Source organism: Lactuca saligna, chromosome 3 (assembly GCF_052625555.1).
Source record: "Lactuca saligna cultivar CGN05327 chromosome 3, ASM5262555v1, whole genome shotgun sequence".
Lineage (NCBI taxonomy): Eukaryota > Viridiplantae > Streptophyta > Magnoliopsida > Asterales > Asteraceae > Lactuca > Lactuca saligna.
This window is the reverse complement of record NC_136419.1, coordinates 39,272,108-39,333,055: the sequence shown is the minus strand read 5'-3', so window position 1 is coordinate 39,333,055 and position 60,948 is coordinate 39,272,108. Positions and strand designations below refer to the sequence as shown.

Here is a 60,948-nt window from a genome sequence, read left to right as displayed (position 1 = left end):
ACAAGCAAAGAATGAGGTAGAAGGAGATATAAATCGGTGAGGGTTTCTCTTAGAAGGTAGGCATACCGATTTCTTGAGGCTAGGGTTTCCTTTTATAGTTACGACTGCTAGGGTTTTCAATTGGAAACCCTAATTCCCTTGCTTAGGCCCTAAGCAATCCATGGACCCCCAAATGAAAGGCCTTGTACGAAAACTCTATGGGGGCTTGCCATTGATTTTCGTCCACTCCCCATCAATAGAATCCAATAGCCCAAAAATACAACAATCACTGATTTACATAATCACTCCCCGTTCTTTTAATCACTTCCTTTGATCACTAAATTAATTCCAAATTAATTTATGATCAATACTAATTAAATAATATAATTACCAATTAATATATTATTCTTATATTATATTAATAAACCGTTAGTTAACCCTTTACTCCAAAACTCATCCAGTCTAGTTGCTATCGTGCAGGCAACCGAAAAGGACCATGCTAATCTCAAATCAAGTACATACCAATTATAGTTGTGAGACTACACACCTAATCCAACACACATAGCAAATAAGCCATACGTATAATACATATCGAATCAATCAATAAAAGTGATATGTGCCAACCATAGTCTTGCCATTATGCCACGATCCGCCTCGTGGTCTTTCTTTTTAGGCTGGGGACCAAAACCCTGGGTCTTACAGACAGGTGCCAGGAGCCACCTCATGATCTTCCATGCAAACATCACAAAGACAACTAACACATAATCTAAAACTTCTTAACTAATTACCTGCCAGATTTAAGACCCTGGTCTTGCATACAGTTTGCCAGGAGCCGCCTCACTGTCTTTCATACAAAATGCCAAGGGTTATCCCCGTGTTTTCCTACAATACATAAACCAGATTGGCCGGCATTAGTGTCTTTAACCCATAGAACAGTGAGGAGACTCACCTCGTATACAGAAGCTCACTGAAAGAAATCCCTAGCTGCTACCCTGACAACTCCTCCGGGATATCAATACCAAAATAATACCTAATTAGCAATTGGGTTCCAAAAGATGATCCATAATCCATACATGGGGTAAAATGACCATTTTACCTATCATCCAACATTTACCAAAACTGAGGCCCAAGCCCAAAATCAAAAAAGGCCCAAAACTACAAGATCCATAATGGCCCACTAATAGCCCAATTTTACAAATAGGGCCCAACCCCATATGGGCCTTATCCTAAAGCCGAATAATTCCTTAGCCAATAATAAATCTCAGTTTGTACAGAAGGCCCAAAGAAAGAATGTGGTCCAAGGATGCGAAGCTCAAAACACAACAAACGCAAAACCCATCTGAACGAAGAATGCGGGGAGTATGCTCAGCTACGTTGGGCGTACTCAAAGAATTCCATATTTGCGACCAAAAGAGGGTACACTAGGTGTACCATCAGTTACATGGGGCGTAACCATGACTTTTCCAAAACTCAAAACACGTCTTAATCCTTTAAGTCCTCACATTAAAACCTCATACGACCTTATAACTAAGCTCTTAATGCATAATGCTGACACCTTTATGCATTTGCATGACTCAATAGGACCCAACAACCAACTTAATCTACTAAGACACCACATAATCCAACTAGAACATGCATGGACCATTCTTAAACATCAAGCAAGCATTTTTTTATGAACTAGAAACACCAAAAGAGGCAAGATCTATCACTCCAAGCTCCTGGAGTGGCTAAAACTCACAAGGAGAACTTAATACACCATAAAAACCCTTAATATTTCCCTAAACTCAAACTAGGACAATTACAAGTCAACATGATAACATTTTACCTCCTGAAGCTTCCCAAGAGTGTTAAGATTCTGGGTCTATAACCCCAAGGCTACATCAAACTTGATTACCAAGATCCACCTCCTTGAAAGGTGGCGAGAAGCCCTATGCTTCTAACAACACACCCAATCCTTAACACCTCCGAGCCAAACCTACAATCCATAAAAGATTGAGTTATCAAATTAAGATTATACATTGGGCCTCCAAAGACACCATCAAGCACTTGGATCACTTAAATCATAATACCCACATCCGAAAGAGCCAAATTCCTTCGTCTCCAAGACCCTAAGCCTAATGACGAATGATGGTTGGGCCGCAATCATGAATAAAGAAACAAATCCGAAACCGAGTGTTACACTACCAATTTTGCTAAGATTATTTATCCTAGATAATATTTTATTTTAAATGTTATTTATTGTAATTTATAATAATGTTTTATACAAATATTATAAGCCCATAATATTTGTCCATAAAACATGTACACAATATATAAATATCATTTATATAACACGTATCGCGTACGAAAGATACTTAATTATTTATTTACGATTAACTTATTTGACGATTTAAATTTCCGATAAAATAAATATTGTTATTTATAATCCTAAAAACATCTAGTCTGAATTCGTGGACGTTACATTATTACAATCCTAATCTTTAGTTAATCGAAGAAGTAAAAGAATATTTATAGAAAATGATCACAATCAAGGAGTTAGGACAAATAAGTTATTTCATTGTGGTTGAATTACACAAGACCCAGCAAGGATTATATATGAATAAAAAAAAGAGTGTGCTTGACATTCTAGCAGATGCAGGTTTGAAAGGAGTCAAACCAGCTTGTACTCCTGCTATTAAAAACTTTCATGAAACAAAAACCAATTGTTTTGTCAACACAACACTTATTCACATGTATGCAAAATGTGCAAACATAGACTTGGCCCGGAAAGTATTTAATGAAACAAAAACCAAAAATAATGTGGTTTGGAGTGTCATGATTGTTGGATATGTCTTACATAGTAGCTATGCTATCAATAGCGCGCTATAGCAGTGCTATAACAGCGCTATAGCGTTTTGCGATGTTACTGAAATGTTATTTTGATATAGTGTTTACGAATAATGGTGACACTATTAGCAGCGCTATTGACCGCGAATCTCGTCAGCGTTATAGCGACGTTACACCTGCTTTTACAATTTTGTACATATTGGGCTACTCTAACAAAGAAAAAAAAAATGATTGTGTGTTATTTCAGTAATAAATTTTTATTTTTTTAACTAGCCCACTACACTTTTCTCATCTGTTTCAGTACATAGAAACCACGAACGACTTGAGCTGCGATGGCATTTTGACACTTTTTAGTTTCTATATTACTATATTAGAATATTATATATAGATTATGTTATGTTTTTATATGATTTTTTATGATATTAATTCTATATAGTATTAATAATCTAATATATAAATTTTGTATAAATATATAATATAAATTATACATAATATTATAAAACCGCTATACCACTGCGATAACCGTGATTTCAAATAGCGGCATGTGACCGTTATTGAAATCTCGACTGCGATAACTGCTTAGCATAGTAGAGCACATGAAACTGTAAATCTTTTCCATTTAATGAACCAAGCTGGTACGAGTCTAAATAAAGTCACGTTCATTAGGATTCTTACACCACGCACTCATGTTGGACTTATAGAAGAAGGTTGTGTAATATTCAATAGTGTGAAAGATTATGGTATTGTGCCACATCATCCACATTATGCGTGTGTTTTAGATCTTTTAGGTCGTGCATGGTGTTTAGACAAAGCTTATGAGTTTATAACAAACATGCCCATAAAACTTGGAGTATGAATATGGGGAGCAATTTTGAGCGTAAAGTCTCTAATGCAGATTACATGTACTAGGTTGTACTTCATGATTCGATCGAGTCAGAATGAGTGGAAAGCCCACAGAAGCACACTGTTGGACCAACCATGGGGCGTTCCCTTGTGGAATGCTGGGTGGTCGCTGCCTGACCGATGATCGGGACTCGATGCTAGAACGCATGGCGTTCCAAAGATGAACACACTGCGTTCCCGACCAGGGACCAAAAATTGCATTTATGTCTTAATACTTTAAGTCCAAAGTTCAAATCTTCAAAATAGCTTCTTATCAGAGTCTTAATCCATAAAGTCCTCAACTTGGCACCTTTTCATAGCCCAAAAAGAACTCAACATCCATTAAAGCTTCCAATCCATAAATCAAGACCCAAATCCTTTGCATGGTTGGTCCTCCACCATCAAGTTACCATTTTTATGACTCTAGCAACTCAAAAATCTGAGGATCTTCAATTCTAGGCTCCTGGAGTAGCTCAAACTCCCAAAGTGAATCCATATGTTCATAAGAAGCAAAAACAAGCCCTAATCTAGATCTTAAGCTATAAGGTAGTAAGATAGAAACTTTATACCTTTTGAGACTTGAAAATGGGATGGAGAACCTGGATCCAAAAGCTCTTCCTTGATCAATCAGACTCTAAGGTGATCACTCTTCATCAAGAACACCAAAATACACTTAAGGATGGTCTTCCAAGCTCACACACTCATAATTAGGGTTAGGGTTTCGAAATGAGACTTAAGGTACAGTGGAGGCTGAAAGGCTGAAGAGCGTTGGGTCTTAAGTTGTTTAAATAGTGCACACTTACGATTTTTGAGTGCAGACGGTGAATGCGTTGCGTTCCTCCCTGCAACGTCCCGCGTTCATCTTGGCCTCTACATCCAACTCCATGCTCTGAATGCTAAGCGTTCACGATATGAACGCCCTATGTTCAGGCCTTGCCTCCAACACAAGCTAGTAATTAAGGGTTTTAGGCTAGAAAATCCTCCATACTTAATTGGTTCAAGCTTATGCATGCAATATGAATTTCATAATTCCTGAGATGCTACATCACTCTTTGGAGTCTCTGGTTAGTTAGTTCTCTGATCATTTGAATAGGCGTGCGAAGATTGCTTTATATTTTGATGATTTGCTACTATGGGGCTCACTCTAATAGAAAGAGACGGAAGTAGAATGCAATAAGAATCAAATGGGCTAAATGGTAGAAACAACAACGTACTTGCATATATTATTTTATTACAACATCCCGTTTCCTTTATATTGTACTTTGAAAATAAACCTAGTTATAACATTGTAGTTTCATGTTTTTCTCTTAGTAACACATCGTACTTTGCAAATTTTATCTAGTCATAACGATAACAATCAGATTTTTATTGTATTTGGATGACATTACTATAATTATGTTGATTTTTGTAAGTATAATGTTGTAATATGCTAGAATAAATGTAGGATGCTATGGTAAACAAATCAACATAAATACATTGCTATTTTTTTTGTAACCCAATGCAATGTCATTCTTTTTTTTTTTTTTCATCTCCTTTATAGCATTGTAGCTACAAAACTCCACCATGGCACCACCCTCTAATTTTATAAGATCTTCGAGATCATCACCATCAAGTAAAGGCTTCACAAATAGGTTCTGAACCTCTCATCATTCTCTTTTTCTTCAAATTGGTTGTCAGTTTGGTTAAAGATTATTAATGTTAAATAAAAAAAAAAAAAAGAAATGGTGAAAAAAATACCATGCTCTTGTGTTGGTGACTTAGCTAGTGTTACGGGTAATTGCCAACATGTAATTTATAGGAACCTTTTATTATATGCAAAGATAAATGATATACTTTGTAATTGAAAGAATATTTCAGATACATAACTAGTGTTACGGGTAATTGCCAACATGTAATTTAGGTTGTCGGCCCCATCATATTTTATACCAAAAATAAGATAATAAAAATCAACTTCGCCGACATTTGTTTGGTTCGATTTGATCTCCTATAAACTACTTTTTTGTTTGGTTTCATCGCCTAAAATTATAGATGGTGAAATACAAGGAAACTTGGTCACAAGCAAACTCTTTTCTTCTTCGTAAAATTATGAAGTATTATACAATATAAACATGTGGCCGATGGGATTCGTTTAGTTGGATTGACAAACCAACCATCCACCGACCATGGTACCTAAAACCGCTATGGTTCTCTCGGGATGCATCTAACTAGGAACTAGTAGCGGACACAAAATGTTTTAGTAGGGGTGATACTAAAAAAAATTTCCAAATAAAACTAAATTAGTAGTAACACTCGTATTTTAAGCCTGTGTACCTATGTACCTAACAGAAGAAACATAAAAAAAAAAAAAACATAATTTTTTTTTTACATTACGTGCCGGAATCGGAACAGTGGCCCGGGACCCCGGGGCTCCACTAAGGTCCACCACTGGTCGGAACGATCTGTCATGTCGATCCGAATGTCCGTTATTCATCAGAATAAGCGATTGCAATTTAAAATTCAGGTTCACACGATGAAGGTGAAAATGCCATGAAAGTATTATAGATATAGCAAACCCCATCAGAAAACTCTTCTACTAGAAAAAATAATGTTGACCTGAATCACAAAACATTAAAGTTTCTAAACGGAATGCTTATGTTCGGTATCTAGCCCATTTCATACATGCTTCTAGTTCTGTTCTTGAGCTCCAAGTAAAAACAAAAGAAAACAGCTAATCTATTTAGTTGCACAAAAAAAAAGTCAGTTAGTTCCAACGCCTGTACCTAGAGGAAAATAATTTGAGTTGAAGGCAAAACGAAGATATGCATAACATAAAAATTTTCAACGTATCATAACATAATAATGGCAGTTACCGGTGATGGTGTTGAAGGCTCAGGGAGAGGGAGAAAAACCGCGACCAAGGAAAACAAGGGTGTAAGTTCCTTTTTATTTTTATTATTATTTTTTTTATAGTTTCTAATAAAACTACAATTAATAGGTAAATATATTTAAAAATACCATTACTTGGTAATTCATTTTTCCGACTACAAGGTTTATGTAAAAAACTCTGAAACTAGTTGCACATGTTTAAAAATACCTAGTGTTTTTCCTCACTCGGGTATCATTAGTGAAACAAGATAAACATTCATCAAATTCTCTTTGGTTCGTATTGTAGATGTTTTATTTTTTTCCTTTGTACCTTGAGAAACTTTCTCATCCTCAACATATAGGTGATTCTTATGTTGACATTAATTACCAGGCTCAGAGAAACTAGCAAATGGCATCAGGAAAAGACATCCAAGCTCACAAATTTTCATGAGATGCATACACAATTTGATAGTTCCAGCTTTTTGAAGACTTAATTAGTTTTCAGATACATGTACATAGTTTATAAGTTTCCTTGTATTAAATAACACGGCGCCAAATAGATTATAGATATAATATACAATAGTATTAATTACTGTTGGTGATGATGATCCAGAAATTAATCATGCAGTGGGGTAGGAAGCCTGCATGGCAATGCCACAAATTCCTTCTTTCGCATCAACATCTCTTTGCATCATTATATACCCCTCTTCACCCCAAGTTGTTCCCCATGAATTCTTCACGAGCCAATACTTAGTTCCATCAGCAGTCGTTCCATAACCAACCGCAGTAACACCATGGTCAAGTTCCGTGCCACATTCTCCGGTAAACACCCCGCTAGAGTAGAACTGGAAGTCGGACCCACTTGCATCAATAGCCACAGAGATAGGCTGACTGGCTACAGCCTTCAACAGTGCACTTTCACTATTAGCAGGAACATCTTCATGACCCGTAATTGTTGCAGCATGGTTTGATGCCTCGTTGCTGTTGCAGCTTCCATCCACTGCTTTGTATGGGTAGTTGCTCTCTGTTGTAAGCCCTTTATTCTTTACGATGAATTCAAAGGCATCATCCATAAGACCACCTTCACATCCCTGATCTACACCACTAGTATCGCAGTCCACAAGCTCTTGTTCAGATAGAGAGATTAGTTTACCTGTTGTCAGTTGGGTTATTCCTTCCATTGCTCCCACAGCTGAAAACGCCCAGCAAGACCCTACAACATATATATCATGATGAACCTTTTAAGTCAGCAACATAGAATACGTTTCAGTTGTGAAATTCTTAAAACAATTAATTCTTGCTAGCTAGCTTAATTACCACATTGGCCTTGATCTTTAATAGGTGTTACTGCACCTTTCTTTCTCCAGTCCATCGATGAGGGGACTGCTGTCACGTTTTCATACCTGAAAGCAGAGGTGGATGTGGAACATTCATGTGCCTTGAATCGGTTCCTTGTGCTCGTGAACTCTTGGTTTGTAAGGTCTGCAAACTCATTCACTGCTAGTTTGTAACCTTTGTTCATGCCATTGTTGGATGAGTGTATGTACTGAACGTTCTCTTGGAAAATCTTTGAACGCCGTTCTTTCTCATCAGCGTCCTTGTAAACACGTCCGTAACGAGCCATCCATTGCTCGTGGCTCTCATAGCTTGAACTGTCAGGGAGCAACCGGGATGCAGTGTGTGAAAGCAAAGTAGCTGAGAAGAAGAGTAAAACCAAACATGCCAGAGATGTGTGGTTTGTGGATGACATAGACATAGTGGTTGTAGATATATGAAATAAGGGATATGAATATAAGTTGGAGTAAACTCTTTGCTGAGAGGTTGGCTTTATATAGAAAGAAATGATTTTGTCCTTGTTTGAAAAACGAAATATATGTTTTCAAGTACGTAGAAGATCAGATGGTTTGATTAATATTATATTAATTAAAATGATGTTAAGCCAAGGGTATAAGTTGTTTAGATAGAGGATTGATGACACTACCCATGTTGGATTTCCATTTTTGGACTCTAGTATTCTGAAGGTTAAAACTATTGCATACTCATTTGTTCTTTTAACATAAGCAAAGTTAAGTTAAAAGCTTACAGAACATAACTTGACCAGTATTTTGGAATTTAATTGTGTCTAGTATATGTGGTGGGAGAAATTGTCTAAGAGTCTCATGATATATATATATATATATATATATATATATATTATAATCATTTTTCTTGGTTTGTTTTTAAGGTTCCAATTTAGAATTGCATATATCTGATAATTAGATTTGTATTTAAATTGATGTATTTTAATAGAGAATATAAGTTAGAGCATCTTGTCAAGATGTTCTTCATTTCATATAATTACTAAGTGTAAAACTCGTATATTATACGGTTTGATTAAATAAAAAATTAAATATTAAATATAAACATTAAGTATTTTTTTTAAATAGAATTTTGAAATAAGGAATAAAGAAATTTATTAATTACAATTACTATCACATTTATTACATTTAATACTTTACATATATAAATATATAATTATTGTGTGACTTTTTAATTTAAAAACTGAAAACAAAACCCAAAGCCACCACCGCAAACCACCAGACTTCCACATTTCCGTTCGATTGCCACCATTCTCCGTTTCTTTCCGACGTTGTGTCCGTTGCTACCGCCTTTTCAGAGCTTTCTCAGCCGCCTCCTTAGCAGTTTAAGTCGGAGTAGACCACCGCTGATGGAGCCGATAACCACCAGCATTCACCGGTGCCATTGATGTCGGCGGAGATGTTCCTTGCCATTGTTTCATTCACACCGAACCGTCGAAGCCACCACTGCAAACCTGTGATGTCTGTTTCCGTTCAAGACAAGTCGTTGGCAGTTAGTGTGTATTCTATTTGCGTTTTTTGACGTGTTGCTGGGCAAAAGGTTAAGAGAAACCGCCGCCACTACCGTAAGGTGGTGGTTGTCATCACCAACCACCACTGCTGCCGCCACCGTACGTCGTTAGGTGGGTGGATGGGTCCTTTTTCAAGTAACAAAACATGTGTGTAGGTGTATTTCGGCTATGAGGGTGTTTGTGTGTTTGTTTTGGCCGAAAAACCAAGAAAGCCACCACCACCACCACCATCTACCACCACCGTCTACCGCATGGGTCGTTGTGTGTGTGTGTGTGTTTACCTTAGTGTGTGTGTGTGTTATTTGAGATTTTTCATTGTAAATTGTAATCGGTGTCAAAATAATATAAAAAGAAAACTCATAACCACCACCATGAGGTGGTGGCTGCCGCCACCAACCGTCGTGTTGGGTGGCAGTATGCTCTTGCTTGTGTTTAGATTTCGTTTCGGATGCTTTGACAAAAATAGACTAGGATCATAACCACCACAAGCTGCCGTGAGCCATCGTTGACCACCACTACCCTAGGTGGTAGTGGGTGGTGCCCGACTTATCAAACTCTGATGAGCCCAATGAAACCCTAATTGATCTAAAGACTTAACTTTTGGGCCTATTAGGTTGTGATTGGGTTGGAAACCCTAATTTTGGATATATGTATTATGGGTTGTCGGGACCCGCATTTTTAGATGACCGGATTAGGATTATGGATTAAGCCGACAACACTACATGATTGAACAGACAAATTGATGGACTTAATGGAGTAAGTTCTTAATGGGTTAAGTAGGAAACACTTAACCCTAATCGTCATTTCATGTGAAAACCATAATTGTGTTGGGCTTAGATTTGGGCCTTTCTATTGGGCCAAGATATCTGGACTCTTGATGAGCCAACTATTAACAAGTAAATGTACTAGAATATTTGTATTGTGCTTTAAGATAAGGCCCATTGGACAGGCTTGGGCCTAATTGGGAAAATTGGGTCATACGTAGGCCAACTGGGCCTTGATGATTATGAGATATTGGACCATTAGAATACCAAGTGTTAGACCAATAATTAATGGTTGGGCCATAGGGTAAGACCATGTAAAGGTTTGGGCCCAATTTGGAAAATTGGGCCATAATTGGGCCTTGGTTCATTATTAGACTTTTGGGATTATGGATTGGGCCTTAGGCTTGAATCAAGCTAAGATAGGGGTAAAATAGTCTTTTACCCCAAGCATGGCCTTATGGATACATGTTGGAACCCAATTATTAATTGGGTGTTATTTTCATGTTGACAGACTCGGGAATCTGTCATCCAGCAACTAGGGTTTTGTCTGCGGGACTTCAGCAGTGTGAGGTGAGTTTTCCTCTAGTAGAAATAGGTCGAAGGAACCAATGTCGGCCCGTTTATGTAGGTTAGCGTATGCCGGACTTAGGTCCGATGCCGGCATTAGCCCGATGTAGATTATATGTTTTCGAAATTTGGTCTGATGCCGAGGCAAGCCCGAGGAATGTTTGTATGCTTGATGTCTTCGTGATTCTTGCATGTATTTGTTTATGTGTTCCGAACTTCGGTCCGATGTTGGGGCAAGCTCGAGGAATTTTTAGCTTATTTCTTATGTGTTTTGTGTTCTGGGATTCGGTCCGATGTCGGGGAAAGCCCGAGGAATGTTTAGCTTATATGTTATATGTTATATGTTCCGGACATTGGTCCGATGTCGGGGCAAGGCCGAGGAATGTTTAGCTTATATGTTATGTGTTATGTGTTCTGGACTTCCGTCTGATGCCGAGGCAAGCCCGAGGAAGGTTTATATGTTTTATGTTATGTGTTTATGTTATATGCTTGTTGTTATGTTATATGTATACCAGACTTTGGTCCGATGCCGGGCAGGGGCCGATGTCATACTTCGGTTCGATGTCGGGCGGGGCGTGATGCCGAATTCGTCCGATGTCAGGCGGGCCCCGATGTAGTGAGCAAGGCAAAATATATGCTCTTATGTGTTATTTGTATGGTATGTGATAGTTTGGGGGGACTCACTAAGCTTCGTGCTCACACTTAACCCCTTAAAGGCTTAATCCATTAATTCCAATATTGAATCAAGTTAATTGTAGATAATTATTAGGTATTATTTTAAGTTTAACTAACAGTTTTAATGTGGGTCTCGACCAACCCCAAACTAGGGTTTTCTTGACAATAGGGTTTTATAAACCTTAATTAGGGTTTCCAACTCCTTAAGTTAGAATATTATTAAATTAAATAAAAAAATATATATATTTTAATAAATTGGGCACCAACCACTGCCACCTCGGGTAGTGGTGTTCTGCGGCGGTCCATTGCGGAAGGAGGCGGCAACCACCATTTTTTTAAACCCAAAACGTTATCTAAGTAATCCGATACACATAAAATATTCATCCAACACACACATACACACATAGCCACCCAAGGTGGCGGCTGGTGGTAGAAGTATGGTGGCAAGTGGTGGTGGTGGGTTTTTCTTTGGATCATCGGCAAAGAAATGCTCCTACAGCCCTATACCATTAAAACACATGCACACAAACACCATATGATACACACAATCATCTCTCACAGTGGCTGGTGGTGGCAGCCACCATGGTTGGCTGCCATGGTGGTTATTCACATTTCCGGCCACTTAAACACACCCACACCCGCGACATATATTGAATCAAGTACCCACACGTCGGAAAATACACACCAAACGGAATAGCAACCTCACCGTCGTAGGAGGATGGCAGCTGGAGAACCTACGAAAGAGAAACAACAAGAAGTAGCGGTGGTGGTCTAGTGACGACGCAACAACAAGAGAATGAAGAAGAAGAGAAGGTTGCGACCCTGGCTTGCGAACATTAGCAACAAAAATGATGACTCTATTTCTTCTTATCGTCCACTGCAACGACGTCCAACGGTAGCCATCCTCCTTAACGGCACTGGGTGCATCGACAATTATTCGGTGGTGCAAGGCAATAGCGAGGAGGTTGGCAATTGTGGTTGTAGGTTGGGGAAACAAAGGTGGTGGCTGGTGGATAAGCTTAGGGTTAGGGTTTCTGGTAACATGACCCTTAAAAATAGGAGGGGAAATATATGGGTTCAAATCCTGTGTTCAAATGAAACTTTGATATATTTTTTTAAAGTTTGGTCGCTGAATCCACAAATCAGTTCAGATATGGTCCAATATTTACATTACAACCCCAACTCTACAAAATTCTTTACATTTCAATTACGCATGTTACAATTTTGATCCTCTAAACCAAAAAATATAATTTATTAACACCCGAAGGTGTACACCCAGTTAATTTAATACGACTTTAGGCTAAAAATAAAATATATAAAAAGTACATCTCAGAGTTTTAGTGATTATTTTTTATTTAAATATGTTATTTATCTATTTAAAACGGAATGTTACAATTCTCCCCCACTTGAAATAGATTTCGTCCTTGAAATCAGATCTCGCTTCTACTTTATGATGTACTCCACCGCAACTAAGATGAATGAAAATCCGCAGAATCCATCAGTCTCTGAGCTTCTCGGCCAAACGTCAACACTCTAATCCCGCACCAATAGGGTATCACTACAATTGAAATTAACTGATCTTATATCGAAATAAACGACACCCTTACTCTGCTATGACACTGGGGCTTACCCCAGATCATATGATAACTAGTGAATGTTACGGGCTACCCCGCAACCTTACAACACTTCCACTTTACTATAATCGCATCCTAATGCCTTACCACTAATCTATCAATTCGAACACTTTGAGAGTCGAGACCTTAATGTTGGTAAGTTTCCCGAACTTCCAACTCACACAATCCTCAATCCAAACAGTGACTTGGGTCGCCTTCCTCCCCAACGGGGACGCGAAACTCATCCTAGATTCAAAACCGCTTCTACTCCTAAATCCCTAGACGATTCTCCCCCACTTTGATTTGAGTATATTCTCACAACACACGAGAATTGAAGAATTCCCAATCTTTCGCACTTTCAAACGATCAATCTGCTGACAACCAGTGCGTATTCTTGCTAATGATCCCTTACTAGCCAACTCAAAGACTACATAACCCCCGAATACCAACTAAACACTTCCTGAATCCCTACAACGCTGATGATCCTAGATGCTTAACCTGATATCTCACTCAAATCTTGAATCCAAATGATGGATTCCCCAACCAAAATCTCAGCAACAAACTACTTCCCTCAGCACCTCCAAAAACCAATCCAAGCATAATTGTTAAAACCACTAGATCTTGGCGATAGTGGACAACAATCCCACTAAATCCTGACCATAAACCTTTCAGACAATGCCATTAATCTGTTCTCAAGTACAAACCAGGATAACACCAAACACACCAAACCTGCTATACAAAAATAACCCTTCCTAAACCACAAAAGATTCATGGAATGTATATGGCATATAAAATTTCTTGAAGATATAACTCAAACATAAGCATAGAAATAAACCAGATATACACTTACCCAAACTGAAGGAAAGCAAAAGGTACATACCCGCAACATTGCATGCTGAAGTCGTAACCTCCCCTAACCAACACTCTAAAGCCTGACTCCTTTCCACTAGGGCACTTGCTCTACCCTATCGTCTATCAGTGATCCTCAAGGTAGTCGGAGTGTGTACACTCACTACTCCTCCTAACGACATCGGACAGTCGGCCTTCTTCTGGCCCACCTGATCATAGTGAAAACATAATGGGCTTGCCCCTTGATGACAATCTCTGCTGACCTGACCAATCCTGCTACGATTGTAGCAACTCATGTAGTTTCCCACATGTGCTGCACTGACTTTGGCCCTGCTGGCCTCTCAAACGCTGGCCATAAGTCTTGGGTCTCTTCACGTGACACTCCAATGTCTGCACCTGATCCGACCCCCTCTTCACATAATGCTCCAAATCAATCTCCCGCTCTCGGGCACTAGAGATCATATCATTCAGGGTCTTTCACGCCAAAATATAACAGAAAACAACATAGGCTTTGATACCACTGATGAGTTTTGAGCATATCTACATTCCTATGTGCACATGAAACCCTATTTCCTTTGGATCTAGGTTTTTCTCTAGTTATACAAGCAAATTAATTTTCCAAAGCAAGAACCCTAGATCTGCTATATAAAATTGAAATCTATACATATTAGGAACAAGAAGAATACCTTTCTTGTTAGCTAATAGTAACAAGTAATCTTCACTTCAATTCCTTGACCTTTGAAAGCCTAGTGACCTAAATGTTGCACCTCTAACGGAGTTACAAGCACCACAAGCAAAGAATGAGGTAGAAGGAGATATAAATCGGTGAGGGTTTCTCTTAGAAGGTAGGCATACCGATTTCTTGAGGCTAGGGTTTCCTTTTATAGTTACGACTGCTAGGGTTTTCAATTGTAAACCCTAATTCCCTTGCTTAGGCCCTAAGCAATCCATGGACCCCCAAATGAAAGGCCTTGTACGAAAACTCTATGGGGGCTTGCCATTGATTTTCGTCCACTCCCCATCAATAGAATCCAATAGCCCAAAAATACAACAATCACTGATTTACATAATCACTCCCCGTTCTTTTAATCACTTCCTTTGATCACTAAATTAATTCCAAATTAATTTATGATCAATACTAATTAAATAATATAATTACCAATTAATATATTATTCTTATATTATATTAATAAACCGTTAGTTAACCCTTTACTCCAAAACTCATCCAGTCTAGTTGCTATCGTGCAGGCAACCGAAAAGGACCATGCTAATCTCAAATCAAGTACATACCAATTATAGTTGTGAGACTACACATCTAATCCAACACACATAGCAAATAAGCCATACGTATAATACATATCGAATCAATCAATAAAAGTGATATGTGCCAACCATAGTCTTGCCATTATGCCACGATCCGCCTCGTGGTCTTTCTTTTTAGGCTGGGGACCAAAACCCTGGGTCTTACAGACAGGTGCCAGGAGCCACCTCATGATCTTCCATGCAAACATCACAAAGACAACTAATACATAATCTAAAACTTCTTAACTAATTACCTGCCAGATTTAAGACCCTGGTCTTGCATACAGTTTGCCAGGAGCCGCCTCACTGTCTTTCATACAAAATGCCAGGGGTTACCCCCGTGTTTTCCTACAATACATAAACCAGATTGGCCGGCATTAGTGTCTTTAACCCATAGAACAGTGAGGAGACTCACCTCGTATACAGAAGCTCACTGAAAGAAATCCCTAGCTGCTACCCTGACAACTCCTCCGGGATATCAATACCAAAATAATACCTAATTAGCAATTGGGTTCCAAAAGATGATCCATAATCCATACATGGGGTAAAATGACCATTTTACCTATCATCCAACATTTACCAAAACTGACGCCCAAGCCCAAAATCAAAAAAGGCCCAAAACTACAAGATCCATAATGGCCCACTAATAGCCCAATTTTACAAATAGGGCCCAACCCCATATGGGCCTTATCCTAAAGCCGAATAATTCCTTAGCCAATAATAAATCTCAGTTTGTACAGAAGGCCCAAAGAAAGAATGTGGTCCAAGGATGCGAAGCTCAAAACACAACAAACGCAAAACCCATCTGAACGAAGAATGCGGGGAGTATGCTCAGCTACGTTGGGCGTACTCAAAGAATTCCATATTTGCGACCAAAAGAGGGTACACTAGGTGTACCATCAGTTACATGGGGCGTAACCAGGACTTTTCCAAAACTCAAAACACGTCTTAATCCTTTAAGTCCTCACATTAAAACCTCATAAGACCTTCAAACTAAGCTCTTAATGCATAATGCTGACACCTTTATGCATTTGCATGACTCAATAGGACCCAACAACCAACTTAATCTACTAAGACACCACATAATCCAACTAGAACATGCATGAACCATTCTTAAACATCAAGCAAGCATTTTTTTATGAACTAGAAACACCAAAAGAGGCAAGATCTATCACTCCAAGCTCCTGGAGTGGCTAAAACTCACAAGGAGAACTTAATACACCATAAAAACCCTTAATATTTCCCTAAACTCAAACTAGGACAATTACAAGTCAACATGATAACATTTTACCTCCTGAAGCTTCCCAAGAGTGTTAAGATTCTGGGTCTATAACCCCAAGGCTACATCAAACTTGATTACCAAGATCCACCTCCTTGAAAGGTGACGAGAAGCCCTATGCTTCTAACAACACACCCAATCCTTAAAACCTCCGAGCCAAACCTACAATCCATAAAAGATTGAGTTATCAAATTAAGATTATACATTGGGCCTCCAAAGACACCATCAAGCACTTGGATCACTTAAATCATAATACCCACATCCGAAAGAGCCAAATTCCTTCGTCTCCAAGACCCTAAGCCTAATGACGAATGATGGTTGGGCCGCAATCATGAATAAAGAAACAAATCCGAAACCGAGTGTTACACCACCAATTTTGCTAAGATGATTTATCCTAGATAATATTTTATTTTAAATGTTATTTATTGTAATTTATAATAATGTTTTATACAAATATTATAAGCCCATAATATTTGTCCATAAAACATGTACACAATATATAAATATCATTTATATAACACGTATTGCGTACGAAAGATACTTAATTATTTATTTACGATTAACTTATTTGACGATTTAAATTTCCGATAAAATAAATATTGTTATTTATAATCCTAAAAACATCTAGTCTGAATTCGTGGACGTTACATTATTACAATCCTAATCTCTAGTTAATCGAAGAAGTAAAAGAATATTTATAGAAAATGATCACAATCAAGGAGTTAGGACAAATAAGTTATTTCATTGTGGTTGAATTACACAAGACCGAGCAAGGATTATATATGAATAAAAAAAAGAGTGTGCTTGACATTCTAGCAGATGCAGGTTTGAAAGGAGTCAAACTAGCTTGTACTCCTGCTATTAAAAACTTTCATGAAACAAAAACCAATTGTTTTGTCAACACAACACTTATTCACATGTATGCAAAATGTGCAAACATAGACTTGGCCCGGAAAGTCTTTAATGAAACAAAAACCAAAAACAATGTGGTTTGGAGTGTCATGATTGTTGGATATGTCTTACATAGTAGCTATGCTATCAATAGCGCGCTATAGCAGTGCTATAACAGCGCTATAGCGTTTTGCGATGTTACTGAAATGTTATTTTGATATAGTGTTTACGAATAATGGTGACACTATTAGCAGCGCTATTGACCGCGAATATCGTCAGCGTTATAGCGACGTTACACCTGCTTTTACAATTTTGTACATATTGGGCTACTCTAACAAAGAAAAAAAAATGATTGTGTGTTATTTCAGTAATAAATTTTTATTTTTTTAACTAGCCCACTACATTTTTCTCATCTGTTTCAGTACATAGAAACCACGAACGACTTGAGCTGCGATGGTATTTTGACACTTTTTAGTTTCTATATTACTATATTAGAATATTATATATAGATTATGTTATGTTTTTATATGATTTTTTATGATATTAATTCTATATAGTATTAATAATCTAATATATAAATTTTGTATAAATATATAATATAAATTATACATAATATTATAAAACCGCTATACCACTGCGATAACCGTGATTTCAAATAGCGGCATGTGACCGTTATTGAAATCTCGACTGCGATAACTGCTTAGCATAGTAGAGCACATGAAACTGTAAATCTTTTCCATTTAATGAACCAAGCTGGTACGAGTCTAAATAAAGTCACGTTCATTAGGATTCTTACACCACGCACTCATGTTGGACTTATAGAAGAAGGTTGTGTAATATTCAATAGTGTGAAAGATTATGGTATTGTGCCACATCATCCACATTATGCGTGTGTTTTAGATCTTTTAGGTCGTGCATGGTGTTTAGACAAAGCTTATGAGTTTATAACAAACATGCCCATAAAACTTGGAGTATGAATATGGGGAGCAATTGAGCGTAAAGTCTCTAATGCAGATTACATGTACTAGGTTGTACTTCATGATTCGATCGAGTCAGAATGAGTGGAAAGCCCACAGAAGCACACTGTTGGACCAAACATGGGGCGTTCCCTTGTGGAATGCTGGGTGGTTGCTGCCTGACCGATGATCGGGACTCGATGCTAGAACGCATGGCGTTCCAAAGATGAACACACTGCGTTCCCGACCAGGGACCAAAAATTGCATTTATGTCTTAATACTTTAAGTCCAAAGTTCAAATCTTCAAAATAGCTTCTTATCAGAGTCTTAATCCATAAAGTCCTCAACTTGGCACCTTTTCATAGCCCAAAAAGAACTCAACATCCATTAAAGCTTCCAATCCATAAATCAAGACCCAAAACCTTTGCATGGTTGGTCCTCCACCATCAAGTTACCATTTTTATGACTCTAGCAACTCAAAAATCTGAGGATCTTCAATTCTAGGCTCCTGGAGTAGCTCAAACTCCCAAAGAGAATCCATATGTTCATAAGAAGCAAAAACAAGCCCTAATCTAGATCTTAAGCTATAAGGTAGTAAGATAGAAACTTTATACCTTTAGGGTTTCGAAATGAGACTTAAGGTACAGTGGAGGCTGAAAGGCTGAAGAGCGTTGGGTCTTAAGTTGTTTAAATAGTGCACATTTACGATTTTTGAGTGCAAACGGTGAATGCGTTGCGTTCCTCCCTGCAACGTCCCGCGTTCATCTTGGCCTCTACATCCAACTCCATGCTCTGAATGCTAAGCGTTCACGATATGAACGCCCTATGTTCAGGCCTTGCCTCCAACACAAGCTAGTAATTAAGGGTTTTAGGCTAGAAAATCCTCCATACTTAATTGGTTCAAGCTTATGCATGCAATATGAATTTCATAATTCCTGAGATGCTACATCACTCTTTGGAGTCTCTGGTTAGTTAGTTCTCTGATCATTTGAATAGGCGTGCGAAGATTGCTTTATATTTTGATGATTTGCTACTATGGGGCTCACTCTAATAGAAAGAGACGGAAGTAGAATGCAATAAGAATCAAATGGGCTAAATGGTAGAAACAACAACGTACTTGCATATATTATTTTATTACAACATCCCGTTTCCTTTATATTGTACTTTGAAAATAAACCTAGTTATAACATTGTAGTTTCATGTTTTTCTCTTAGTAACACATCGTACTTTGCAAATTTTATCTAGTCATAACGATAACAATCAGATTTTTATTGTATTTGGATGACATTACTATAATTATGTTGATTTTTGTAAGTATAATGTTGTAATATGCTAGAATAAATGTAGGATGCTATGGTAAACAAATCAACATAAATACATTGCTATTTTTTTTGTAACCCAATGCAATGTCATTCTTTTTTTTTTTTTTCATCTCCTTTATAGCATTGTAGCTACAAAACTCCACCATGGCACCACCCTCTAATTTTATAAGATCTTCGATCATCACCATCAAGTAAAGGCTTCACAAATAGGTTCTGAACCTCTCATCATTCTCTTTTTCTTCAAATTGGTTGTCAGTTTGGTTAAAGATTATTAATGTTAAATAAAAAAAAAAAAAGAAATGGTGAAAAAAATACCATGCTCTTGTGTTGGTGACTTAGCTAGTGTTACGGGTAATTGCCAACATGTAATTTATAGGAACCTTTTATTATATGCAAAGATAAATGATATACTTTGTAATTGAAAGAATATTTCAGATACATAACTAGTGTTACGGGTAATTGCCAACATGTAATTTAGGTTGTCGGCCCCATCATATTTTATACCAAAAATAAGATAATAAAAATCAGCTTCGCCGACATTTGTTTGGTTCGATTTGATCTCCTATAAACTACTTTTTTGTTTGGTTTCATCGCCTAAAATTATAGATGGTGAAATACAAGGAAACTTGGTCACAAGCAAACTCTTTTCTTCTTCGTAAAATTATGAAGTATTATACAATATAAACATGTGGCCGATGGGATTCGTTTAGTTGGATTGACAAACCAACCATCCACCGACCATGGTACCTAAAACCGCTATGGTTCTCTCGGGATGCATCTAACTAGGAACTAGTAGCGGACACAAAATGTTTTAGTAGGGGTGATACTAAAAAAAATTTCCAAATAAAACTAAATTAGTAGTAACACTCGTATTTTAAGCCTGTGTACCTGTGTACCTAACAGAAGAAACATAAAAAAAAAAAAAACATAATTTTTTTTTTACATTACGTGCCGGAATCGGAACAGTGGCCCGGGACCCCGGGGCTCCACTAAGGTCCACCACTGGTCGGAACGATCTGTCATGTCGATCCGAATGTCCGTTATTCATCAGAATAAGCGATTGCAATTTAAAATTCAGGTTCACACGATGAAGGTGAAAATGCCATGAAAGTATTATAGATATAGCAAACCCCATCAGAAAACTCTTCTACTAGAAAAAATAATGTTGACCTGAATCACAAAACATTAAAGTTTCTAAACGGAATGCTTATGTTCGGTATCTAGCCCATTTCATACATGCTTCTAGTTCTGTTCTTGAGCTCCAAGTAAAAACAAAAGAAAACAGCTAATCTATTTAGTTGCACAAAAAAAAAGTCAGTTAGTTCCAACGCCTGTACCTAGAGGAAAATAATTTGAGTTGAAGGCAAAACGAAGATATGCATAACATAAAAATTTTCAACGTATCATAACATAATAATGGCAGTTACCGGTGATGGTGTTGAAGGCTCAGGGAGAGGGAGAAAAACCGCGACCAAGGAAAACAAGGGTGTAAGTTCCTTTTTATTTTTATTATTATTTTTTTTATAGTTTCTAATAAAACTACAATTAATAGGTAAATATATTTAAAAATACCATTACTTGGTAATTCATTTTTCCGACTACAAGGTTTATGTAAAAAACTCTGAAACTAGTTGCACATGTTTAAAAATACCTAGTGTTTTTCCTCACTCGGGTATCATTAGTGAAACAAGATAAACATTCATCAAATTCTCTTTGGTTCGTATTGTAGATGTTTTATTTTTTTCCTTTGTACCTTGAGAAACTTTCTCATCCTCAACATATAGGTGATTCTTATGTTGACATTAATTACCAGGCTCAGAGAAACTAGCAAATGGCATCAGGAAAAGACATCCAAGCTCACAAATTTTCATGAGATGCATACACAATTTGATAGTTCCAGCTTTTTGAAGACTTAATTAGTTTTCAGATACATGTACATAGTTTATAAGTTTCCTTGTATTAAATAACACGGCGCCAAATAGATTATAGATATAATATACAATAGTATTAATTACTGTTGGTGATGATGATCCAGAAATTAATCATGCAGTGGGGTAGGAAGCCTGCATGGCAATGCCACAAATTCCTTCTTTCGCATCAACATCTCTTTGCATCATTATATACCCCTCTTCACCCCAAGTTGTTCCCCATGAATTCTTCACGAGCCAATACTTAGTTCCATCAGCAGTCGTTCCATAACCAACCGCAGTAACACCATGGTCAAGTTCCGTGCCACATTCTCCGGTAAACACCCCGCTAGAGTAGAACTGGAAGTCGGACCCACTTGCATCAATAGCCACAGAGATAGGCTGACTGGCTACAGCCTTCAACAGTGCACTTTCACTATTAGCAGGAACATCTTCATGACCCGTAATTGTTGCAGCATGGTTTGATGCCTCGTTGCTGTTGCAGCTTCCATCCACTGCTTTGTATGGGTAGTTGCTCTCTGTTGTAAGCCCTTTATTCTTTACGATGAATTCAAAGGCATCATCCATAAGACCACCTTCACATCCCTGATCCACACCACTAGTATCGCAGTCCACAAGCTCTTGTTCAGATAGAGAGATTAGTTTACCTGTTGTCAGTTGGGTTATTCCTTCCATTGCTCCCACAGCTGAAAACGCCCAGCAAGACCCTACAACATATATATCATGATGAACCTTTTAAGTCAGCAACATAGAATACGTTTCAGTTGTGAAATTCTTAAAACAATTAATTCTTGCTAGCTAGCTTAATTACCACATTGGCCTTGATCTTTAATAGGTGTTACTGCACCTTTCTTTCTCCAGTCCATCGATGAGGGGACTGCTGTCACGTTTTCATACCTGAAAGCAGAGCTGGATGTGGAACATTCATGTGCCTTGAATCGGTTCCTTGTGCTCGTGAACTCTTGGTTTGTAAGGTCTGCAAACTCATTCACTGCTAGTTTGTAACCTTTGTTCATGCCATTGTTGGATGAGTGTATGTACTGAACGTTCTCTTGGAAAATCTTTGAACGCCGTTCTTTCTCATCAGCGTCCTTGTAAACACGTCCGTAATGAGCCATCCATTGCTCGTGGCTCTCATAGCTTGAAATGTCAGGGAGCAACCGGGATGCAGTGTGTGAAAGCAAAGTAGCCGAGAAGAAGAGTAAAACCAAACATGCCAGGGATATGCCGTTTGTGGATGACATAGACATAGACATAGTGGTGGTAGATATATGAAATAAGGGATATGAATATAAGTTGGAGTAAACTCTTTACTGAGAGGCTTGCTTTATATAGAAAGAAATGATTTTGTCCTTGTTTAAAAAATGAAATATATGTTTTCAAGTACGTAGAAGATCAGATGGTCTGATTAATATTATATTAATTAAATGAAGTTAAATGCATGGTACAAGTTGTTTAGATAGAGGATTGATGACACTACCCATGTTGGATTTCCATTTTGGACTCTAGTATTGCTGAATGCTAAAACTATTGCGTCCTCATTCATTCTTGTAACTTAACATAGGTAAATGTAAGTTAAAAGTTTATAGAACATAACTTCACCAATATTTAGGTATCTATCTATCTATCTATCTATCTCTCTCTCTCTCTCTCTCTCTCTATATATATATATATATATATATATATATATATATATATATATATGTTATGGGAGAAATTGTCTAAGAGTCTCATGATATATATATATTTTTATATATAATCACTACTAGATACTTGAGTTTCAGCTACAGATTTATTCTCTAGCAAAAATTTGGACTCTAGTATTGCTGAATGCTAAAACTATTGCGTCGTCATTCATTCTTGTAACTTAACATAGGTAAATGTAAGTTAAAAGCTTATAGAACATAACTTCACCAATATTTTGGTATCTATCTATCTATCTATCTATATATATATATATATATATATATATATATATATATATATATATATATATGTTATGGGAGAAATTGTCTAAGAGTCTCATGATATATATATTTTTTTATATATAATCACTACTAGATACTTGAGTTTCAGCTACAGATTTATTCTCTAGCAAAAATTTAGACTTATAGCTAGGGAAATACAACAGATCTACCATATTTTTCATAATTATTTTATATATTTAACATATAGAATATTAGTAAGGATTTACCTAGGGATCACCTACGGATGTCGCAAGGATTTAAGGATGCACCACTATTCCTCGCTAATCACTCGAAAAATGAAGGCGCTTAGCTAGGGTTCAACGAGGGATAAAAAATTGTGCCATCTGGTACCCGTTTAGCGATAGAACGCCGACGGAAACAATATTTGGGATACGCGCGTTTTATCTTCACGAAGGTGATGTAACTTTCCTTCCCTCCAGCTTTGTTACTCTTGACTTGTCACTCTTGACTTTGGAGTAAGTTCCCTTCATCTCTGTTCCGGTTCTGCTTTATCTCACCATCTTTGTTCGAACAGAAGACGACACTACTCATCCGATTCCGGCAACCTCCACATCTTTAAATATGAAAGTATTCTTAATTTACCTTCGTTAGGGTTTAATTTACCTTCCGGTTTAGGTAAATCTCATCCCTCTTAGGTTAGTTCTAGTTCAATTTCACAATATACTTCGTTAGGGTTTAATTTACCTTGAAACTTTTTGGTTATTGTGTTAGGGCTACCATCGATTGCATCTATATAAGAATAGACACTTAGAATTAGAACTTGAGTTAGGGCATGATTCATCTAGTTTCTCAATTTTCATGCAATTCCGAAGAGCTACAGCAGCATCATTCTCCCAAGATTTAATTATCACAACACCAAGACAATCCAACAATTTGATATTCTTGTCTAATTGAACTTCTTGAATTGTTCTTGTTAGACCTGGTGTAGCCCCAACATTGGCAACATGACATCTTTTCAAGCTATTAATTAGACCGCTCTTGCCTACATTAGGCAAGCCAACTACACCCACAATAATCGAATTTTTACTCTGCATCAAATTTGGAGTACGGCATCAGTAGAAAACTTATAAGTTAACACCACATGAAAAACAAGATAAAAAGGTTGAAATGTCTACATCATGGCTTCTTGAGTAATTCTTAACTTTTTAATCGACTTTATAAGAGTTTCTGCTCCTAGACAATCACTTGTTTGTAAAAGATTAGTCGTCTTTTTTGCAGCCTTTGAGGATTTCCATCTTAGATTAGATTTCTGCTGTTGAGTGCTACACTTAGAAGCAACAGCTGACAACTCCTCTTTTAGTGACTTTCTTTTGATTTTCCGTTTAATTTTTTGGTGAAGCAAACAAAATCTATACCTGATTAGTTATTTTTCAACCATCACACATAAAGAGTTCTTTATGTATGATTTTGGTTTTTACTTCCTTTTTCATGCTTAGCTGATTGATGCTATTCAGCAAAGTACTACTTACTTGTAATTTATTATAATTTTCTTTATGGGTTTCTCTAGACAAAACTAATTATCGGTTTTAGCTTTATCATACGCTTTTATATTGTGATTCTTTTCTATAGACATTACACTAATAATCAGTTCTTTTCTTGAAGTGATCTCAAAAGGCTATCTATGGAAGGAATACTCGCACCTGAGACGTCTGTAAGTGTCATGTTCTTTCACATAACCATTTTCCAATGTGTCATTAGATTTGGCTTGTGTTTAAGGTTTTTTCTTTCTTTCTTTCTTTTTTTTTTTTTTTTTTTTTTTTTTTTTTTTTTTTGCAGGTTTTACTCATTGTAGTTGGTTTTTGTGGACTTCTCTTGACTTTTGTTAACTTTGGGGGTCAGCTTCTTTTTTACTTTTGTTATAGGCAACTGGATTCCATTGTTAACAAGATTCACTTCTATCTAGCCATCTTCAACAGGTGTATCTTTCAAAGCAAATGTATCATCTTTTTTAACAACTTTTATAGATTTATCATATGTTATTCCACTAACTTCTAATGGATTCCTATGAGTCAATCTCTTGACTTTTCTTGACTTTGGGGGTCGGCTTCTTTTTCCAATGTCTACTGAATGAAAGGAACATTTCTAATTCTCATTTCCTGTTTCCTCATTGTTTTTCATTTTGGTTTTCTGGCATATTTAACTTAGTTTTAAATTGAATTACAAAATGGAACCTGTGCTTTCTACGATTTACTGTGTTTGGTGTTTAGTCCATAGTGATTTGTTAAATTAGTATTGCCTCCATATATACAACACAGAGCAGATGTCATATATGAATTTGTCAATCCTCGCCATATATGAATTTGTCAATTGTCATGTCACAATATAATTATACACATTCATTTATCATCACTGGCTTCTTTAGTTATTTAATAAAAATTATCGTATGATATGACATTAAGCATGATAGTTATATGAGAATACTGAGTCATGTATGTTTTTGAGCTTAGAAATAAGAAAAATAATCTTCAAAACTGGGATAAGTAAAGCTCTTACCTTTCCAGCTGGAGTTGAACAACATCTTCCCCCCTTTAAATTAATGAATGGACAAAGTAGAAGATTTCTTACTTTTCTAGTATTTATAATTTTTGAAGATAATTTAGTAAGTATATGGGAAAATAAATTACAAGTTGATAATGCAAATTATTAATAATTGAGTAGATTATTATTATCTATAAAAGAATTGTTAAATAATTAGATAGGTACCTAAATTTGAACTTTAAGGTGTCCTTGAGCCCTTGATGTGTGAAATTTGTATTTGATTTTGGGTATGGGTTTTTGACATGTAAATCACTTAATAATAATGATAATTTTATATTAGAAATTTCATCACTTATGTCTTCCAATTAATATGTGTAGTACCTATAGTTTCGAGCCATTGCAATTCCACTATCAAATCTGAATTTCCCAAGTTAAATGGGTAGAAATTCTTCTAACAGTTTAAGACCTTGCATACTTAATCTAACACACCGAGTTCCTTTCCTTTAAACAGTGAATGCTCAAGTTTCTTGCCTTTAATCAACAAAGAATCGATTGGGCTCACGATTGTAAGTGTTTTTGCTTCTAGACTTTGATAAAAGATTTTTTTGTAAAATAAAAATTATAGGAAAACTAATGTGGCAAAAGTAAAAAAAAAAGCTCTTTTTTTGTCTCCTTTGTATCTAATTTGTAGTTAATTACAATCTTTATAATTGCAGGGAGTCACTGAATGCTCCTGGATGTGATGCAATCCATATAACTGAAATTGAAACAGACATTGATTGCGACACTTTCATACCATCTATCAACACTTCAGAATTCCAACCATGCTATTCGTCATTCCCACAACTTGAGAATGGAATCCGTCATTGCTTCACTACATATATTCGTGTGAAAAGCTCAGGAATTGAAGCCCCCAAGGTTAATGGTTCATTGTCTGAATGTCATTTCGACTCACCAAAATTTGATGCAAGAATGTTCTCTTTGACCAACAGGAACAACTTGGAAGGGCCTAAAAATGGCAAAGCTTCAACTCTCAAGAAACACAAGGAAAGGTAATCCATTTGTACCCTTGGGACATACAAAGGGCAATTTTGTCATTTTGTGTTTTATCTGTGTAGACTGTAGCCATGATTGATGAAGAAATAGTAAAGATAGTGTTGTTCCCTGTGGTGAATGAAGCATGTCGTGTTTTATAGGAAAAAATTATTGTTAAAGCATCCGATCTTGACATTGCATCTTTTCTTGGGGTGAGTTTTCCTTTCATATTGGTATGTTTATAATTGAAAATTAGCAATATAGTTTGCAAGAATAAACAATTTTAGATAAAAAAATGTATTTTGCATTTACTTAATGTATTTCACAATGTGTTGCAGTGGTGGCATTGTTTTTTGGGCAGATGTTGTTGGGAGTAAACACATATATAGAAATCAGAAAAATATGGCAACTTTTATAAACCATCAAGATTCTAGGAAGAAAGAGCCATGAATGGTGTCCCATTGGTGAGTTTACTTTTTTATCCTCAATCTCTTTTACTTAATGGACTTAATGGGACATATATAAGCTATATATTGGTGTTCTTTTGCACAGTGCACCTATAAATACGGGTTCTAGAGCACGTATGCAAGCAAGGGTATACAACTATATGTTCATGGGTTGAGTTATATGAAGCTAAGTATGATATGAAACATGATACTTTGGTAACTTTGATAGTTTTTGTATATTATAATGTTTGGTTGTATCATTATTTGATGTTTTTTAGTATAATAATTTGATGATTGTAGTATTTTTTGCTTTTAGAATCATAATAAAAAAAAGATATTACAAGTTCGCGATGGATTAGTGACAAAATAATAATAATAATAATAATAATAATAATAATAATAATAATAATAATAATGCATGTCTATATGTTCATGGGTTGAGTTATATGAAGCTAAGTATGATATGAAACATGATACTTTGGTAACTTTGATAGTTTTTGTATATTATAATGTTTGGTTGTATCACTATTTGATGTTTTTAGTATAATAATTTGATGATTGTAATATTTTTTTTCTTTTAGAATCATAATAAAAAAAAGACATTACAAGTTCACGACGGATTAGTGACATAATAATAATAATAATAATAATAATAATAATAATAATAATAATAATAATAATAATAATAATAATGCATGTCTAAAGTTTGTGACAGATCAGCAATGGATTTTTTTTTAGTATATGAACTTTGCAAGGGATTAGCTACGGAAAAAAAATCATGTCTAAAGTTTGCGATGGATCCACACATGGCATACAAAATCACGAGCCATACATAACATTCATATATCATAATCAATAAAAGTACTATGTGTCGCACAGTGGCGAGTCTAGAATGGAAACCCAAGTGGTTCACTAACTAGGGTCGGTTCAAGAAAAAATCGAGTTCAACCAGAAAAATAACCAATTCAACATGTATAAAAACTAATGGTGAGATGACCGAGTCCAAACCTATAAACCTTAATTTTTTTTATTGCTAAAATCAACATAAATTTAAGATAAAGCAAGATCTGTTAAATGAAATGAAATATATTTAATAAAAAAGTGTGTGAGTAAATGTTTTTCATTTAAAGTAAAAATGAAATGAAAATCTATTTAAAAGGAAAGAAGAATAAAAAAGAAACTAACAAAATGGATATAGATTCACGATCAAACTGGAAATGATTTGTTTGCGGGTTCCCCCGAAGCAGAAAAGGTCAATAAATAAGACGTATGTTTATTTTTATTATAACTCAGAAAACAAAATAAAAAATAATAATATGATAATGTAATAAAAGAGAGTCCATTATCCTAAATGGAATTGGAAACTAAAGTGGCAAAAAACCTATTGTTTCTAAATAATTTGAATCTTCGTTCCATTGCTTCAGCTCTATTTCAATAATTGAGTTCTTTTTTTTTACCGACCCAAAATCTTTTTCTCTATTTTCTTTCATTTTCTTTATAAGGTAGGTCATTCAAAAACCTTTAGGTGGTTCTTGCTATATAATTTCTACTATTATTTACAAAATTTAGTACGTCATTTGACCCACCTTAGGCATGCATAAACTCACCACTGGTGCGCTCATAGTCTTGCCATTATGCCACGAGCCGCCTCATGGTCTTCCTTGCCAAGCCGGGGGTCACAACCCTGGGCACATTTCAGGGGTAAGGAACCTCCTCCTTAAGCTATTCCATTATTGATTCATGAATGGTGGTTGACTTAGGATTCATTAGCTTGTTTGGGAGCTATCTCGAGTTTGAGGCTTAGAATTGAAGTTGCTACTTCAGATCTAGACTTGTGATGGCCCAAAAGGTCATAAAGTTCCTGTCTGAGAGTTATTAGTGAAGCCCTTTGTCTTTAACCCTAGCCCTAGAAGTGTTTTGGGCTTATATATCCTTGCTTTCACGTAAAGTTGGTAGAACAAATCGGCGAGTCTGTTGATTATGTGCATCGACTCGTCGAGTTGGAAGAACAAATCGGCGAGTCTATGCTTGGACTCGGTGAGTCTGGTCGCAAAGTCCTAACCTTTTCTAGTTGAGCTGTGAATCGGTGAGTCGAGGGATGACTCGGTGAGTTGAGCAGGAAGGGACTCAGAGCTTGTTGGACTCGATGAGTCTTGGGGCGACTCGACGAGTTGAGTCGAGGCATGGGTATTTCTGAGCATAGGAACTCGACGAGTCAACAGGTTGACTCGGCGAGTAGTGTCAACCAGGAAGGTTGACTTTAACTGAGGACTTTGACTTGGACTAATGGTCGACCAGTTTGACATCCAAGGATATTTTGGTAATTATTAGTGTTTATTGGTTTTGGTTATTTGGTAATGATAAGTGGTGGAGTTCGTGCTGGTGGTCAGAGCAGCGTGGTCTTATTTCTTTAAGTCAGCAGTTGTAGGTGAGTTATCCTCACTATATTGACAAGGTCTAAGGCACCAAGGCCGACCCTTTATCGGATGGGAATCCGTGTAGTTGTTTGTTATGATATTGCTTTTTCTATGTCTATATCCTAGTAGTTAGGATGGTATATGTTAGAGACCTGGTTAAGGTCGGTATCCTGGTATATAGGATGATGCTATGTTAGTGACCGGTTAGGCCGGTATCCTGGTTAGGATGTTGCTATGTTATGTGATCTGCTAGATCGGTTGATTAGTTGTGAGTTGCTATATAATTATATGTTTATGTGCACATGGTTGTTGGACTAGGGTTGGGTTGAGGCAGGTCTTGCTTTGTTCTGTAGGCCAACATACCCAGGGTGGACCGGTTAGACCGAAGCCCCGTCGAGTGGTCCGGATAGGCTGAAGGCCCCAAGAGGGAGGACCAGACGTGACGAGGCTCGGAGAGTGAACCAGACAGACTGAAGGCCCGGTGCGGGCGGACCCGTCATACTATAGACTCAGAGAGTGGACCAGGTGGACTGAAGGCCTGGTGCAGGCGGACCAGTCACACTATATACTCGATATGCATGGCTTTTCTATTTATGATACGATATGATATGTTGATGGTATTGTGGTTGGTATTTTTGGGGTAACTCACTAAGCTTTCGGGCTTACAGTTTCAGTGTATTGTTTCAGGTACTTCAGGAGAGTGTGGCAAGGCGAAGGCGTGATTGTACCACTCCATAGTTTTATGTTGATGTTCTGGGTACTCTGATAATAAAAGAATTGAAAACCTTTTTGTAATAATTTAATGAATATCGGTTGTTTTTGAATAGTTTAAATTGGTTGTAAATTTTCACGTTGTTACACATACCGTCTCCTTTCCTTTTGAAGAAGAAGTACCTACAACCAAAACTAAAAATCGTAAGCACGAAGGTTTGTGAGTTCCCCCATCATACCACATAACATACAATAAATACATTGCCAAGCATATATGGGTGTTGGCCTCCCCTTCGGTTTATTTCAACATGGGTGTTGGCCTCCCTTCGTTCTATTTCAACTGGATATTGGGTATATTTCACCCCTACCACTATTGTATAAAATCGTAACAAGTAAGTACCTAAAACATAACAGATAGTGGCAAGCCAGACAATTATCACAAAGACAATCATCTCTACTACAACAAGTACTTGTGGGTCGACATTGGTGCCTTCGACCCACTCGTACAGGAAGATAACTCACCTCGCACTGCTGAAGCCCACTGCAGGAAATCCTTAGCTGCTGCCCTGGCAACTACTCGAGCTATCAATACCAAAATATCACCCAATTAGCAATTGGGTCCCAAACCATGATCCATAATCCACACTTTGGGTAAAATGACATTTTTACTCCCGGCCCAACATGATACATACCTAATACCCAAGTCCAAAATTAATCAAGCCCAAAACTCCAAAATCCATAAAAGCCCACTAACGGGCCTATTTTTTCAAATTGGGCCTAACCCCATACGGCCTTACCCAAAAGCCCAACGATTCATGGTCTAATAATAATTTTCTAATGGCCTAAAGGACTAAGCCCATTGGTCCCACTAAATTCCAAAACTATTAGGCCCACCAAGGCCCAATACAAAATCTATGCCCTATTAGACATATCCAAATAAAAGTCCAAACTCTAAGAACTTGTTGACCAAAAAGCCCAACACTTAAAAACTCCAATCCAAGTCCAAAGCCCAACATGAATAAGCCCAAATAAGCCCATTGTTGGACCGGGTGCAAGACGTTCCTTTCTAGAACATTGGGCGTTTACTACCTGACCGAGAATCTAGACTTGATGCAGGTACGCATGGCGTTCCCAAGATGAACGCGCTGTGTTCCTGATAAGTGACCAATAATTGCATTTTTATGTTAATACTTTAAGTCAAAAGTTTAAATCTTAAAATAGCTTCTTATGAGAGTCTTAATCCATAAAGTTGTCAACTTGGCACCTTTGCATGGCCCAAAAAGAACCCCAACATCCATTAAAGCTTCCAATCCATAAATCAAGACCCAAAACCTTTGCATGGTTGGTCCTCAGCCATCAAGTTACCATTTTGATGACTCTAGCAACTTAACAATGTGAGTATCTTCAATCCTAGGCTCTTGGAGTGGCTCAAACTCCTAAAGAGAATCTGTATGTTCATAAGAAGCACAAAACAAGCCCTAATCTAGATCTTAAGCTATACGATAGTATGATAGAAACTTTATACCTTCCCAGACTTATCAATGGGCTGAAGAACTTGGATCCAAAAGCTCTTCCTTGATCAATGAGACTCCAAGGTGATCCCTCTTCTTCAAGAACACCAAAATACACTCAAGGATGGTCTTCCAAGCTCACACACTCATAATTAGGGTTAGCATTTCGAAATGAGGCTTAAGGTACAGTGGAGGCTGAAAGAATGAAGAGACTTGGGACTTAACTTGTTTAAATAGTGCACACTTAGGGTTTTTGAGTGCAGACAGCGAACGCGTTGCGTTCCTCCCTGGAACACCTCGTGTTCGTCTTGGCCTCTTTGTGCAACTCCATGCTCTGAATGCTGAGCGTTCACGATATGAACGCCCCACGTTCGAGCCTTGCCTCTAACCAAAGTTAGTAATTAAGGGTTCTAGGCTAGAATATCCTCCATACTTAATTGGTTCAAGCTTATGCATGCAATATGAATCTCATAATTCTGGAGATGCTACAACACTCTTTGGAGTCTCTGGTTAGTCAATTCTCTAATCACTTGAATAGGTGTGTGAAGATTGCTTTGTATTTGGATGATTTGCTACTATCGGGCTGACTCTAATAGCAAGAGACGAAAGTAGAATGCAATAAGAATCAAATGTGCTAAATGGTAGAAACAACAACGTACTTGCATATATTATTTTATTACAACATCCCGTTTCCTTTATATTGTACTTTGAAAATAAACCTAGTTATAACATTGTAGTTTCATGTTTTTCTCTTAGTAACACATTATACTTCGAAAATTTTGTCTAGTCATAACGATAACAATCAGATTTTTATTGTACTTGGATGACATTACTATAATTATGTTGATTTTTCTAAGTATAATGTTGTAATATGCTAGAATAAATGTAGGATGCTATGGTAAACAAATCAACATAAATACATTTCTATTTTTTTTTAACCCAATCCAATGTCATTCGTTTTTTTTTCATCTCCTTTATAGCATTGTAGCTACAAAACTCCAGCATCCTCTAATTTTATAAGATCTTCGATCATCACCATCAAGTAAAGGCTTCACAAATAGGTTTTGAACCTCTCATCATCCTCTTTTTCTTCAAATTGGTTGTCTGTTTGGTTAAAGAGTATTAATGTTAGCAAAAAAAAAAAAAAAAAAAAAAAAAAAAAAAAAGAAACGGTGGAAAAAATACCATGCTCTTGTGTTGGTGACTTAGCTAGTGTTACAGGTAATTGCCAACATGTAATTTATAGGAACCTTTTATTATATGCAAAGATAAATGATATAATTTGTAATTGAAAGAATATTTAAGATACTTAACTAGTGTTACGGGTAACAACCAACATGTAATTTAGGTTTTCGGCCCCATGATATTTTATACCAAAAATAAGATAATAAAAATCAACTCTGCCGACATTTGTTTGGTTCGATTTGATCTCCTATAAACTACTTTTTTGTTTGGTTTCATCTCCTAAAATTATAGATGGTGAAATGCAAGGAAAGTTGGGCACAAGCAAACTCTTTTCTTCTTCGTAAAATTATGAAGTATTATACAATATAAACATGTGGCCGATGGGATTCGTTTAGCTGGATTGACGAACCAACCATCCACCGACCATGGTACCTAAAACCGCTATGGTTCTCTCGGGATGCATCTAACTAGGAACTAGTAGCGGACACAAAATGCTTCACTAGGGTGACGCTAAAATTTTTTTCCAAAGAAAACTAAATTAGTAGTGACACTCGTATTTTAAGCCTGTGTACCTGTGTACCTAACAGAAGAAACATAAAAAAAAAAAAAAAAAAAAAAAAACGTGCCGGAATCGGAGCAGTGGCCCGGGATCCCGGGGCTCCACTAAGGTCCACCACTGGTCGGAACAATCTGTCATGTCGATCCGAATGTCCGTTATTCATCAGAATAAGCAATTGCAATTTAAAATTCAGGTTCACACGATGAAGGTGAAAATGCCATGAAAGTACTATAGATATAGCAAACCCCATCAGAAAACTCTTCTACTAGAAAAAATAATGTTAAGACTTGAATCACAAAACATTAAAGTTTCTAAACGGAATGCTTATGTTCGGTATCTAGCCCATTTCATACATGCTTCTAGTTCTGTTCTTGAGCTCCAAGTAAAAACAAAAGAAAACAACTAATCTATTTAGTTGCACAAAAAAAAAGTCAGTTAGTTCCAACGCCTGTACCTAGAGGAAAATAATTTAAGTTGAAGGCAAAACGAAGATATGCATAACATAAAAATTTTCAACGTATCATAACATAATAATGGCAGTTACCGGTGATGGTGTTGAAGGCTCAGGGAGAGGGAGAAAAACCGCGACCAAGGAAAACAAGGGTGTAAGTTCCTTTTTATTTTTATTATTATTATTTTTTTATAGTTTCTAATAAAACTACAATTAATAGGTAAATATATTTAAAAATACCATTACTTGGTAATTCATTTTTCCGACTACAAGGTTTATGTAAAAAACTCTGAAAATAGTTGCACATGTTTAATAATTATACGTTCATTAGGCGTTGAAGGATAGCAATATGCAGAAGTCAAAGACTGCAACGAAGGTCAAGAAAGCCTGCAAAAGGTTAATTAAGTCTTTGGTTAGGTCCACGACTTAAAGAAGTACCTAGTGTTTTTCCTCACTCGGGTATCATTAGTGAAACAAGATAAACATTCATCAAATTCTCTTTGGTTCGTATTGTAGATGTTTTATTTTTTTCCTTTGTACCTTGAGAAACTTTCTCATCCTCAACATATAGGTGATTCTTATGTTGACATTAATTACCAGGCTCAGAGAAACTAGCAAATGGCATCAGGAAAAGACATCCAAGCTCACAAATTTTCATGAGATGCATACACAATTTGATAGTTCCAGCTTTTTGAAGACTTAATTAGTTTTCAGATACATGTACATAGTTTATAAGTTTCCTTGTATTAAATAACACGGCGCCAAATAGATTATAGATATAATATACAATAGTATTAATTACTGTTGGTGATGATGATCCAGAAATTAATCATGCAGTGGGGTAGGAAGCCTGCATGGCAATGCCACAAATTCCTTCTTTCGCATCAACATCTCTTTGCATCATTATATACCCCTCTTCACCCCAAGTTGTTCCCCATGAATTCTTCACGAGCCAATACTTAGTTCCATCAGCAGTCGTTCCATAACCAACCGCAGTAACACCATGGTCAAGTTCCGTGCCACATTCTCCGGTAAACACCCCGCTAGAGTAGAACTGGAAGTCGGACCCACTTGCATCAATAGCCACAGAGATAGGCTGACTGGCTACAGCCTTCAACAGTGCACTTTCACTATTAGCAGGAACATCTTCATGACCCGTAATTGTTGCAGCATGGTTTGATGCCTCGTTGCTGTTGCAGCTTCCATCCACTGCTTTGTATGGGTAGTTGCTCTCTGTTGTAAGCCCTTTATTCTTTACGATGAATTCAAAGGCATCATCCATAAGACCACCTTCACATCCCTGATCTACACCACTAGTATCGCAGTCCACAAGCTCTTGTTCAGATAGAGAGATTAGTTTACCTGTTGTCAGTTGGGTTATTCCTTCCATTGCTCCCACAGCTGAAAACGCCCAGCAAGACCCTACAACATATATATCATGATGAACCTTTTAAGTCAGCAACATAGAATACGTTTCAGTTGTGAAATTCTTAAAACAATTAATTCTTGCTAGCTAGCTTAATTACCACATTGGCCTTGATCTTTAATAGGTGTTACTGCACCTTTCTTTCTCCAGTCCATCGATGAGGGGACAGCTGTCAAGTTTTCATACCTGAAAGCAGAGCTGGATGTGGAACATTCATGTGCCTTGAATCGGTTCCTTGTGCTCGTGAACTCTTGGTTTGTAAGGTCTGCAAACTCATTCACTGCTAGTTTGTAACCTTTGTTCATGCCATTGTTGGATGAGTGTATGTACTGAACGTTCTCTTGGAAAATCTTTGAACGCCGTTCTTTCTCATCAGCGTCCTTGTAAACACGTCCGTAATGAGCCATCCATTGCTCGTGGCTCTCATAGCTTGAAATGTCAGGGAGCAACCGGGATGCAGTGTGTGAAAGCAAAGTAGCCGAGAAGAAGAGTAAAACCAAACATACCATAGATGTGTGGTTTGTGGATGACATAGACATAGTGGTTGTAGATATATGAAATAAGGGATATGAATATAATTTGGAGTAAACTCTTTGCTGAGAGGTTGGCTTTATATAGAAAGAAATGATTTTGTCCTTGTTTGAAAAACGAAATATATGTTTTCAAGTACGTAGAAGATCAGATGGTTTGATTAATATTATATTAATTAAAATGAAGTTAAAATGAAGGGTACAAGTTGTTTAGATAGAGGATTGATGACCCTACTCATGTTGGATTTCCATTTTGGACTCTAGTACTGCTGAAGGCTAAAACTATTGCATACTCATTTGTTCTTTTAACATAGGTAAAGTTAAGTTAAAAGTTTACAGAACATAACTTGATCAGTATTTTGGAATTTAGTTGTGTCTAGTATATGTGATGGGAGAAATTGTCAAAGAGTCTCATGATATATATATATATATATATATATATATATATATATATATATATATATATATATATATATATATATATCATTTTTCTTGGTAGGTTTTTAAGTTCCAATTTAGATATGCAAGCACAATTGCATATATCTGATAATTAGATTTGTATTTAAATTGATGTATTTTAATAGAGAATATAAGTTAGAGCATCTTGTCAAGATGTTCTTCATTTTATATAATTACTATGTGTAAAACTCGTATATTATACTGTTTGATTAAATAAAAAATTAAATATTAAATATAAACATTAAGTATTTTTTTTTAAATAGAATTTTGAAATAAGGAATAAAGAAATTTATTAATTACAATTACTATCATATTTATTACATTTAATACTTTACATATATAAATATATAATTATTGTGTGACTTTTTAATTTAAAAACTGAAAACAAAACCCAAAGTCACCACCGCAAACCACCAGACTTCCGCATTTCCGTTCGATTGCCACCATTCTCCGTTTCTTTCCGACGTGTCCGTTGCTACCGCCTTTTCAGAGCTTTCTCAGCCGCCTCCTTACTAGTTTAAGTCGGAGTAGACCACCGCTGATGGAGCCGATAACCACCAGCATTCACCGGTGCCATTGATGTCGGCGGAGATGTTCCTTGCCATTGTTTCATTCACACCGAACCGTCGAAGCCACCACCGCAAACCTGTGATGTCTGTTTCCGTTCAAGACAAGTTGTTGGCAGTTAGTGTGTATTCTATTAGCGTTTGTTGACGTGTTGCTGGGCAAAGGGTTAAGAAAAACCGCCGCCACTACCGTAAGGTGGTGGTTGTCATCAGCAACCACCACTGCTGTCGCCACCGTACGTCGTTAGGTGGGTGAATGGGTCCTTTTTCAAGTAACAAAACGTGTGTGTAGGTGTATTTCGGCTATGAGGGTGTTTGTGTGTTTGTTTTGGCTGAAAAACCATGAAAGCCACCACCACCACCACCGTGAGGTGGTGGCTGCCACCATCTACCACCGCCGTCTACCGCAAGGGTCGTTGTGTGTGAGTGTGTGTGTGTGTTTACCTTAGTGTGTGTGTGTGTTATTTGAGATTTTTCATTGTAAATTATAATCGGTGTCAAAATAATATAAAAAGAAAACTCATAACCACCACCATGAGGTGGTGGCTGCCGCCACCAACCGTCGTGTTGGGTGGCGGTATGCTCTTGCTTGTGTTTAGATTTCATTTCGGATGCTCTGACAAAGATGGACTAGGATCATAACCACCACCGTGAGGTGGTGGCCAATCACCGCAAGATGCCGTGAGCCACCGTTGACCACCACTACCCTAGTTGGTAGTGGGTGGTGCCCGACTTATGAAACTCTGATGGGCCCAATGAAACCCTAATTGATCTAAAGACTTAACTTTTGGGCCTATTAGGTTGTGCTTGGGTTGGAGACCCTAATTTTGGATATATGTATTATGGGTTGTCGGGACCCGCATTTTTAGATGATCGGATTGGGATTATGGATTAAGCCGACAACACTACATGATTGAAAAGACAGATTGATGGACTTAATGGAGTAAGTTCTTAATGGGTTAAGTGGGAAACACTTAACCCTAATCGTCATTTCATGTGAAAACCATAATTGTGTTGGGCTTAGATTTGGGCATTTCTATTGGCCAAGATATCTGGACTCTTGATGAGCCAACTATTAACAAGTAAATGTACTACAATATTTGGATTGTGCTTTAGGATAAGGCCCATTGGACAGGCTTGGGCCCAATTGGGAAAATTGGGTCATACATAGGCCATAACTGGGCCTTGATGATTATGAGATATTGGATCATTAGAATACCAATTGTTAGACCAAGAATTAATGGTTGGGCCATAGGGTAAGACCATGTAAAGGTTTTGGCCCAACTTGGAAAATTGGGCCTTGGTTCATTATTAGACTTTTGGGATTATGGATTGGGCCTTGGGCTTGAATCAAGCTAAGATAGGGGTAAAATAGTCTTTTACCCCAAGCATGGCCTTATGGATACATGTTGGAACCCAATTATTAATTGGGTGTTATTTTCATGTTGACAGACTCGGGAATCTGTCATCCAGCAGCTAGGGTTTTGTCTGCGGGGCGTCAGCAGTGTGAGGTGAGTTTTCCTCTAGTACAAACGGGTCGAAGGAACCAATGTCAGCCTGTTTAGGTAGGTTAGCGTATGCCGGACTTAGGTCCGATGCCGGCGTTAGCCCGATGTAGATTATATGTTTTCGAACTTCGGTCTGATGCCGAGGCAACCCGAGGAATGTTTGTATGCTTGATGTCTTCGTGATTCTTGCATGTATTAGCTTATTTCTTATGTGTTTTGTGTTCCGGGATTCGGTCCGATGTCGGGGCAAGCCCGAGGAATGTTTAGCTTATATGTTATATGTTATATGTTCCGGACATCGGTCCGATGTTGGGGCAAGGCCGAGGAATGTTTAGCTTATATGTTATGTGTTATGTGTTCTGGACTTCCGTCCGATGCCGAGGCACGCTTGAGGAAGGTTTATATGTTTTATGTTATGTGTTTATGTTATATGCTTGTTGTTATGTTATATGTATACCAGACTTTGGTCCGATGTCGGGAAGGGGTCGATGTCATACTTCGGTTCGATGTCGGGCGGGGCCTAATGCCGGATTCGTCCGATGTCAGGCGGGCCCCGATGTAGTGAGCAAGGTAAAATATATGCTCTTATGTGTTATTTGTATGGTATGTGATAGTTTGGGGGGACTCACTAAGCTTCGTGCTCACACTTAACCCCTTAAAGGCTTAATCCATTAATTCCAATATTGAATGAAGTTAATTGTAGAGAATTATTAGGTATTATTTTAAGTTTAACTAACAGTTTTAATGTGAATCTCGACCAACCCCAAACTAGGGTTTTCTTGACAATAGGGTTTTATAAACCTTAATTAGGGTTTCCAACTCCTTAAGTTAGATGATTATCAAATTAAATAAAAAAAATATATATATTTTCATAAATCGGGCACCAACCACTGCCACCTCAGGTAGTGGTGTTCTGCGGCGGTCCATTGCGGCAAGAGGCGGCAACCACTATTTTTTTTAACCCAAAACGTTATCTAAGCAATCCGGTACACATAAAATATTCATCCAACACACACATACACACATAGCCACCCAAGGTGGCGACTGGTGGTAGAAGTATGGTGGCAAGTGGTGGTGGTGGGTTTTTCTTCGGACCTTCGGCAAAGAAATGCTCCTACAGCCCTATACCATTAAAACACATGCACACAAACACCATATGATACACACAATCATCTCTCATAGTGGCTGGTGGTGGCAGCCACCATGGTTGGCTGCCATGGTGGTTATTCACATTTCCGGCCACTTAAACACACCCACACCCGCGACATATATTGAATCAAGTACCCACACGTCGGAAAATACACACCAAACGGAATAGCAACCTCACCGTCGTAGGAGGATGGCAGCTGGAGAACCTACGAATGAGAAACAACAAGAAGTAGCAGTGGTGGTCTAGTGACGACGCAACAACAAGAGAATGAAGAAGAAGAGAAGGTTGTGACCCCGTCTTGCGAACATTAACAACGAAAATGATGAATCTATTTCTTCTTATCGTCCACTGCAACGACGTCCAACGGTAGCCATCCTCCTTAACGACACTGAGTGCATCGACAATTATTCGGTGGTGCAAGGCAATAGCGAGGAGGTTGCCAATTGTGGTTGTAGGTTGGGGAAACAAAGGTGGTGGCTGGTGGATAAGCTTAGGGTTAGGGTTTCTGGTAACATGACCCTTAAAAGTAGGAGGGGAAATATATGGGTTCAAATCCTGTGTTCAAATGAAACTTTGATATATTTTTTTTTAAGTTTGGTCGCTGAATCCACAAATCAGTTCAGATATGGTCCAATATTTACATTACAACCCCAACTCTACAAAATTCTTTACATTTCAATTACGCATGTTACAATTTTGATCCTCTAAACCAAAAAATATAATTTATTAACACCCGAAGGTGTACACCCAGTTAATTTAATACGACTTTAGGCTAAAAATAAAATATATAAAAAATACATCTCAGAGTTTTAGGGATTATTTTTTATTTACATATGTTATTTATCTATTTAAAACGGAATGTTACAATTCTCACCCACTTGAAATAGATTTCGTCCTTGAAATCACATCTCGCTTCTACTTTATGATGTACTCCCTCACCGCAACTAAGATGAATGAAAATCCGCAGAATCCATCAGTCTCTGAGCTTCTCGGCCAAACGTCGACACTCTAATCCCGCACCAATAGGGTATCACTACAATGAAAATTAACTGATCTTATATCGAACTAAACCACACCCTTACTCTGCTATGACACTGGGGCTTACCCCAGATCATACGATAACTAGTGAATGTTACGGGCTACCCCGCAACCTTACAACACTTCCACTTTACTATAATTGCAGCCTAATGCCTTACCACTAATCTATAAATTCGAACACTCTGAGAGTCGAGCATACACTCGACTAAACACCCAAGCTGAATTTGATCCATGCCTGGAATCCAATCTGCTTTCCCCAAAGGCAACTATCAAACACCAAGAGAACGAGACCTTAATGTTGGTAAGTTTCCCGAACTTCCAACTCACACAATCCTCAATGCAAACATCGATTTGGGTCACCTTCCTCCCCAACGGGGATGCGAAACTCATCCTAGATTCAAAACCGCTTCTACTCCTAAATCCCTAGACGATTCTCCCCCACTTTGATTTGACTATATTCTCACAACACACTAGAATTGAAGAACTCCCAATCTTTCTCACTTTCAAACGATCAATCTGCTGACCACCAGTGCTTATTCTTGCTAATGATCCCTTACTAGCCAACTCAAAGACTACATAACCCCCGAATACCAACTAAACACTTCCTGAATCCCTGCAACGCTGATGATCCTAGATGCTTAACCTGATATCTCACTCAAATCTTGAATCCAAACGACAGATACCCCAACCAAAATCTCAACAACAAACTACTTCCCTCAGCACCTCCAAAAACCAATCCAAGCATAATTGTTAAAACCACTAGATCTTGGCGATAGTGGACAACCATCCCACTAAATCCTGACCATAAACCTTTCAGACAATGCCACTAAATTGTTCTCAAGTACAACCCAGGATAACACCAAACACACCAAACCCGCTATACAAAAATAACCCTTCCTAAACCACAAAAGATTCATGGCATGCAGATGGCATATAAAATTTCTTGAAGATATAACTCAAACATAAGCATAGAAATAAACCAGATATACACTTACCCAAACTGATGCAAAGATTTCAATGAAAAAAATGAAGGTAAAACTGAAGGAAAACAAAAGGTACATACCCGCAACATTGCATGCTGAAGTCCTAACCTCCCCTGACCGACACTCTAAAGCCTGACTCCTTTCCACTGGGGCACTTGCTCTACCCTATCGTCTATCAGTGATCCTCAAGGTAGTCGGAGTGTGTACACTCACTGCTCCTCCTAACGACATCGGACAATCAGCCTTCTTCTGGCCCACCTGATCGTAGTGAAAACATAATGAGCTTGCCCCTTGATGACAATCTCTGCTGACCTGACCATCCTGCTACAATTGTAGCAACTCATGTAGTTTCCCACATGTGCTGCACTAACTTTGGCCCTGCTGGCCTTTCAAACACTGGCCATAAGTATTGGGTCTCTTCACGTGACACTCCAATGTCTGCACCTGATCCGACCCCCTCTTCACATAATGCTCCAAATCAATCTCCCGCTCTCGGGCACTAGAGATCATATCATTCAGGGTCTTTCATGCCAAAATATAACAGAAAACAACATAGGCTTTGATACCACTGATGAGTTTTGAGCATATCTACATTCCTATGTGCACATGAAACCCTATTTCCTTTGGATCTAGGTTTTTCTCAAGTTATACAAGCAAATTAATTTTCCAAAGAAAGAACCCTAGATCTACTATATAAAATTGAAATCTATACATATTAGGAATTAGAAGAATACCTTTCTTGTTAGCTAATAGTAACAAGTAATCTTCGCTTCAATTCCTTGACCTTTGAAAGCCTAGTGACCTAAATGTTGCACCTCTAACAGAGTTACAAGCACCACAAGCAAAGAATGAGGTAGAAGGAGATATAAATCGGTGAGGGTTTCTCTTAGAAGGTAGGCATACCGATTTCTTGAGGCTAGGGTTTCCTTTTATAGTTACGGCTGCTAGGGTTTTCAACTGGAAACCCTAATTCCCTTGCTTAGGCCCTAAGCAATCCATGGACCCCCAAATGAAAGGCCTTGTACGAAAACTCTATGGGGGCTTGCCGTTGATTTTCGTCCACTCCCCATCAATTGAATCCAATAGCCCAAAAATACAACAATCACTGATTTACATAATCACTCGCCGTTCTTTTAATCACTTCCTTTGATCACTAAATTAATTCCAAATTAATTTATGATCAATACTAATTAAATAATATGATTACCAATTAATATATTATTCTTATATTATATTAATAAATCGTTAGTTAACCTTTTACTCCAAAACTCATCCAGTCTATTTGCTATCGTGAAGGCAACCGAAAAGGACCATGCTAATCTCAAATCAAGTACATACCAATTATAGTTGTGAGACTACACACCTAATCCAACACACATATCAAATAAGCCATACGTATCATACATATCGAATCAATCAATAAAAGTGATATGTGCCAACCATAGTCTTGCCATTATGCCACGATCCGCCTCGTGGTCTTTCTTTTTAGGCTGGGGACCAAAACCCTGGGTCTTACAGACAGGTGCCTGGAGCCACCTCATGATCTTCCATGCAAACATCACAAAGACAACTAACACATAATCTAAAACTTCTTAACTAATTACCTGCCAGATTTAAGACCCTGGTCTTGCATACAGTTTGCCAGGAGCCGCCTCACTGTCTTTCATACAAAATGCCAGGGGTTACCCCCGTGTTTTCCTACAATACATAAACCAGATTGGCCGGCATTAGTGTCTTTAACCCATAGAACAGTGAGGAGACTCACCTCGTATACAGAAGCTCACTGAAAGAAATCCCTAGCTGCTACCCTGACAACTCCTCCGGGATATCAATACCAAAATAATACCTAATTAGCAATTGGGTTCCAAAAGATGATCCATAATCCATACATGGGGTAAAACGACCATTTTACCTATCATCCAACATTTACCAAAACTGAGGCCCAAGCCCAAAATCAAAAAAGGCCCAAAACTACAAGATCCATAATGGCCCACTAATGGCCCAATTTTACAAATAGGGCCCAACCCCATTTGGGCCTTATCCTAAAGGCCAATAATTCCTTAGAGAATAATAAATCTCAGTTTGTACAGAAGGCCCAAAGAAAGAATGTGGTCCAAGGATGCGAAGCTCAAAACACAACAAACGCAAAACCCATCTGAACGAAGAATGCGGGGAGTATGCTCAGCTACGTTGGGCGTACTCGAAGAATTCCATATTTGCGACCAAAAGAGGGTACACTAGGTGTACCATCAGTTACATGGGGCGTAACCAGGACTTTTCCAAACCTCAAAACACGTCTTAATCCTTTAAGTCCTCACATTAAAACCTCATAAGACCTTCAAACTAAGCTCTTAATGCATAATGTTGACACCTTTATGCATTTGCATGACTCAATAGGACCCAACAACCAACTTAATCTACTAAGACACCACATAATCCAACTAGAACTTACATGGACCATTCTTAAACATCAAGCAAGCATTTTTTATGAACTAGAAACACCAAAAGAGGCAAGATATATCACTCCAAGCTCCTGGAGTGGCTAAAACTCACAAGGAGAACTTAATACACCATAAAAACCCTTAATATTTCCCTAAACTCAAACTAGGACAATTACAAGTCAACATGATAACATTTTACCTCCTAAAGCTTCCCAAGAGTGTTAAGATTCTAGATCTATAACCCTAAGGCTACATCAAACTTGATTACCAAGATCCACCTCCTTGAAATAACACTAAGGACCTTCAAAATCACCTCTAACTCAAGAATACACCACCAAAAACGGATTAGGGTTTGAAATGGGGCTCAAAGACAAAGGAGGCTGAGAAATGCAAGTGCATTGAGCACATAAAGATGTTTAAATAGTGCCCAAACCCTAAAAATTTGGGTTTGACACTCTGTCCATTATGTTGGGCGTACCCCCAGCTTTCACTAAGCGTACTCACCCAGTCATGTGCCTTTAGCCATACACGCATGGGACTAAAACGCAAGCATTTTCCATTAAGGTCCATTTCTACGAAAATCTTCAAAATACCATAACTTCCTCATCTTAGGTTGGTTTCCAACGAACCTTATATCTACAGAAAGGTGGCGAGAAGCCCTATGCTTCTAACAACACACCCAATCCTTAAAACCTCCGAGCCAAACCTACAATCCATAAAAGATCGAGTTATCAAATTAAGATTATACATTGGGCCTCCAAAGACACCATCAAGCACTTGGATCACTTAAATCATAATACCCACATCCGAAAGAGCGAAATTCCTTCGTCTCCAAGACCCTAAGCCTAATGACGAATGATGGTTGGACCGCAATCATGAATAAAGAAACAAATCCGAAACCGAGTGTTACACTACCAATTTTGCTAAGATTATTTATCCTAGATAATATTTTATTTTAAATGTTATTTATTGTAATTTATTTAATTTATAATAATGTTTTATACAAATATTATAAGCCCATAATATTTGTCCATAAAACATGTACACAATATATAAATATCATTTATATAACACATATCGCGTACGAAAGATACTTAATTATTTATTTACGATTAACTTATTTGACGATTTAAATTTCCGATAAAATAAATATTGTTATTTATAATCCTAAAAACATCTAGTCTGAATTCGTGGACGTTACATTATTACAATCCTAATCTCTAGTTAATCGAAGAAGTAAAAGAATATTTATAGAAAATGATCACAATCAAGGAGTTAGGACAAATAAGTTATTTCATTGTGGTTGAATTACACAAGACCGAGCAAGGATTATATATGAATAAAAAAAAGAGTGTGCTTGACATTCTAGCAGAGAGCTTGTACTCCTGCTATTAAAAACTTTCATGAAACAAAAACCAATTGTTTTGTCAACACAACACTTATTCACATGTATGCAAAATGTGCAAACATAGACTTGGCCCGGAAAGTTTTTAATGAAACAAAAACCAAAAACAATGTGGTTTGGAGTGTCATGATTGTTGGATATGTCTTACATAGTAGTTATGCTATCAGTAGCGCGCTATAGCAGAGCTATAACGTTTTGCGATGTTACTGAAATGTTATTTTGATATAGTGTTTACGAATAATGGTGACACTATTAGCGGCGCTATTGATCGCGAATCTCGTCAGCGTTATAGCGACGTTACACCCGGTTTTACAATGTTGTACATATTGGGCTACTCGAACAAAGAAAAAAAAATGATTGTGTGTTATTTCAGTAATAAATTTTTATTTTTTAACTAGCCCGCTACACTTTTCTCATCTGTTTTAGTACATAGAAACCACGAACGACTTGAGCTGCAATGACATTTTGACACTTTTTAGTTTCTATATTACTATATTAGAATATTATATATAGATTATGTTATGTTTTTATATGATTTTTTATGATATTAATTCTATATAGTATTAATAATCTAATATATAAATTTTGTATAAATATATAATATAAATTATACATAATATTATAAAACCGCTATACCACTGCTATACCACCGCGATAACCGTGATTTCAAATAGCGGCATGTGACCGCTATTGAAATCTCGACCGCGATAACTGCTTAGCATAGTAGAGCACATGAAACTGTAAATCTTTTCCAATTGATGAACCAAGCTGGTACGAGTCTAAATAAAGTCACGTTCATTAGGATTCTTACACCACGCACTCATGTTGGACTTATAGAAGAAGGTTGTGTAATATTTAATAGTGTGAAAGATTATGGTATTGTGCCACATCATCCACATTATGCGTGTGTTTTAGATCTTTTAGGTCGTGCATGGTGTTTAGACAAAGCTTATGAGTTTATAACAAACATGCCCATAAAACTTGGAGTATGAATATGGGGAGCAATTTTGAGCGTAAAGTCTCTAATGCAGATTACATGTACTAGGTTGTACTTCATGATTCGATCGAGTCAGAATGAGTGGAAAGCCCACAGAAGCACACTGTTGGACCAAACATGGGGCGTTCCCTTGTGGAATGCTGGGTGGTCACTGCCTAACCGATGATCGGGACTCGATGCTAGAACGCATGGTGTTCCAAAGATGAACACACTGCGTTCCCGACCAGGGACCAAAAATTGCATTTATGTCTTAATACTTTAAGTCCAAAGTTCAAATCTTCAAAATAGCTTCTTATCAGAGTCTTAATCCATAAAATCCTCAACTTGGCACCTTTGCATAGCCCAAAAAGAACCCAACATCCATTAAAGCTTCCAATCCATAAATCAAGACCCAAAACCTTTGCATGGTTGGTCCTCCACCATCAAGTTACCATTTTTATGACTCTAGCAACTCAAAAATGTGAGGATCTTCAATTCTAGGCTCCTGGAGTAGCTCAAACTCCCAAAGAGAATCCATATGTTCATAAGAAGCAAAAACAAGCCCTAATCTAGATCTTAAGCTATAAGGTAGTAAGATAGAAACTTTATACCTTCTGAGACTTGAAAATGTGATGGAGAACCTGGATCCAAAAGCTCTTCCTTGATTAATGAGACTCCAAGGTGATCACTCTTCATCAAGAACACTAAAATACACTTAAGGATGGTCTTTCAAGCTCACACACTCATAATTCGGGTTAGGGTTTCGAAATGAGACTTAAGGTACAGTGGAGGCTGAAAGACTGAAGAGCGTTGGGTCTTAATTTGTTTAAATAGTGCACACTTAGGATTTTTGAGTGCAGACGGTGAATGCGCTGCGTTTCTCCCTGCAACGTACCGCGTTCATCTTGGCCTCTACGTCCAACTCCATGCTCTGAACGCTAAGCGTTCACGATATGAACGCCCCATGTTCATGCCTTGCCTCCAACACAAGCTAGTAATTAAGGGTTTTAGGCTAGAAAATCCTCCATACTTAATTGGTTCAAGCTTATGCATGCAATATGAATTTCATAATTCCTGAGACGCTACATCACTCTTTGGAGTCTCTGGTTAGTTAGTTCTCTGATCATTTGAATAGGCGTGCGAAGATTGCTTTATATTTTGATGATTTGCTACTATGGGGCTGACTCTAATAGAAAGAGACGGAAGTAGAATGCAACAAGAATCAAATGGGCTAAATGGTAGAAACAACAACGTACTTGCATATATTATTTTGTTACAACATCCCGTTTCCTTTATATTGTACTTTGAAAATAAACCTAGTTATAACATTGTAGTTTCATGTTTTTCTCTTAGTAACACATTATACTTTGAAAATTTTATCTAGTCATAACGATAACAATCATATCTTTATTGTATTTGGATAACATTACTATAATTATGTTGATTTTTGTAAGTATAATGTTGTAATATGCTAGAATAAATGTAGGATGCTATGGTAAACAAATCAACATAAATACATTGCTATTTTTTTTTTTTGTAACCCAATGCAATGTCATTTTTTTTTCATCTCCTTTATAGCATTGTAGCTACAAAACTCCACCATGGCACCATCCTCAAATTTTATAAGATCTTCGATCATCACCATCAAGTAAAGGCTTCACAAATAGGTTCTGAACCTCTCATCATCCTCTTTTTCTTCAAATTGGTTGTCAGTTTGGTTAAAGATTATTAATGTTAAAAAAAAAAAAAAAAAAAGAAACGGTGGAAAAAATACCATGCTCTTGTGTTGGTGACTTAGCTAGTGTTACGGGTAATTGCCAACATGTAATTTATAGGAACCTTTTATTATATGCAAAGATAAATGATATACTTTGTAATTGAAAGAATATTTCAGATACTTAACTAGTGTTACGGGTAATTGCCAACATGTAATTTAGGTTTTCGGCCCCATCATATTTTATACCAAAAATAAGATAATAAAAATCAACTTCGCCGACATTTGTTTGGTTCGATTTGATCTCCTATAAACTACTTTTTTGTTTAGTTTCATCGCCTAAAATTATAGATGGTGAAATACAAGGAAACTTGGGTACAAGCAAACTCTTTTCTTCTTCGTAAAATTATGAAGTATTATACAATATAAACATGTGGCCGATGGGATTCGTTTAGTTGGATTGACAAACCAACCATCCACCGACCATGGTACCTAAAACCGCTATGGTTCTCTCGGGATGCATCTAACTAGGAACTAGTAGCGGACACAAAATGTTTTAGTAGGGGTGATACTAAAAAAAATTTCCAAATAAAACTAAATTAGTAGTAACACTCGTATTTTAAGTCTGTGTACCTGTGTACCTAACAGAAGAAACATAAAAAAAAAAAAAACATAATTTTTTTTTTACATTACGTGCCGGAATCGGAACAGTGGCCCGGGACCCCGGGGCTCCACTAAGGTCCACCACTGGTCGGAACGATCTGTCATGTCGATCCGAATGTCCGTTATTCATCAGAATAAGCGATTGCAATTTAAAATTCAGGTTCACACGATGAAGGTGAAAATGCCATGAAAGTATTATAGATATAGCAAACCCCATCAGAAAACTCTTCTACTAGAAAAAATAATGTTGACCTGAATCACAAAACATTAAAGTTTCTAAACGGAATGCTTATGTTCGGTATCTAGCCCATTTCATACATGCTTCTAGTTCTGTTCTTGAGCTCCAAGTAAAAACAAAAGAAAACAACTAATCTATTTAGTTGCACAAAAAAAAAGTCAGTTAGTTCCAACGCCTGTACCTAGAGGAAAATAATTTAAGTTGAAGGCAAAACGAAGATATGCATAACATAAAAATTTTCAACGTATCATAACATAATAATGGCAGTTACCGGTGATGGTGTTGAAGGCTCAGGGAGAGGGAGAAAAACCGCGACCAAGGAAAACAAGGGTGTAAGTTCCTTTTTATTTTTATTATTATTATTTTTTTATAGTTTCTAATAAAACTACAATTAATAGGTAAATATATTTAAAAATACCATTACTTGGTAATTCATTTTTCCGACTACAAGGTTTATGTAAAAAACTCTGAAAATAGTTGCACATGTTTAATAATTATACGTTCATTAGGCGTTGAAGGATAGCAATATGCAGAAGTCAAAGACTGCAACGAAGGTCAAGAAAGCCTGCAAAAGGTTAATTAAGTCTTTGGTTCGGTCCACGACTTAAAGAAGTACCTAGTGTTTTTCCTCACTCGGGTATCATTAGTGAAACAAGATAAACATTCATCAAATTCTCTTTGGTTCGTATTGTAGATGTTTTATTTTTTTCCTTTGTACCTTGAGAAACTTTCTCATCCTCAACATATAGGTGATTCTTATGTTGACATTAATTACCAGGCTCAGAGAAACTAGCAAATGGCATCAGGAAAAGACATCCAAGCTCACAAATTTTCATGAGATGCATACACAATTTGATAGTTCCAGCTTTTTGAAGACTTAATTAGTTTTCAGATACATGTACATAGTTTATAAGTTTCCTTGTATTAAATAACACGGCGCCAAATAGATTATAGATATAATATACAATAGTATTAATTACTGTTGGTGATGATGATCCAGAAATTAATCATGCAGTGGGGTAGGAAGCCTGCATGGCAATGCCACAAATTCCTTCTTTCGCATCAACATCTCTTTGCATCATTATATACCCCTCTTCACCCCAAGTTGTTCCCCATGAATTCTTCACGAGCCAATACTTAGTTCCATCAGCAGTCGTTCCATAACCAACCGCAGTAACACCATGGTCAAGTTCCGTGCCACATTCTCCGGTAAACACCCCGCTAGAGTAGAACTGGAAGTCGGACCCACTTGCATCAATAGCCACAGAGATAGGCTGACTGGCTACAGCCTTCAACAGTGCACTTTCACTATTAGCAGGAACATCTTCATGACCCGTAATTGTTGCAGCATGGTTTGATGCCTCGTTGCTGTTGCAGCTTCCATCCACTGCTTTGTATGGGTAGTTGCTCTCTGTTGTAAGCCCTTTATTCTTTACGATGAATTCAAAGGCATCATCCATAAGACCACCTTCACATCCCTGATCTACACCACTAGTATCGCAGTCCACAAGCTCTTGTTCAGATAGAGAGATTAGTTTACCTGTTGTCAGTTGGGTTATTCCTTCCATTGCTCCCACAGCTGAAAACGCCCAGCAAGACCCTACAACATATATATCATGATGAACCTTTTAAGTCAGCAACATAGAATACGTTTCAGTTGTGAAATTCTTAAAACAATTAATTCTTGCTAGCTAGCTTAATTACCACATTGGCCTTGATCTTTAATAGGTGTTACTGCACCTTTCTTTCTCCAGTCCATCGATGAGGGGACAGCTGTCAAGTTTTCATACCTGAAAGCAGAGCTGGATGTGGAACATTCATGTGCCTTGAATCGGTTCCTTGTGCTCGTGAACTCTTGGTTTGTAAGGTCTGCAAACTCATTCACTGCTAGTTTGTAACCTTTGTTCATGCCATTGTTGGATGAGTGTATGTACTGAACGTTCTCTTGGAAAATCTTTGAACGCCGTTCTTTCTCATCAGCATCCTTGTACACACGTCCGTAATGAGCCATCCATTGCTCGTGGCTCTCATAGCTTGAAATGTCAGGGAGCAACCGGGATGCAGTGTGTGAAAGCAAAGTAGCCGAGAAGAAGAGTAAAACCAAACATGCCAGGGATATGCGGTTTGTGGATGGCATAGACATAGTGGTTGTAGATATATGAAATAGGGAATATGAATATAAGTTGGAGTAAACTCTTTACTGAGAGGCTGGCTTTATATAGAAAGAAATGATTTTGTCCTTGTTTGAAAAATGAAATATATATATTTCAAGTACGTAGAAGATCAGATGGTCTGATTAATATTATATTAATTAAATGAAGTTAAATGCCGGGTACAAGTTGTTTAGATAGAGGATTGATGACACTACCCATGTTGGATTTCCATTTTGGACTCTAGTATTGCTGAATGCTAAAACTATTGTGTACTCATTCATTCTTTTAACTTAACATAGGCAAATGTAAGTTAAAAGCTTATCGAACATAACTTGGTCACTATTTAGGTATCTAGTTGTGTCCTATATATATATATATATATATATATATATATATATATATATATATATATATATATATATATATATATATATATATATATATATATATATATAGGTTCAATGGAAAATGAACAATTAGGGCAACATATGCTGGAACCAATGATCAACTGACATGTGTCCATTTCTTTATTCATAAGCAATCTACTATGGAAGTTATTTATGTAGTTATTCCAAAATGATGTGTTATCATGCTTTCATTGGTTCCAACATGTGTTGCCCTAATTGTTTATTTTCCATATAACCATTCCCTATATATATATATATATATATATATATATATATATATATATATATATATATATATATATATATATATATGTTATGGGAGAAATTGTCTAAGAGTCTCATGATATATATTTTTTTATATATAATCACTACTAGAAACTTGAGTTTTATCTACGGATTTTGCTACAGATTTATTCTCTAACAAAAATTTAGATTTATAGCTAGGGAAATACAACAGATCTACCATGTTTTTCATAATTATTTTATTTATTTAACATATAGAATATTAGTGAGGATTTACCTAGGGGTCACCTACAGATCTCGCAAGGATTTAAGGATGCACCACTATTCCTCGCTAATCACTCGAAAAATGAAGAAGCTTAGCTAGGGTTCAACGAGGGATAAAAAATTGTGCCATCTGGTACCCGTTTAGCCAGAGAACGCCGATGGAAACGATATTTGGGATACGCGCGTTTTGTTTTTTCTATCGCCAATCTCTCGCGCTGAAATTGGCACAACCCAGTTCCATCTTCACGAAGGTGATGTAACTTTCCTTCCCTCCAGCTTTATCACTCTTGACTTTGGAGTAAGTTCCCTTCATCTCTGTTCCGGTTCTGCTTTATCTCACCATCTCCGTTCGAACAGAAGACGACACTATTCATCCGATTCCGGCAACCTCCACGTCTTTAAATCTGAAAGCATTCTTAATTTACCTTCGTTAGGGTTTAATTTACCTTCCGGTTTAGGTAAATCTCATCCCTCTTAGGTTAGTTATAGTTCAATTTCACAATATACTTCGTTAGGGTTTAATTTACCTTGAAACTTTCTGGTTATTGTGTTAGGGCTACCATCGATTGCATCTATACAAGAATAGACACTTAGAATTAGAACTTGAGTTAGGGCTTGATTCATCTAGTTTCTCAATTTTCATGCAATTCGGAAGAGCTACAACAACATCATTCTCCCCAGATTTAATTATCACAACACCAGGACAATCCAACAATTGAACTTCTTGAATTGTTCTTCTTAGACCTGGTGTAGCCCCAACATTGGCAACATGACATTTTTTCAAGCTATTAATTAGCCCCTACATTAGGCAAGCCAACTACACCCACAGTGATCGACTTTTTACTCTGCATCAAATTTGGAGTACGCCATCAGTAGAAAACTTATAAGTTAACACCACATGAAAAACAAGATAAAAAGGTTGAAATGTCTACATCATGACTTCTTGAGTAATTCTTGACTTTTTAATCGACTTTATAAGAGTTTCTGCTCCTAGGCAATCACTTGTTTGTAAAAGATTAGTCGTCTTTTTTGCAGCCTTTGAGGATTTCCATCCCAAATTAGATTTCTGATGTTGAGTGCTACACTTAGAAGCAACTGCTGACAACTCCTCTTTTAGTGACTTTCTTTTGATTTTCCGTTTAATTTTTTGGTGAAGCGAACAGAATCTATACCTGATTAGTTATTTTTCAACCATCACACATAAAGAGTTCTTTATGTATGATTTTGGTTTTTACTTCCTTTTTCATGCTTAGTTGATTGATGATATTCAGCAAAGTACTACTTACTTGTAATTTATTATAATTTTCTTTATGGGTTTCTTTAGACAAAACTAATTATCGGTTTTAGCTGTATCATACGCTTTTATATTGTGATTCTTTTCTATAGACATTACACTAATTATCAGTTGTTTTCTTGAAGTGATCTCAAAAGGCTATCTATGGAAGGAATACTCACACCTGAGACGTCTGTAAGTGTCATGTTCTTTCACATAACCCTTTTCCAATGTGTCATTAGATTTAGCTTGTGTTTAAGGTTTTTTCCTTTTTTTTTTTTTTACAGGTTTTACTCATTGTAGTTGGTTTTTGTGGACTTATCTTGACTTTTCTTAACTTTGGGGGTCAGCTTCTTTTTCACTTTTGTTATAGGCAACTGGATTCCGTTGTTAACAAGATTCACTTCTATCTAGCCATCTTCAACAGGTGTATCTTTCAAAGCAAATGTATCATCTTTTTTAACAACTTTTATAGATTTATCACATGTTATTTAACTAACTTCTAATGGATTCCTATGAGTCAATCTCTTGACTTTTCTTGACTTTGGGGGTCGGCTTCTTTTTCCAATGTCTACTTCATGAAAGGAACATTTCTAATTCTCATTTCCTGTTTCCTCATTGTTTTTCATTTTGGTTTTCTGGCATATTTAACTTAGTTTTAAATTGAATTACAAAATGGAACCTGTGCTTTCTACGATTTACTATGTTTGGTGTTTAGTCCATAATGGATTGTTAAATTAGTATTGCCTCCATATATACAACACAGAGTAGATGTCATATATGAATTTGTCAATCCTCACCATATATGAATTTGTCAATTGTCATGTCACAATATAATTATACACATTCATTTATCATCAATGGCTTCTTTAGTTCTTTAAAAAAAATTATCGTATGATATGACATTAAGCATGATAGTATCTAATTTGTAGTTGATTACAATCTTTATAATTGCAGGGAGTCACTGAATGCTCCTGGATGTGATGCAATCCATATAACTGAAATTGAAATAGACATTGATTGCGACACTTTCATACCATCTATCAACACTTTAGAATTCCAACCATGGTATTCGTCATTCCCACAACTTGAGAATGGAATCCTCCATTCCTTCACTACATATATTCGTGTGAAAAGCTCAGGAATTGAAGCCCCCAAGGTTAATGGTTCATTGTCTGAATGTCATTCCGACTGACCAAAATTTGATGCAAGAATGTTCTCTTTGACCAACAGGAACAACTTGGAAGGGCCTAAAAATGGCAAAGCTTCAACTCTCACCATTTCCAAGAAACTCAAGTTTGTTTTAATGAAAAAAGCTGATCAAAAAATACCTCCATAAGAAGCAGATCCAACACCTTTGGATACAAGTGTCCCAATGGCCTGTTGCAAACATGAAATATTACTATATTAGCCCCTAGAATGTTTATGTTTCTTAATCATAAATTCAAATAGTTTAGAAAAGGGCAAAATGGTAATTTTCCAAACCGGTGATCGTTTCTAGGCTTGAAGACTTTACTAGATATGATTTAGCAGTTGCTGTGTCAAAAGAATTCGCCACTGCTTTTCCTGATCGCACTTTCATCTCTCTTGTAGTTGACCTTCTTAGTAAAAATGGGTGAAATGGTAATTTAGTAATTTTCATTTTCGTGTTGTCCTTCAATCATGTGCTTAAATGACATGGCTTTTTCAGGTAAAAACAATGGAAAAGGGTAGCCAATCTTATGCCACAAGGAAAGGTAATCCATTTGTACCCTTGGGACATACTAAGGGAAATTTTGTCATTTTGTGTTTTTTCTGTGTAGACTGTAGCCATGACTGATGATGAAATAGTAGAGATAGTGTTGTTCCCTGTGGTGAATGAAGCATGTCATGTTTTAGAGGAAAAAATTATTGTTAAAGCATCCGATCTTGACATTGCATCTTTTCTTGGGATGAGTTTTCCTTTGATATCGGTATGTTCATAATTGAATATTAGCAATATAGTTTGCAAGAATAAACAATTTTAGATAAAAAAAAAGTATTTTGCATTTACTTAATGTATTTCACAATGTGTTGAAGTGGTGGCATTGTTTTTTTGGGCAGATGTTGTTGGGAGTAAACACATATATACAAGTCTGAAAAATATGGCAACTTTTATAAACCATCAAGATTCTTGGAAGAAAGAGCCATGAATGGTGTCCCATTGGTGAGTTTACTTTTTTATCCTCAATCTCTTTTACTTAATGGACTTAATGGGACATATATAAACTATATATTGGTGTTCTTTTGCACAGTGCACCTATAAATACGGGTTCTAGAGCATGTATGTAAGCAAGGGTATACAACTATATGTTCATGGGTTGAGTTATATGAAGCTAAGTATGATATGAAACATGATACTTTGGTAACTTTGACAGTTTTTGTATATTATAATGCTTGGTTGTATCATTATTTGATGTTTTTTAGTATAATAATTTGATGATTGTAGTATTTTTTCTTTTAGAATCATAACAAAAAAAAAGATACAAGTTCGCGATGGATTAGTGACAAAATAATAATAATAATAATAATAATAATAATAATAATAATAATAATAATAATAATGCATGTCTATATGCTCATAGGTTGAGTTATATGAAACTAAGTATGACATGAAACATGATACTTTGGTAACTTTGATAGTTTTTGTATATTATAATGTTTGGTTGTATCATTATTTCATGTTTTTTAGTATAATAATTTGATGATTGTAGTATTTTTTTTCTTTTAGAATCATAATAAAAAAAAGACATTACAAGTTCGCGACGGATTAGTGACATAATAATAATAATAATAATAATAATAATAATAATAATAATAATAACGCATGTCTAAAGTTTGCGACGGATCATCAACGGATTTTTTTTTAGTATATGAACTTTGCAAGGGATTAGCTACGGAAAAAAATCATGTCTAAAGTTTGCGATGGATCAGCAACATATTTTTTTTAGTATATGAACTTTGCAAGAGATTAGCTACGGAAAAAAAATTGATCAGGGAAATTGCGACAGAACAGCGACGGAATGTCTTTAACAAATATTGTCGCTAACGTCCTCAGTAAATGTGTTGAGTGACATTTGGCGACAGTTATTCTGTCACTAAATTTGTCGCAAGGAAAAACCGACCCGTCGCTAAAACCCTCGTTGAGTCATTAGCCATCTTTTATTTACCTATGGAGTGAATCTGTCGCTGATCCATCGCAAACAACATTTAGCGACGGAATAGCGACGGATTCGTCTGTCTCTAAAACCCGTGTTTCTAGTAGTGAATCATTTTTTCTTGGTTGGTTTTTAATGTTCCAGATTCAAATATGCATGCACAATTGCATATATTTGATAATTAGATTTGTATTTAAATTAATGTACTTTAATAAAAAATATAAGTTAGAGCATCTTGTTGAGATGTTCTTCATTTCATTGAAGTATACCTTTAATTTAACCATATAATATTCTATTTAACCTCAAGGATGAGAAATTTAAACAATTTGATTTTGTATTTAACCTCAAGTGAAGGATTACAAATACTGAATATACTAGATTGCGATGCGGAAGCGGACAATCGTTGATTTCACCGGTGGGGAGAATAAACACATATCGTCAAATCCTCAGAAACGCAACCTTAATATCGCTATCTTTGCCTTAGAACGCTATCTTTTGTCTCTCTCAAGATCCAAAGTGCTTCACTTCAAAAAACACATCAAAACATGCATTTATAGTCCATTTCGTATAGTTAAAAACTGCCAAATAATTGTTATGTAACCTCTATAACCGCCACAAACACTGTTGTGAAACCACCCATGATGTCGGTTACAAAATAATTTTGGGAACAGGTCGCCATGGGTAAGTTTTTCCAATATCCCAACCCCTAGACAAAATACTATATTATTTGTAACTTAGTTGTGGCAAACATTTCATTTGAGAAACAGACCGTCAACCGACATGTTTGTTTGGAAGCTTACATGCCATACATGTAACGTCCGAAAAACACGGGGTATAAATTTCATTTTTATTATAGTCAAAACACTATTGTAACTTTGTTCAAAACATTGAAAAGCATTTCATGTTATACAGTTATCTGAGTTCAATCTTAAAGATCACATAATCCGGAAAACACAGGTGTATGCGCTGCGATCATCCCGGACTCTATTATTTAAACACTAGAGTACCTGAAACAAAATTAAATAGTGAGTTCTCCAAATACCACATATCATACATAAGAAAATGATCCACACATGGCATACATAATCACGAGCAATACATAACATTCATATATCATAATCAATAAAAGTACTATGTGTCGCATAGTGGCGAGTCTAGAATAGAAACCCAAGTGGTTCACTAACTAGGGTCGGTTCAAGAAAAAAATCGAGTTCAACCAGAAAAATAACCAATTCAACATGTATAAAAACTAATGGTGAGATGACTGAGCCCAAACCTATAAACCTTAATTTTTTTTAATGTTAAAATCAACATAAATTTAAGATAAAGTCGATCTGTTAATTCTTATTTACACATCTAATAGTCAGTAATAAAAAAGTGTGTGAGTAAATGTTTTTCATTTAAAGTAAAAATGAAATGAAAATCTATTTAAAAGGAAACAAGAATAAAAAAGAAACTAACAAAATGGATATAAATTCACGATCAAACTGGAAATGATTTGTTTGCGGGTTCCCCCGAAGCAGAAATGTCAATAAATAAGACATATGTTTATTTTTATTATAACTCAGAGAATAAAATAAAAAATAATAATATGATAATGTAATAAAAGAGAGTCCATTATCCTAAATGGAATTGGAAACTAAAGTGGCAAAAACCTATTGTTTCTAAATAATTTGAATCTTCGTTCCATTGCTTCAGCTCTATTTCAATAATTGAGTTCTTTTTTTTTATCGACCCAAAATCTTTTTCTCTATTTTCTTTCATTTCTTTATAAGGTAGGTCATTCAAAAACCTTTAGGTGGTTCTTGCTATATAATTTCTATTATTATTTACAAAATTAGGTGGGTCATTTGACCCACCTTAGGCATGCATAAACTCACCACTGGTGCGCACATAGTCTTGCCATTATGCCACGAGCCGCCTCATGGTCTTCCTTGCCAAGTCGGGGGTCACAACCCTGGGCACATTTCAGGGGTAAGGAACCTCCTCCTTAAGCTATTCCATTATTGATACATGAATGGTGGTTGATTTAGGATTCATTAGCTTGTTTGGGGAGCTATCTCGAGTTTGAGGCTTAGAATTGAAGTTGCTACTTCAGATCTAGACTTGTGGCCCAAAAGGTCATAAAGTTCCTGTCTAAGAGGTATTAGTGAAGCCCTTTGTCTTTAACCCTAGCCCTAGAAGTGTTTTGGGCATATATCTCCTTGCTTTCACGTAAAGTTTGCAACTTTATGTGAGGGTTAGGCTGGAGAAGAGTGGATCTATGGATTAGAGTCCCTTCATGGCTTGAAAAGCCTCTGTATGGAATGAGAACTGAAGAGACTTGGCGAGTCACATGGGTGTGATCGATGAATTGTATGATTATGTGCATGGACTCGTCGAGTTGGAAGAACAAATCAACGAGTCTGTTGAACATTGCCTAGGACTTGGCGAGTCTATGCTTGGACTCGGCGAGTCTAGTCGTGAAGTCCTAACCTTTTCTGGTTGAGCTGTGAATCGGTGAGTCTTGGCCTCTGTGTGCAACTCCATGCTTTGAATGTTGAGCGTTCACGATATGAACGCCCCACGTTCGAGCCTTGCCTCTAACCAAAGCTAGTAATTAAGGGTTCTAGGCTAGAAAATCCTCCATACTTAATTGGTTAAAGCTTATGCATGCAATATGAATCTCATAATTCTGGAGATGCTACAACACTCTTTGGAGTCTCTGGTTAGTCAGATCATTTGAATAGGTGTGTGAAGATTGCTTTGTATTTGGATGATTTGCTACTATGGGGCTGACTCTAATAGCAAGAGACGGAAGTAGAATGCAATAAGAATCAAATGGGCTAAATGGTAGAAACAACAACGTACTTGCATATATTATTTTATTACAACATCCCGTTTCCTTTATATTGTACTTTGAAAATAAACCTAGTTATAACATTGTAGTTTCATGTTTTTCTCTTAGTAACACATTATACTTTGAAAATTTTATCTAGTCATAACGATAACAATAAGATTTTTATTGTATTTGGATGGCATTACTATAATTATGTTGATTTTTCTAAGTATAATGTTGTAATATGCTACAATAAATGTAGGATGCTATGGTAAACAAACCAACATAAATACATTGCTATTTTTTTTGTAACCCAATCCAATGTCATTCGTTTTTTTTTCATCTCCTTTATAGCATTGTAGCTACAAAACTCCAGCATCCTCTAATTTTATAAGATCTACGATCATCACCATCAAGTAAAGGCTTCACAAATAGGTTCTGAACCTCTCATCATACTCTTTTTCTTCAAATTGGTTGTCAGTTTGGTTAAAGAGTATTAATGTTAACAAAAAAAAAAAAAAAAAAGAAACGGAGGAAAAAATACCATGCTCTTGTGTTGGTGACTTAGCTAGTGTTACGGGTAATTGCCAACATGTAATTTGTAGGAACCTTTTATTATATGCAAAGATAAATGATATACTTTGTAATTGAAAGAATATTTCAGATACTTAACTAGTGTTATGGGTAATTGCGAACATGTAATTTAGGTTTTTGGGCCCCATCATATTTTATACCAAAAATAAGATAATAAAATCAACTTCGCCGACATTTGTTTTGGTTCGATTTGATCTCCTATAAACTAGTTTTTTGTTTGGTTTCATCGCCTAAAATTATAGATGGTGAAATGCAAGGAAACTTGGGCACAAGCAAACTCTTTTCTTCTTCGTAAAATTATGAAGTATTATACAATATAAACATGTGGCAGACGGAATTCGTTTAGCTGGATTGACGAACCAACCATCCACCAACCATGGTACCTAAAACCGCTATGGTTCTCTCGGGATGCATCTAACTAGGAACTAGTAGCAGACACAAAATGTTTTAGTAGGGGTGACACTAAAAAAAATTCAAATAAACCTAAATTAGTTGTAACAATCGTATTTTAAACCTGTGTACCTGTGTACCTAACAGAAGAAACATAATTTTTTTTTTACATTACGTGCCGGAATCGGAGCAGTGGCCCGGGACCC

At 36.7% G+C, this 60,948-nt stretch overlaps 4 protein-coding genes across 4 annotated transcripts; all 4 read right to left on the bottom strand.

The window, feature by feature from the left end:
• Positions 1-7,151: 7,151 nt before the first annotated feature.
• Positions 7,152-8,281, bottom strand: LOC145033579 (senescence-specific cysteine protease SAG39-like). The gene is made up of 2 exons (XM_078982166.1): positions 7,849-8,281; positions 7,152-7,744 (listed from the first exon to the last, which is right to left on the bottom strand). The coding sequence occupies exons 1-2, from the start codon at positions 8,279-8,281 to the stop codon at positions 7,152-7,154; spliced, it is 1,026 nt and encodes a 341-aa protein (XP_078838292.1).
• A 13,379-nt stretch (positions 8,282-21,660) lies between these two features.
• LOC145033578 (senescence-specific cysteine protease SAG39-like) lies at positions 21,661-22,790 on the bottom strand. Its single transcript, XM_078982164.1, has 2 exons — positions 22,358-22,790; positions 21,661-22,253 (listed from the first exon to the last, which is right to left on the bottom strand). The coding sequence occupies exons 1-2, from the start codon at positions 22,788-22,790 to the stop codon at positions 21,661-21,663; spliced, it is 1,026 nt and encodes a 341-aa protein (XP_078838290.1).
• Positions 22,791-35,156: 12,366 nt separating this feature from the next.
• Positions 35,157-36,286, bottom strand: LOC145033577 (senescence-specific cysteine protease SAG39-like). The gene is made up of 2 exons (XM_078982163.1): positions 35,854-36,286; positions 35,157-35,749 (listed from the first exon to the last, which is right to left on the bottom strand). Exons 1-2 carry the CDS (start codon positions 36,284-36,286, stop codon positions 35,157-35,159), a joined length of 1,026 nt encoding a protein of 341 aa, XP_078838289.1.
• A 14,145-nt stretch (positions 36,287-50,431) lies between these two features.
• On the bottom strand, positions 50,432-51,561 carry LOC145033576 (senescence-specific cysteine protease SAG39-like). Its single transcript, XM_078982162.1, has 2 exons — positions 51,129-51,561; positions 50,432-51,024 (listed from the first exon to the last, which is right to left on the bottom strand). Exons 1-2 carry the CDS (start codon positions 51,559-51,561, stop codon positions 50,432-50,434), a joined length of 1,026 nt encoding a protein of 341 aa, XP_078838288.1.
• Positions 51,562-60,948: the final 9,387 nt, after the last annotated feature.

Coding starts and splice junctions, on each gene's coding strand:
- LOC145033579 (XM_078982166.1), bottom strand. CDS start 8,281: ATGTCATCCACAAACCACACATCTCTGGCATGTTTGGTTTTACTCTTC. Junction 7,745..7,848: donor TAAAGATCAAGGCCAATGTG/GTAATTAAGCTA, acceptor TATATGTTGTAG/GGTCTTGCTGGGCGTTTTCA.
- LOC145033578 (XM_078982164.1), bottom strand. CDS start 22,790: ATGTCATCCACAAACGGCATATCCCTGGCATGTTTGGTTTTACTCTTC. Junction 22,254..22,357: donor TAAAGATCAAGGCCAATGTG/GTAATTAAGCTA, acceptor TATATGTTGTAG/GGTCTTGCTGGGCGTTTTCA.
- LOC145033577 (XM_078982163.1), bottom strand. CDS start 36,286: ATGTCATCCACAAACCACACATCTATGGTATGTTTGGTTTTACTCTTC. Junction 35,750..35,853: donor TAAAGATCAAGGCCAATGTG/GTAATTAAGCTA, acceptor TATATGTTGTAG/GGTCTTGCTGGGCGTTTTCA.
- LOC145033576 (XM_078982162.1), bottom strand. CDS start 51,561: ATGCCATCCACAAACCGCATATCCCTGGCATGTTTGGTTTTACTCTTC. Junction 51,025..51,128: donor TAAAGATCAAGGCCAATGTG/GTAATTAAGCTA, acceptor TATATGTTGTAG/GGTCTTGCTGGGCGTTTTCA.